Genomic DNA, 60,948 nt, shown 5'->3' with positions numbered 1-60,948 from the left:
CAATCTGGGCAACGAGGCCTTGGGTTCAAATCGAGTCACCGTCCGGGTTCCTTTTCGCGTTGACTTACCGCGCGTCCGGGTTTAATCTGCCTCGGGCTCCCCGTATCCACTTCCGCGCCGTCGATCCCCTTACCCCCCCTCTTTAATGTTATGTGTCACTTAGTGTCGTGGATCGTCGATCCCTTTACCCCCCTTTAATAAATGTGGGTGTTACTTAGTGCTGAGGGGTTCTCTGGCCATCTCGGCCTTAGCAAGTTGGCAGGCTAGGCTATGTGTAGCCTATGTGACATGTGTGTGTACACTGCACAATCATGTTCATGATTTCACTTTGACATTTCAAACGCTACGCATCCCGAGACAAAATGGGCTTTACCACGATCGCTTTACCTCCAGATATAGAACTTATCGTCATCACTGGTCTCCACTTTCTATCTCTCGGCGTCCCGTGTCAGCGAGTTGCGTTTTGGGCGTTTCTGCAGGTAAAGTTTGTGCCAATTTCCTTGTACTCGTAGCTATGGCGTCCGCAGAAGCTGCCCCTGTTGCTGCTTCTGATGTGCATGAGGCGCCCTCCGCTACCCCTCCTTCTCCTGCTACTCCTGCTGCTTCTGATGAAGCTGTGGGTACCGATCCCAAGCTCAAAGGCACGACGGAGGATGTTGTCATGACTGAAAATGGCCCGGAGCCAGAGAAGGAGGAGGCTGCACCTGTGCAGTCTGAAAAGGAAAATGGAGATGCGACATCTGAGAAGGTGAACGGAGATGTGACAATTGAGAAGGAGAACGAAGATGCAACAGCTGAGACAATTGAGCTTCCTAAAGAGGATGCCGATGAGAAGGAAACCAACGATGCATCTACTCAGCCTGCGGTGGAGAAGGAAACCATCGATGCATCAACTGAAGGTGAGAAGAAAACTGAGGATGAGACTGCTGTGGAGCCGGAGAAGACTGAGGAGAAGCAGCAGGAGAAAGAAATTGAGGATGCCGCTAAGCCTGAGAGTGCACTTGCACAGCAAGAGAATGAGACTTCTACCCCTGCCTCTCAGCCCGAGAGTGTCCCTGCATCCACACAGGCAACAACACCCCCAGAGAAGACAAAGAAGCAAAGAAGCTCCTCAAAGTCTGCCTCTCATCCCTCTTATGCTCAGGTGCTTCTTTTCTTCTAGTTTTTGTATTCGATCTGTTGAGTTGGTTAAGTTTCTTGTAGTTCTGCTTGCTTTAGGGCTACTATTTAGCTGCCTGCTTCTTTGGTCTAATTTTTTTTTTCAAGTGATCATGTATGTCTAAGTGAGTGTATTTGGGAAGTTCTTTGTTCATTTTTTGATTAAACCTGTTGTAGAGGGTAATTTTACTAAGCCCATGAATATGAGGCTTTGGCTGTCAACAAGTAACCAGTTTCCCCCCTTTGTGTCTCCTGGCTTGGTAGGTCAGAAAAGGTTTTTGGGGTTTGAGCGTTCAATTTTCTTGCCTCAGACATCAACAGTCTGAATTAATCTTTGTTTCCAATGGTTATATTAAAGGACTCGTGCCACGTAGAGTTTTACTCCGCTTCAGGGTTTTTGTTGGATGAAAGTGAACTTGTGAGAACGATTGGAAATTAAAGTTCTTCTGGGCTTTGACTATTCTGCACAAATCGCCATTAAATTTGACCGAACTGTAGTACGAATTTTTTGGTTAAAAAAAAAAAAAGTTTAATAGAAGCATTGTGAAGTGTCTTGCAAGTTTGGGCTCTCTTTATGGTTGCGTCGGGGGGTGTGTATTTTTACATTAGCTGTGAAGCTTGAAAGGAAGCGGCATGTTTAGTTGTTATGCCTTTGGGCAGTAATTAACTTATATTAAGGGTAAGCAAGTGTACAAAGTTCTTTGGCAAGGAACATATGTATGTGACTAACTGAAAAGTGATTTTTCATCTGAGTGTATGGTAAGATTTGTGTGCTATTCTAATCCACTTTATTTTAGTTGACAAAATTCAGGTACAGCGGTCTGCAACATGTGCATTATGTAGAAAAAGTATCATTTTTATTCTTTTCTTTCTGCAAATATTTTCAAAAAATAAAGCACGTCTTTGCTTAGTAATTAGAAAATTAGTGTCAAAATCGAACTGATGCTGATCATAGTTTTTTTATACGTCAACCAAATGTCGGACGTGGATGGGTACAGAAATACGGAATAGGTGCGGGCTAGACTCCCTTGCGAATTCCTCATGTGGAAGACCATACGGCACACTAAAACAGCCTACATATGACTATTTAAAGCCTGCATATGACACTCAAAAGGTTTAAATAATTTAAAGGAACACAAAACTATAGAAACTTCAAACACCATAGAAGTTTGTCTTTTAGAGTTCCAACGACCATAGGGCATCAATGAGTCATGACTAGACAAATGTGAGTGGCCAATGGCACGTAGACCAAGAATGAAAAGTGGAGAATGGAGGCTCAAAGTAATAAAGTAGGCTCTAGCCAATGATGGACTCTAGAACCGTAGAAGCAAGCCAAAAACATGGAGGAGTGTAGGCTACAAAGTCCAAAACCATGAGTAGAGGAGGGAGGCCAAAACATGTCACGTGCACATCTAACCCTATGTGCATGTGGACAAGCTGTTCCTTCTTCTAGGGTTTAGGTAGCCTAAGAAGTGTTTTGGCAATCTTGTAAGCTTGTACGCGGGCCGTGCATGTCTAGGCACTTAAGAGTAGCTTCATACCCTGAGACCCTCTGATTGTTTGAGTTACACCCATCGCACATCATGTAGATTGCATGGACGGACACTTTAGCATGTGTCCGACCGGTCATTTTCTGAGCCTGGCTGTTAGAGCCATCTTTAACTCTCAAAACCATATTTTGGAGCCATATCTATATTGTCTTCTCTTCTGTGCTTCTTTAGGAGTGCAAAGGGAGTATACTACAAAAACCCAACCTCGGCCACCTCTGGAGTTGAATATATCCTTGGTGTAGGGCCTAACGCTTTTGATGATCTCAATGTTTCTCAACCATAGTTACAGGGAATGGCCATTTTTCAGGTCTCCGTTCCCCGTTCCCATCTCAATTTCCTGTTCCGGATCCCCGTTCTATGTTTCAAACGTGAGAGTCCGAAACAAGAAATGTTATTTCATGCATCTTGCCGTTCCACGTTCCCCGTTCCAATTTCCCGTTTCGGGTAACTATGTTCTCAATGTCATGATTTTGAGCTTCTTATTACTGAAATTTCCCATCCTCTTGAGCTTGCTCAATTGCTACTTGCAGTGGTTGCCCTGCCCTTGAATATTCCTTGTCTACCTATTGTTGTTGATTAACATGCTCTTTCTTTCCCTCCTACTCTAGGACAAGAATTGACAAGAGATGCAGCCAAGAGACGCGATCTTCAGCTTCAAACTTGCAGTGGTTGCCCTGCCCTTGAATATTCCTCGTCTACCTATTGTTGTTGATTAACATGCTCTTTCTTTCCCTCCTACTCTAGGACAAGAATTGACAAGAGATGCAGCCAAGAGATGCGATCTTCAGCTTCAAGCTAACGTTCTACCTTGGGACTATGATATCATACAACCAAAATGTCCTATAGTGCATCCATGAGAGCACGAAATTTTGGTCTCTGACATAAGGAGGGATATTCTAGACAACCAAAGTCTCTGACCTCTTGGATAGGAAATACTTGATGCTATGGATTTGCAATGACTACACAAGATGGTTGGTGAAGGGTGCTATTGTTGTAGGATATCATCGACGTCCCGTGCTTTCATTAGCCACTTTCTTAAGTAGGGGCCTTAGGTTTTCCATCCATTACTTGCTTGATACAAGGGTACCAAACACTTACTTAACCAAAGACGTTCTCAAAGCCTTGGCAGCGGGTCATAAGCTCCAATTCTTCGCATATGCTACTATTCAAGTAAGCATACATAGATACAACTTTGATATCAATCGATGCTTGCATGAGAGCCATTTCAGCAATGAGAACACCATTGTGTCAAACCTACTTGCCACCATAAATGCAATTGTTATGTTAGATTATGAAGGTCTCAATGCATCACGGTCCGATGTTATTTGTGCCTTCTCCAAATCTAGCTCCTTAAGCCAGTTAGTTTAGACAATTTGTAGCCATTGAGCTTTTCATCGTGCCCCTTTTGCAACCCTCTAGGTAAAGTTTCTTATTAATTCGTAGGTTGTAAAATTTGTACGTCCACTTTGTTGGCTCTATACTAGGAAATTAGCTCACTTATAAGATAAAGCCAATACTTTTATGTATCTTTATATGTTCTGATTTTAGATTGGTGTGATTCTAAGTTTTACTACTTGCATACTTCTTAGCTTTGAACTGCAAGGAATTATACACTTTGCTATGTTTTTAAAAGGATGGACTCTCTCTCTCTCTAGCTACTATTGATAACGATACTTAAATTATTGGAGATGACCTGATACAAGTACAAGTACAAGTACAACAGGAAACTAGTGGAGGTCATACTTTGAATGATATTATATTATAGGACTTTGCTCACTATTGTCTTGCACTACCGTACATAAGTTGACTCTCAAGCTTTGTCAAAAGACAAAGAGAGAAGCATACAAAATGAACATAAAGAAAAACAAGTGTGCATCACGAGGTATATAGGAAGGTGGATACAAGGAGATTGATAGTTTGTGATGGCTTGAAAGTTAGAGAGCAAGGAAAAGGATACTCCATGGACTTGGAAAGGCATTGTGTTAGGAGGGATTAAGGGCAAGACGGGAAGGTTGCCTCTCTCTCTCCCAATTATCTGTTTCCTTACTCTCTCTTCAAGCTAGCATTAGACTATCAACCTCCTTGCATCCACCTTCCATTATACCTCATGACACACACTTGTTGCTCTTTATGTTCATTTTTTTCTCCTCTCTCTGTCTTGGTACAGAGCTTGAGAGATAGCTTAGGTAAGGTAGTGCAAGGCACTAATGAGCAAGGTTTTAGACTCGAATATCATTAGAATTATGTTCTATTAGCCTGTTGTTCTCCAAAGATTTTTGTATCATTAGTGAAAGGAAGGAGAGAGAGAGAGAGAGAGAGAGAGAGAGAGAGAGAGAGAGAGAGAGAGAGAGAGAGAGAGAGAGAACATAGCAAATTGTACAATTCCTTGCAATTCAAGTTGAGAAGTATGCTAGTAGTAAAACTTAGAATGAGCCAATCTAGAATCAAAACATGCAAAGATACGTAAAAGTATTAAAATTGACCTAATTCCTTAGAACACTACCAACAAATAGGACTTGCAGTTTTCAAAATGTTTACTACCTCACAAATTAGTACGTTAATTTTAATGGACAGTTACAAAAGAGGCATAATGAAAAACTCGGTGGATGCAAAATATCTAAGTTGATTGGTTTGGGAAGCTGGATTCGCAGAGGGAACAAATAACATCAAGCCCTAATGCATTGAAACCTCCTTTGCCTCACCATAATCTAACACAACAATTGCATTCATGGCGACAAGTAGGTCTGATTGAATGATGTTCACGTTGCTAAAAATGCTCTCTCGTGGGCAACGATTGATATCAAATTTTTATCAATGTATGTTGATTGGAATAGAAGCATACGCCACGAGAAGTGGAGGTTATGATCCATTACCAAGGATTCGAGCGCGTCTTCGGTTAAGTAATTTCTTGGTATCCTTGTATCAAGCAAGTAATGGATGGAAAGCGTAGGTTTCCTCCTTAAAAAAGTGACTAATGAAAGCATGGGACATCGATAATAGCCTACAACAATAAGACCTTTCACTGACCATCTTGTGTAATCATCGTCGATTCATGGCATCAAGTGTTTCCTAACCAAAAAGTCAAAGACTTAGTTTTCTAAAACATCTCTTTATGTTGAAGACCAAAATGTCGTGCTTCTATTGCTGCACTATAAGACCTTGGAGCTTGATGATGTCGTACTCCCAAGGTAGAACACTAGTTGGAAGCTAGAGGTGTTGTATATTGGTTACATCTCTTATTGGTTCTTGTACTGGAGTAGGAGGGAGAGGCAGAGCATGATGATTAACAACAAGTCACCAAGGGATATTTAGGGGTTGGGGAAATGTTGCATGTAGCGGTTGTGCAAGCTCCAGAGCATGGGAGCTTTTAGCAAAAGGAAGCTAAAAAACATGACGTTTAGAAACATCAAAATCACTATATTGTCTTTGTTGGGGTAAAAGCAGTGTGCCTCTTACCTTGACTAGATGTCTTCATTTGTATACACACCTTATTCTTTACTAGATGGAAGAATAAGGGGCTCGTTCACATTGCGGTGAGTTGCTCCACCCACAATCTGTGTCTCCTACCTCTCTCTCTCTCTCTCTCTCTCTCTCTCTCTCTCTCTCTCTCCGTCTCCGTGTGTGTATGCGCACCGCATTTGCACACCCTTCAACTGGTATATGAGCGCACGATGATGGTGGAGAGCATGCGAGCATCGAGATCTCTGAGGCGATAGCTTGCTTATTCTCGGCAGTGAAGAGATCAAGAAATCTTGGAAGCTTTGTGAGAGCACAATTGGAGCTTAAGAGCTTAGTTGAGAGTGATGTATGCTTTTGTGGAAGCTTAAAAGAGAGTGTGGAAGATAGTGTGTAGGTGAATGTGTCCTAAAAACTGTGCATGTGCAACACTAGTTTTTTGCAGATTTATTTTCTCCTTGTAAATTGCAAATCTAAAAAATTTGTGTGCTACACTCCTCTGTTTCAACGTGATCTACAACTTTGCAGAAGAAACTTTTTGACGAATTCTTCATTGTTTTTTGATATTCAAATCAAACTGATTGTATACAAGAAATTTTAGGTTTTATATTTCACGCAATGTGCAAGTATGATGCACTTTTGAAAGCACGGCAAGTGCTAGAAGTTTGGTGTATAAATTTTGAGATTGAAGATGCAATTTAAGCTTGTGCAGAGCTTGAGGTTTGAGTTTTTTGATAGATTTGAATAAAGAAGCACGAAGGCATTTACACAGCCTCACAACAGTCTCTTGAGAGGCGATTTAAGCTTATGCAAAGCTTGATCTTTGAGGTGTTTGGTATATATTAGTAAAGAAGCCTGGAGGTGTTTACATGCCCTTGCAGTGGTCTCTTGAGAGGCAATTTTAGAGCACACACTCACTTGGAGGCGGAGTCTCACACATCGGCACTACAAGTGGAGGTTCTTTCACGGTTTTGGCATATAGATTGTCTCCAGACTCATCTACTTGACATGCTTATGCTAGAGGCTGATATGGGGATGACACGACATGTGGATACAATCCCTATGGATGAGGGAGTGATGCCTACCTTGAAGTCAGGATTGATGTCCATGCATGAATAGTTCTGCTGGTGATGCAGTGAGCGTTGTGATACCTATTGCGAATAGATTGGCAGAGTTCATTGCACATAGCATTGATGCGATTGCCATGGATATGATGACAAAGACTACATGTTTTTCATCATCCTTTGAGACTCTCATTTATGACCTCCTAGTGTTGACAAAGATTATACGTTTGTCATCATCCTTCGGGACTCTCATGTATGACACTAAGAGGTAATCAATCTTCGGGACTCTCATGTATGATCTCTTAGTATTGAGACCTGATATAGCAGCTGCAGTGGGAGTGTTGCAGTTGGGATTATCATCTATGGCATGATTGACACTAACATGATGCATCACAAAGTAGTGCAAGTCTTTATAAGATACCTTCAGCGTATGCATGCTTACTCTAGAAGGGATACATGTTTTCGCACACCGCTAGAGCCTATACGACGGTATGCATTGACTCCATGCTTCTCGTACTTTGGAAAACTCTATCAAAATTTCTCCATATTTATAACCTCTCACATCATAACGGTTAACTTTACTCTCACATTGACAAACATACGATTGTTTTTGGACATGGACATGTGTTCATGTTGTTGCATGCATTTCGAACTCTCCTTTTTCTGTAAATTTGTACATATGGACATGAAGCCGGTGTCAAAAGGGTGTGTGAGATTTTGTTTTGTGGGTTTTTAAGCTTGATTTAGCAAGCACATGTACATGCAGTGCAAGTCGCTAGTGTAGTGCCAGCTGTCGGGTTGTCTTTAGTGCTCGTAAGTGAGTTTTTTGAAGTGTCACTTGTATATAACTTAAACTCATGCACAAACATGAAAAATTTCAGTCAAATATCAAAATTTTGCAGGTTTTCCATGCATTCTGATGCAGTTTTTTACCCTCGATTAGCCTTGCTTACGTGTGGTAGTGCCATGGTAGCTTGCTGTTCGCGCCAATTTTTCACATAGAGGTGTATAGATTTGAAATTTGTGGTCTTCAAAACTTTTGTTGCAAAAAAATGCAGAGAATTTTTGAGGCTTGACAACATTCCATCTACAGTTTAAAAGATACGATATATTTCCCCAGCATACAGGATATGGCAGCTCAAAGGTAGTTTGGTGTATGGTAGGTTGTGGAAGCTCTCTTGTTTGATGGTGTATCTACACTTCAAAACTGTGGTTTTGAAGAGTCATTTGTTGAGTGTGGAAGCTCTTTTCTTTAAGTGCATTGGTTGACATGTGTTGTGAATCCATGCCAGTGTAGGTGCTTCCTAGTTTCCATGGTGCATAGTTACCCGTAATGGGAAATTGGAACGGGGAACGCGGAAAGCCCAAAGTTTCCTCGGCCTCCGTTCCTACTACAGACGTTTTATTCTCCATTTTGTCCTTGTAGTTGCACCTCTCCATGATCTCACAAAGAAAAAGATATATTTTTTATGGGGGGTTAAGCAGAAGGAAGCTTTTGAAAAGCTTAAGTACCTACTCACACATGGACCCATTGTAAGGTGCAGCGGAATGAATGTTGTATTTTCTCGAGATTAGTGATCTTTATTGCTCAAGGTTCCTTTTAGTTCTTTAGGGAAAGAGAGAGCTTTCCGTCTTATGGAGAGTGCTATGATCACGAACAAAGTGAGTGGATTGTGAATGAAAGTGAATGAGACTGAGAGAATGAGAGAGAAGAGATACGACAGCCGAGAGGTTGTAAAACCCTCCTCCGAAGGCCCAACTCTCTTCGGCGAGAGTGGTCTAATCTTTGATTGCACAAAGGTGTACAATGCTAATGCAATGGATTGATGCAATGGGACTATGCCGATGACGACGACGGCGACTTGGGCTGAAATCTGGGATCTACTTTATGCTGAATTTCTTGGACTGTTTCAAGGCTGAAAATGACAGTTTTTGGCTGCGTTTTCTTGGGCTAAACTTGGGGGATCGTCTGCAACTGAATGGGGGAATCTGCTATGATTCTAACTGCTGAAAACCTGCGTTTTCTAATGGCTGAAATCTGCGTTTTTGCTCATGCTGAAAAACGCTGGAAAGCTGAGATTCTGCTGGTCAAAAACGCTGAGATCTGCATTTGGTAGGCTGGCGTTTTTGTGGGAAAAACGCTGGCTGATATGGTTTGCTGAGGGAAAAACGCCAGGGCTGACGTCTGCTAGGGAGGCGATCCTGCAAGGGATGAGGGACCTGGATCTATGGCGATGTCTGCAAGGTGCAAACGCCAATGGTGGGAACTGTCCTGGCGAGGATGGAATCCAAAACGTTGGGGGTGCTGGGGGTACTGCTGAGAAGTTGCTTGTTGAGCGGGAAGCCCTTGCTGCCTCTTCTGCCAGAAAGTGTGAACTTTGGTTTGCTTCTATATTAACTTAGCAAAATTGCCCTACCTACTTTTGTAGGAAAGTCACTTAAAAATAATAAGCGAAAATCCCAATAAATAGGAAAATAGGCTAAATGCACTGGAAAATTCCCCTAACTGATGCGAATGGGTTCTGATGGGAATTCCGATGATCATGCTGTGTGCAACCGGAGGATATGCATCTATGCTAAGTGACTGGGCATGCATGGTTTACGAATAGACTCACAAAAGTGCCAGATCACTGCTATTCTAAACTGATCGGACTGACTGAATCCTGCTGTGGTGTAGCTTGTCCACGGACACATAGGGTTGGGATGTGTCACGTGACATCCCCTCCTTTTCAAAGTGAGGTACTGGTACCGAACTGTATGGCGTCGAGGGAGATCGCCAACAGCATTCGGAATCCTGGAAGGGACTCTTCGCCGGACCACTCTGCTGTGTGGGTCGAGCGGTACTTGAACTTCATAAAGGTCTGCAACGCTTGCTTCTCTGGGGCGCGCCGAAAGCGACTCAAAGTCTTCTGAATCTCCTTTCTTGCTTCAACTTTGTCTAGAGTCGTGCTTCTTCCATCTTCAAGAATCTCCATGGCTGAAAATTCCTGAAGCCATCTCCAACACAAAACCATGAACATACCCATTCCATGTAAAGTGAAGAAAAAAAATATTGTCTTCTCTAAAGATTGTGTATGCAATGTAGACGAACATAGAGATGGAGTGGCAACCCGTTCATCAAACACATGCAAACAATTAGGTCGAGTCTTTTCTGTTTGATCGAAATCAATCAACTGTGGCAAATCACAATGGAAATGCCCATGCTTGGTGCTCATACTATCATGTGCTCGTTCGGAAATTGTGTCATGCCAAGGAAGAGACATGGAATGCACACACAAACTTTTCAACTTTTCATGAACAATCCGCATATATTCGTGCTCATCCATGAGAGAAACGTGCTCAACATACAATATGTTATGCCTAGTAAAAGGGATCACATAACGATGCTGACTAAAATACAGGAAACCTTCACGAATGAAACTGTCACAAAACCGGAGCGTACACGAGCACTTAGAAAATCTGAAAATTATAATTCTTTAAAAACATGAGAGAAGGGAGAAGATCGACACAGTATTGGGGACCAGAAGATGGGGTGGTCCCTCCCCGTTATGAGTATTCTTTTATTCAGGGAGAATTCTTATACAAGTACGAGAACTCGAGGAAACCCCTCCGTTCTGTAGTCTTAGACCCGAAGGTCGTGCTTTCCCGTAAAGGGCTTGGGCACAAGGCCGTTCCTTCCCGTGAGGGACTTAGACGCGAAGCCGTACTTTCCCGTAAGGGAATTAGGCGTGAAGCCGTTTTTCCCGTGAAGATCCTTCCTGTGAGACAGGAGATTCCTGCAAAACAAACCACACAAAGCAGCAATTCTCAATGCGTAGCAACACCTTATACCTGTCGCTCCTTGCTCGGAGAATCAACCTCCGTACTTAGTCGTCACGCGAGCACTTGCAAATTCCGTCGCCAGTCTCTGCTCCAGAATCCGAGCGCTTGCACTTCCTGTTGCTTCCGGCTCCTCCAAACTGAAACTCTGGCTACCCTTTTATAGGGTCTGACACCCGGCAGGAATAGGGGTCCAAAAGCAAAGCTTGGCGCTCGCAGAGAGAGGAGAGAGAAAATCGCGTTTTCTAGAGAGAGCAGAGAGAAAATCTCGTTTTTTAGAGATAGTGGAGAGAGAGGGATCGCAATTCAGCCCCCCTGCGTAGGTTTTAGCGTTGGCTTTTTTTTAAAGGGCCTTGCTTGGTTTATTTTATTAATAAAAGCCCGGTCACTTAAAAGTGACCGGCCACTTTAATAAAATAAAGTGTGAACCTGTTCAAACTTTAAAAGCTCACTCAGTTAGTGAAAACAATGCTACACGGACACATTCCAGGCGTCCTCGGGTGCAGGACACGACACAGATGCAATGCAGACACAGACTCCTCGCGGGAAAACATCTGTCCTCCGCGACTGTTCCTGCTTTTCGTAAAAAGCTTCATTGAACCCATCTTTATTCTTGTGCTTGCGTTCTTACGCGTATTTTCTTACTCAGTTCGGATTTCCTCCTTAGCCTACGGGATGGCCCCTTATTGATGCACCCGTCACCCATCATGTGACGCATCAGAGGCACTTGTAACCCGGCCCTTTCCACCGAACTTACGGAAACTCCTTCGCGATGTTTACCGTCCCCCATCAAATGATACATCAGAGTTGTCGGTTTCTGATGGCAGTTGCTGTAGCTACAATCTTTTTAACAGTTCTTAGTGCACATAATAAAATATCCTAAAAAAGAGATTTAATCATTAAAAATAAGAAAATAGTCCAATTAGCAACATTCCTCTGGCTTCTAAATAGTTGACGTCAATTGTAGTTCTTGGACATATACCTCCAGTATCTCGGGATAAGGTGCTAATTCCTCCTGCGTCATCCACTGAGCATCTAGATTCGAATAGTTCTTAAACTTAACCAAATACTTCCGTGTTATCTTTCTGGATTTGAGAGACCGCTCTTGATGACTTACTATCTGCTCCTGTTGGAGTATTTCTTCTGTTTCCTCAACCTCAGGAGGCTCCTCAGCGCTAGGCTGGCTCGGAGGCGCTCCTATATACGGCCGGAGTAAACTGACAGGGAAAGCATTATGGATCTTCCAATTAGGCGGTAGGTCTAATCGGAAAGCGACATCATTCACTCGCTCAGTGATCTTAAACGGCCCATAATAACGGGTAGAAAGTTTTACCACTTTCCATTTATGAGACTCTTGTTTCTTAAGTCTTGCTTTCTCAAACTTAAGTAAGACTAACTGTCCGACTGTTAAGTCTAGATTCCTTTTGTGCTTGTCTGTAGCTTTCTTATGCTTTTCTTGAGAGCGTAGAATAGCTCTCCTAACTTGCAGTAGGGGGTGTCCAAATCCCGGACAAATTCATCTGCTGCAAAGATCTTATCCTTAGTTAAAAGGATGGGTGGAAGCAAAGGCTTACCATAAAGAATCTCAGAAGGTGCTTTCCCCGTCAATGAGTGTATGGACGCCTAGACAGTGCGTTTGTGACTACATTCTTACTCCTAGCCGTGTGAAGGATTTGGAAGTGAAACATAGACAAAAAGTTTGCCCACCTCATCTGTTTGTCAGATAGTTTCCTTTGCGTAAGAAAATACCGCAAACTCTGGTGATTAGTCTTGATCACCAAATCCGCTCCTAGAAGATAGTGCCTCCAGTTGGATAAGGCGTGAATCACAGCCGTGAGTTCCTTTTCGTAGATTGATGCATGCAACTCTGCATCCTTAAGCCGTCTGCTTTCATAAGCCACTGCATGGCCTTCTTGGTTTAACACCGCTTCGATGCAATCACCTGAAGCATCGCAGTGAACCTCAAATGGTTTCCTTAAGTCAGGCACTATCAGAATAAGTCCATGGCTTAGCAAGTACTTAGGCCGATCAAAAGCTCCGTGTTGTCTCGATCCCCATCTGACAGGAATCTTCTTCTTTGTCAAATCATGAAGTGTTCCTGCTACATGAGCAAATCCTCGGATAAACCTTCGATAATATGAACATAATCCCAGAAAGCTACGCACATCATGTACCGTAGTGGGAATAGGCCAATCTTCTACCACTCGGATCTTGGTAGGATCCATACTCACTTTATTGTGGGAGACTATATGTCCGAGATAGTGTATTTCAGAGAGAAAGAACTCGCTCTTCTTTGCATTCACATGCAACTCATGCTTTTGCAATTCTTTTAACACTAAGTCCAAGTGCTTCCCATGTTCCTCGTCTGACTTAGAGAAGATGAGTATGTCGTCAAAGAATACTTCCGTAAAAGCTCGATACGGGCTGAAAATGCGGTCCATCATTCGATTGAACGTCGCAGGAGCATTGGTCAAGCCGAAAGGCATTACCAAAAATTCATATAGTCCAAAGGTTGTGCGGAAAGCAGTCTTATGGATATCCTCAGGGGCGATCCGTATCTGATGATACCCACTCTTTAAGTCTATGCGACTAAAGACACTTGCACCCTGCAACTTATCAAGTATATCATCAATCCGAGGGATCGGAAAGCGATTCTTTATTGTGATCTTGTTAAAGACCGATAGTCTATGCACATTCGAAACGTGCCATCTTTGTTCTGCACCAGTAGAACTCGAGAGCAATAGGGTGAAGCACGTGGCCGTACTAACCCTTTCTCTAGAAGCTCGTTGACTTACTTCAAAATTTCCTCTTGCTGAGCAAGACTTACCTGATAAGGGGGTTGATTGGGAGGCGAGCTACCCGGTATGAGATCTATGCGGTGATCTTCCGGGCGTACCGGAGGGAGTTCATCAGGAAGTGTTTCCGTGAAACAATCCTTGTACTTTTCAATAAATTGAAGACGCTTAATTTCCAGACTAGAGAGAGAGTCCCTCCTAGTTTTATCCTTTGCAAAAATCAAGTAAGCATAAACACACTTCTTCATTTCTTTCTTAATGGAGATATGGCTTACAATTGGGAATTGCCAATCTCCTGCATCAGCTTGAATCTTTATTTTCTTACCCCCATGATCAAAAGTGAGGGTCTTTTCCACATAATCGGGAATAGGTGTCTGATGTTGGAGATGTCTCTCCGTCCGTTGTAGGTTTCGAACTTGATGTCCTTGTCGCCTGATTTGAAGACTCTCATGCGATGTTGAGACTTGTGACCATGCTTCTTGAATCGAGGTTTATCTTTAGGTTGATGTAGGGTAGTGGTAGTAGTAGTGGCTTCCTTCTTCTGACGAGATGATCGAGAAGTAGAAGTATAATCAGGAGAGTAAGATGGAGATGAGATAGAGATGTCCTTGCTCTCGTCTAGCAGAGAGAGCGCTTTTTCCTGGCCTTTCCTTGAAGTAGGGCGTTCATTCCGATCCGTAGATCCTTTGTGCACCTTGGCACGTTCTTCTTCTCTTGCCTCCTGTGGTCTCACGCCAACAGTGTTGTCTGGATGCTTGGCTGCATCAGTTCCATTCGTTTTCTTCATTCTGTCGAAAAGCTTTTGGACGTCTGGCAACAATAAGATTTGTTGCAACTCCGCAAGCTGAGCTTGCACTTGTTGAAGCTCCTCTTCAACGCTTCTCCCTTGGCTCGACATGGTTCTTCCCGTTCTTCCCGGAATCGTCCTTCTTTGCAGAGAAAGAGAGGAGTCCGAGCTCTGATGCCACTGTCACAAAACGGGAGCGTACACAAGCACTTAGAAAATATGAAAATTATAATTCTTTGAAAACATGAGAGAAGGGAGAAGATCGACACAGTATTGGGGACAAGAAGATGGGGTGGTCCCTCCCCGTTAAGAGTATTCTTTTATTCAGGGAGAATTCTTATACAAGCACGAGAACCCGAGGAAACCCCTCCGTTCTGTAGGCTTGGACCCGAAGGTCGTGCTTTCCCGTAAAGGGCTTGGGCACAAGGCCGTTCCTTCCCGTGAGGGACTTAGACGCGAAGCCGTACTTTCCCGTAAGGGAATTAGGCGTGAAGCCGTTTTTCCCGTGAAGATCCTTCCTGTGAGACAGGAGATTCCTGCAAAACAAACCACACAAAGCAGCAATTCTCAATGCGTAGCAACACCTTATACCTGTCGCTCCTTGCTCGGAGAATCAACCTCCGTACTTAGTCGTCACGCGAGCACTTGCAAATTCCGTCGCCAGTCTCTGCTCCAGAATCCGAGCGCTTGCACTTCCTGTTGCTTCCGGCTCCTCCAAATTGAAACTCTGGCTACCCTTTTATAGGGTCTGACACCCGGCAGGAATAGGGGTCCAAAAGCAAAGCTTGGCGCTCGCAGAGAGAGGAGAGAGAAAATCGCGTTTTCTAGAGAGAGCAGAGAGAAAATCTCGTTTTTTAGAGATAGTGGAGAGAGAGGGATCGCAATTCAGCCCCCCTGCGTAGGTTTTAGCGTTGGCTTTTTTTTAAAGGGCCTTGCTTGGTTTATTTTATTAATAAAAGCCCGATCACTTAAAAGTGACCGGCCACTTTAATAAAATAAAGTGTGAACCTGTTCAAACTTTAAAAGCTCACTCAGTTAGTGAAAACAATGCTACACGGACACATTCCAGGCGTCCTCGGGTGCAGGACACGACACAGATGCAATGCAGACACAGACTCCTCGCGGGAAAACATCTGTCCTCCGCGACTGTTCCTGCTTTTCGTAAAAAGCTTCATTGAACCCATCTTTATTCTTGTGCTTGCGTTCTTACGCGTATTTTCTTACTCAGTTCGGATTTCCTCCTTGGCCTACGGGATGCCCCCTTATTGATGCACCCGTCACCCATCATGTGACGCATCAGAGGCACTTGTAACCCGGCCCGTTCCACCGAACTTACGGAAACTCCTTCGCGATGTTTACCGTCACCCATCAAATGACACATCAGAGTTGTCGGTTTCTGATGGCAGTTGCTGTAGCTACAATCTTTTTAACAGTTCTTAGTGCACATAATAAAATATCCTAAAAAAGAGATTTAATCATTAAAAATAAGAAAATAGTCCAATTAGCAACAGAAACACTTGAACAATGCGTGCGTATCAATCATGCGAACACACAATACTTCCTGTGAGGGTTTTGTGGACCTAGGCTCGAGAGCCAAGAATGCTTCTTCTTGAATGATCAAATCGTCCTGTGGGGGTTCTGTGGACCTCGATCAAAAGCCAAGATCGGTGCTTCGTGATTGATCGAATCTACAACGAGATTAGCTTCGATAGAAAAAGCATTCACTAACACATCATCCTTGTGAACAATCACATCATCTTCATGTAACTCATCATGCTCGTGAGAAATCACATCTTGATCATGCAAATCATCCTACTTGTCATTGGCATCCAAATCATCATGCTTATCAATATCATTCAAATCATCATGCTTCTCATAATCATGCAAATCCTGTGTGTCATGCTTTGGAGAAAGAGACGGAGAGAGTCTCCTTTTCGTGATTCTGTGCAAAGTACGCCTGTACTTGAGAAAAAAGTCGCAACATCTCTTTGTTTTGTCGGTCGCTCTGTTCTTTGAGGGCTTTGTTCTCACGATCAAATTCTGCTTGTCTTTCTTTGGCTTCCAAGCGTGCTTGCTCGCTCTCACGCGCTATGGCTGCCATTCTTTTTTGGTACTTACGCTCGATGGCTGCCATATCTTCTTCGTAGGCTTTTCTTTCTGCTTCTCTTTCTTGGTCCAACTCCTCCATAGGAGTTCGTGCAATCTTTGTCATAGATGGGGAAGGGTCAGAGAAACGTCCTGGTGTGGAAAATTCTTCTTCGCCTCTCTCATTCTCATCACCTCCAAGCGAAGTATCCATTCCGCTTTGAGTGATGACCATTCTGCAATCGTGGGTTCTTGTGGGTTCTTGTGTTCTTAAGTCCACGAGGAACTTGGGTTCTTGCGGGTCTTGGGTTCTTAAGTTCACGGGGAACTTGGGCTCTTGGAGTTCTTGGGTTCTTGAGGTTCTTGAGGTTTCTTTCGCTTGCAAATCGTGTTGGAGAAGGATCTTCTCTTCACCCGAGTTCTACCCTTATTTGCGGGCGCACCCCTTGGTGGCCTTGCGCTCACACCAAGGTTGCTTTTTCCCACCTCACGTCGATTGGCCGGCCGCTAAGTGCACGGTCCGCTCTGAATGAGTGAAAAGAGACACAAGGGGAGGCTGGACAAGCCCTTCTTTCTTGGGATTCCTATCACTCTTCAACAACACACGATTAGGAATCGTCACGCCAAAGTAAACTTGGGTTCGTGCGATCGCAACAAGCAAAAAAAATTCTTGTGGTTCTTGTGGTTCTTTCCTTGAGTAATGCAGAACACTTCCAAAGCACTGATACCAATGTTAGGTGCAGCGGAATGAATGTTGTATTTTCTCGAGATTAGCGATCTTTATTGCTCAAGGTTCCTTTTAGTTCTTTAGGGAAAGAGAGAGCTTTTTGTCTTATGGAGAGTGCTATGATCACAAACAAAGTGAGTGGATTGTGCGTGCAAGTGAATGAGACTGAGAGAAGGAGAGAGAAGAGATACGACACCTAAGAGGTTGTAAAACCCTCCTCCGAAGGCCCCACTCTCGTCGGCGAGAGTGGTCTAATCTTTGATTGCACAAAGGTGTACAATGCTAATGCAATGGGACTATGCCGATGACGACGATGGCGATGACGACGGCGACTTGGGCTGAAATCTGGGATCTACTTTATACTGAATTTCTTGGACTGTTTCAAGGCTGAGAATGACTGTTTTTGGCTGCGTTTTCTTGGGCTAAACTTGGGGGATCATCTGCAACTGAATGGGGGAATCTGCTACGATTCGAACTGTTGAAAACCTGTGTTTTCTAATGGCTGAAATCTGCGTTTTTGCTCATGCTGAAAAACGCTGGAAAGCTGAGATTATGCTGGTCAAAAACGCTGAGATCTGCATCTGGTAGGCTGGCGTTTTTGTGGGAAAAATGTTGGCTGATATGGTTTGCTGAGGGAAAAACGCCAGGGCTGAATTCTGCTAGGAGGGCGATCCTACAAGGGATGATGGACCTGGATCTATGGCAATGTCTACAAGGTGAAAACACCAATGGTGGGAACTGTCCTGGCGAGGATGGAATCCAAAACGCTGGGGGTGTTGGGGGGTACTGCTGAGAAGTTGCCTGTTGAGCGGGAAGCTCCTGCTGCCTCTTCTGCCAGAAAGTGTGAACTTTGGTTTGCTTATATATTAACTTAGCAAAATTACCCTATCTACTTTTGTAGGAAAGTCACTTAAAAATAATAAGTGAAAATCCCAATAAATAGGAAAATGGGCTAAATGCACTGGAAAATTCCCCTAACTGATGCGAATGGATTCTGATGGGAATTCCGATGATCATGCTGTGTGCAACCGGAGGATATGCATCTATGCTAAGTGACTGGGCATGCACGGTCTACGAATACTCACAAAAGTGCCAGATCACTGCTATTCTAAACTGATCGGACTGATTGAACCCTGCTGTGGTGTAGCTTGTCCATGGACACATAGCGTTGGGATGTGTCACGTGACACCCATCCTCGTTGTGCCTGTTCTTCGGAAACCGTTTGAAGTGCATTATGATGCTTCAGGTGATTGCATTGGCTCATTTTTAAACCAAGAAGGCTACGCAATAGCTTATGAAAGTAGATGACTTGGAGACGCAGAACTTCATGCTTCCATCTATGAGAAAGAACTCATGGCAATTATCCACGCTCTCTCAGTTTGGAAACACTTTTTTTTGGGAGCAGATTTTACGATTAAGACAAACCATCAGAGCCTTCGATATTTTCTCTCTCAACACAAGTTGTCTGAGAAACAAATGAGGTGGGCCAATTTTCTCTCCATGTTTTACTTCCAAATCTTACACACTTCTGGAAGTAAGAATGTTTTGGCAGATGCACTCTCTCGACGGCCCCAAGTAAATGCCATAACAAGTGTACATCATCAAGAGTTGGAATTTTTATCCGAGATGTACCTTGATGACTCCGATTTTGGTGAAATCTGGCAACAACTACAAACTGGTACCGAACTATTTCCATACTCTATTAAGGATGGTTACATTTATTTCCATCAGGCTCTTTGTGTGGCGTCCACTTAGAACAAAGATAATGGATGAAGCACATGCTTCTCCTTACGTAGGTCACAAAGGCATAATGTCTATGACACAGGCCCTAGAAAGATATTTTTATTGGCCAATCACTACGAACGAACATAGACAAATATATCAGAGAATGTGTACCATGCCAAAAGCTAAGTATGATCGCCATAAGACTCTTGGCTTGCTTTAGCCCCTTTTGGTACCACAGGTACCCTGGGAAAGTATTGCCATGGATTTTATAATGGATTTACCATGCACTTCGAATGGAAATGATGCAGTTTAGACTATTATAGACAGATTCAATAAGCAAGCTCATTTCATTCTCGTAAGAAAAACCATTAAAGCTGATCACATGGCGAAGATCTTTCTGGCCCAAATTTTTAAGCATCATGGTATTCCTAAAACAATTATCAGTGATCGCGACCCATGAATGACCAGTAATTTGGCGAGCACTTTTTACGAACTTAGGAACTAAGCTGAATTTCTCTTCGGCTTATCATCCTCAGACAGATGGACAAAGCGAGGTCGCTAACTCCACAGTCTTAGACATTTTGAAGCAAGGTAGGATCAAAACGTACGTACGGAACGTATCCGTACCGTACAGACGTTCTGTACGGATCTGTACCGTATCGTATGGTGTTGTTTTTTTTTAAAAAATGTCTTACTTTTGGCATGGCCAAGGGTTTGGCTTCAACTGGGCGAGCATTTTTTAGGCCTCAATTTGTAGATGTTTGAACACCATATGCAGAAACTCTTCACTTCAAAGAAATTGCAGGTTGCAGAGAGAGGTGCGCAGGTAAATTGCGGTTTTGTAAGAAGAGTACGTATTTTTACGTACATAAAAAATTTTATTGTACAAAACAACGTATAGTATGTACATATACGGCACATACAATACGTTCTGTAGCACCTTGTTTTGAAGTGCTATGTCTCAGTTAACCAAAGAGAATGGGAGAAGTATCTACCTCTCGCAAAACTTGCCTATAATAACACCATATATTCCTCTATAGGAAAAGCTCCTTTTGAGGTTATTTATTGCAAACCACATCTTCCCTCAATCCTTCTCACTAAGGAAAAGATATTTGCTGCTAATGAATTTGTTCGAGAACTGGATATCGCTTACACGCAAGTGAAATGCGCTATCCTCAGATCTCAAGAAAAGCATAAGAAAGCAACAGATAAACATGGTCGTGATCTTAAGCTAACTGAAGGACAATTTGTTCTTCTCAAGTTTGATAAAGCGCGACTTAAGAAACAGGTCAATCAAAAAGGGAAGGTTATAAAGCTTTCCAACAGATATTATGGCCCATTTAAGATTACAGAACAGATAAACGACGTAGCATTTAGATTAGATCTTCCAGAGAATTGAAAAATCCATGATGCTTTTCACACGAGCCTTCTACGACCTTTCGTTGGCGAACTTTATGTAGAACCAGTTATAGAAGATCCTCCTGAGGTAGATGAAACTGAAGAAATACTTCTTCTAGAATAGATCATTCAGCATCAAGAACGCCAGTTCAAGTCTGGAAGCACTCATCGTAAGTACTTGATAAAGTTTATGAATTACTTCTCTCTAGATGCTCAGAGGATGACGGAATCAAGGGATGTAATATTTTTAGCTATGGCTACAATTAAATGAAAATGATTTGTGTGCACACAGGATGAATATATGAATTTATGAGTTTATTGGTACCAATTAATTATGAACATGTAAATTTCCTGGTGGAATGTTCCATTTGGGAATTTATCCTGGTCTGGATAGTATGATAAGTAGAGCAGTAGCGGGACGCAGTGTAAAACCAATCAGAACAAGCGCATAAAATAGATGGTGTCCCTAAAGGGCTCAAAAAAGTCATAATTTAATATTTTCACCATGGCCGCCCACAAAAGTGGTTGGCAGGACACAGTGTAAATACATCCCGACGAGAATAGACAGGTTGAGTAGGAACAAGCGCATGAATAAGATGGTGTCCCTAGAGGGCTCAGAAAGTCATAATTTAATATTTTCACCATGGCCGCCCACAGAAGTGGTTGGCCGGACACAGTGTAAATATGTCCCGACGAGAATAGACAGGTTGAGTAGGGAGAGGCATGAAAACGACCGAGCTAATTACGCTCCAGTTTGGTTAGAACATTGGGTTTTTACGTGTGTTTTTAAGTTATAAGGTTAAAAGCCTTATACACTCAGTGGCCAAACAGTTTGAACGCGGTCAAATGACTCAAACATTAAAATTAGAGTTAAAACTGAGCAAACTAGCGTAAGATTTAGAAACCTCCAACGTTGGCAGCTTGCGAGCAGTTCTCTCTCTCTCTCTCTCTCTCTCTCTCTCTCTCTCTCTCTCTCTCTCTCTCTCTCTCTCTCTCTCTCGTGCGCGCGCCATATGGCAAGGTTCTAGCATGCGCAACCTTACACAAGGCCTAGCGCTACCACTTTGTGGGCTTCTGTAGTAGTTTCCACCCTCGCACAAAATCTCCTCTCTCAGGCTCTCAATTCAACCAATTCTTTCTCTCCCTACGATTTTCGTGCTATGGGTCTGTGAAGGCCGTGCAAAGGCTATGAAGCGTGCAACAAAGGTAGAACGTAGCCAAAAGAGCTTGTGTGTGCCCCTGTGGGGAATAGTCGCACTTAGACAAGCATAGTACCGGCTGTCTGCACAAATTTCAGCATTCCGATTGCGTCCAGAAGCACAATTCAGCCAAGAACTACCCACACTCTATTGCATAGCAACTAATGATGTGGCAGGCCAGTACGAACGACCTGATTTCGCATTGTCATGCTGACGTGGCAGGTGTACAGACGTCCGCAATTTACGCTAATGACGTGGCAGCTATAGACCAGTTGCTTTTAGAGTTTGATGCTTTTCATGGCCAAGGGCCTTTAAATATCTGCCACGGCCTCATTCTCTGGCACGCTTCCAGGTGAAGGTGTAGAGCGAGTACTGGCTTGTACTAGTTGAAGCAATATAAAGAAATACCGAAAGGGGTGCCGAGGTTTGGGGCCAGTGCTCTCTTGGGGTGCAACTCCGCCACTCCTCGTCTCGCGTGTCGTGCTCTCTCTCTCTCTCTCTTTGTGTTCAGTTGTTATTTGAAGCGTTTAAAGCTGTTCAGTTTGTTCTTTCCCGTTGGCACATGGTGTCCGTCTCGTTACACAATAGGTGCACAATCTTTGAGATCCGATGGCGGACATCAACAACCTCCAATTGTGGAACCTTTGAGAGCAACCCTATCATGGCGATCTCCTAGATTTGCAATGTACATGCACAAGAGAGTTGCCTAAGGAGAGGGGTCCTACAAAAACGCAAAGACAGACAAAGAGGAATGGCGATTTGGCAAAAACACTAGAGAGTGAAACTATTGAAGAGAGAGAAACCCTAAATGTTGGCAAGCTCTAATGTCATTGAACTGATTCAATGCAAATGAAGTACAAGGGGGTGGGGTCGCTATATAGGGACTCCAGGTTTTTCCCTACTTCATCCCAATAAATAAATAACCCAACAACTGGTAAAACAAGAAAAAAACCTAAAGATAGGCCTATAATTGGAATCCAGTGCTACAAGGTTTATGAAAAAATAAGCCCTAGGCGGACACTTGCAGTAGCACAGGACGGGCAAATCAATGGCGAGAACAGACCCATAATGAGAAAACTACCTAACATAAGCCGAGCATAGCCATAAAACAACCCTCACTCCCTATGGTCAGCCCATGGGAGGAACTGGGGCACGAGTAGCTCCCGCAGGACTGGCCTAAGAGGTGACAAACTCTAACAATAGTCCCACTCTTATGAATTTTTTCTTCCCATTGCAAAAGAGGAGAGATCTTGGGGGTCTGAACACTCACAAGGGCTTCGGATATGAAAATTTCAGCCAATAGGCTTATGAATTTATGTGCTCTTATGCATCAGAGTAGTGTCTGGGACATGAGCAGCGTATGTTGTTTTGGATAGAATTGGCCCATTAACTTGAGAGCAACGGAAATCAGAGAGTACTTTTGTGAGATTACTTTGTGAGCATAGCGTGTGAACATAATTGATGATAGCAACATAAACATAGCATTGAGTTAACTTGGCATGAACAATACTTCTGCAAGAGAGAGAATTTAGAGAACATGACAACAGTTGAGGACCGGATTTATATGGAGCCGGCGGTCCCCCCTCCAATAGGCATTTGTATTATGATTTCTCCCATCAAGAGAGACTTGTTAGGCAGTGGCTTGTAATTATTCAGAAATAATAAGAAAGCTCCTTCAAGGGGGGGGGGGACCAACCCATCATCTGTTCCCTAGTGCTGTGTCAATTTTCTTGCATTGTTCTCTCAACTTTGTATCGTGCAGAGTTTTTCTGAAATCGTAAATAAGATCTAAAATTGTACGATCACGCTTCCGTTTCTGTGACACAGACTCCCCTTTAAGCTTAACCTTAAGGATGTGAGTTTTGCCCCTATGCTGAAAGGTGATCTTTTTGTTGAAGACATCCAGCACTCCATGTATACGAAACATCCACGGGATTCCCAACAACTCATCGCACCCTTCGAGTGGCAAGATGTAAAATTCTTCTATGTCCACATATGACTGAATATGCAGAGGCAAATTTCCAATGATAGGGGTAACACACTCTGAGTGGCTAGGACTTGCCAACCCTACGTTTGCTGTGTACCCCATCTCTTTAGCTGTGATGCCCAGCTTAATGGCCAACTCTGGTGAGATAAATTTTGCTTTATCACCTGGATCAAAGAAGATAAGTGTTGTTTGGTGACTTTACCCCACGCTCTGCATAGCTCACTGGCTTCTAAACTTAGCCTATCACCCACCATATCTTGCACTAGACCTGCCGTGGGTTTACGCTTCTTGCCTTTCCGGTCCTCTCTGTCATCTGAATCAGCTGGCTTCAAATCCATTTGACAGCCATGCAGATGCAAACATTTGCTTGAAGTATACCCATGTGGCGCGTGCCTGTCCTTGTGTCACCAGGAGGTGTATTTTGCCTTTTGTAAATAAGTACTAGATATTTTTATTAATTTTTATTTTTACTTGTTTTCCCCGGAACCCTTGAAAAGGTGCAAGTGGACATTGCATGGCCAGTGTGAAACGGCTGCGGCCAAATAGGTTTCTCAGAGCGGGAGTCTGGGTCGGTTAGTCTGGGACTGGTCGGGCCAGTTAGCACTGAATTTTGATGAGTATGGAAGCCTGTGTGCGCCAAATGAAGTCTGGGCCACTCGAAAAGTCACTTATAACTTTATAAGTCAGTGGGAACTAGAGAATTAACTCAAAAGGGGCAATCTGGACACATGGCGGTTCCAAGCAGTTTTGCCACTTCCAGCATGAAGAGGGGGCGCCCAATTTGAGAGAGGAGGCTGATTTTTGATCACAAGTGACCTACAGTGTGTGTGTGAGTAGTGGGTGCAGGTCTACAGCTTTAATGGAAAGCTTGCCTTCCTCCTGTCTCATGTAGCGCGATGACTTGCTCTCGTACATCTCTCTCTCCCCTTTGGCACATATGGTAATGCCCCACTAGTTGGGCTACTCAGATGAACATGTAAAGTTCTGGGGGTTTATGCGTGTTTGCCAAGGCAAGAGCCTTGTTAACAGGAACCGGATTAGCTAATTGCTAATCCCCCACAGGTACGCACAGTTCCATCGCGAAAGATTGCGAGTTCGGAGAGTTTTCTCGCGTGAAAACTCATCCAATTCACAGGGGAACTGTCCCATTGCGTGCGGGAGCCCTTGAGACACGCGTAGGCGTGTTCGCCCCGCTAAAAACGATCCGAAACAGCTAATTACAGCCTTCTGTGTTTTTCTGCAGGTTTAGGGTTTCGCACCTAAATTGCAAGGGAACCCCGGGGGAGCCTCGTGAGAGCCTTGGGATGCGTGTACAGGCTTTTGGGCATCCGGCAGTGAAAAACAGGGAATTACAGCCCGCTGAATTTCTATGATAGCTCACCAGAAAGCTTCCAGATAGCGAGGGAATCCGTCCTAGACAGGTGCTTTTGACCTACAGGTGTTTTGCGTCGTTATGCTGCCAAAATTAGGTTGAAAACCTGCGTTTTCAGCCCTCTCCAGGTTTGGACAGGTTTGTGAAAGTTTGTGCTAAGTGGTCGGATCGTCTACCTTAATTTGAATAAAGAAATACCGAAAGGGGCGCCAGTCTTTGGGGCCTACAGGGTGTCGGTCTCGTGTGCGCAGTGACATTCTAGTCGTTGGACGCAACTGTGTTCTCTTCCCTTCTCAGTGCTCTGTGTAAAGTTAACAGGTAATTGAAATAGTACCGCCCTCTACATTGTATAGGCCGGTTATATGGTTCCATCGACGGGATAGTCACTTTTTCTTCAAAAAGTGCAGCGTTGATTGTTGTGGGTGAAAGCAACACAGAGCTTGTCGATATGGCAGAGAAGAGAGACCAAGTACCTGAAGAGGGATCTTCCTCACATGGCACATAGAAAATTCCTTCAACTCTTCAGGAAGAGGAGAGGTTGTTTAGAACTCAACTGCGTTGCTGCATGGACATGTTTCAGCAGCTGGCTAACAACCCAAGGATGCAGGAGTTCTTACAGGCTCCAACACAGGGTTTTCAGCCTCCTACACAGGGCATGACTGAGCCGTTGCAGGAAAAGGAGATTTCCAATGCGCAGAGGACTCATAATGCTCGAGGGAAAGCCAATGTGATTGAGCAACTAGAGGTGTCCAATGATCCAAAGAAACTTCCTTTAGCTGGACAGGAACCGTTTGTGAATGGTCAAGGGAGTAATGAACATGCTATGCGTCAGACCCTTCCATTACCTAATACTTATCTTGGTTATTTTGGAGGTGGTTCAGTGTTTCAAGCTATGGTTGGACCTTCCACAGGTTATATGCCAGGGAATGTGTTCGGGATAATGCAAACAGGCATGGGTAACCCTATGTACACGAACATGGGTGTCCAACCAGCTTTTCAAGGTGCCTACGGCCAGTTTCGAGTGCCTGGAACACAATTTGGTATGGCTGGTTTTTCGCAGCCATATGTACAAAATGCAGATATGATAGGTAAAACAGTTGATGCGAGTGCTGGAATGAACAATCATGGAGCACCACTGTTGACAGGAACTTGTTTATGATAATGTGGTTCCTTTGAGTCAGCTTAAGGATTACAAGGAAGGTGGGCAGGGAGTGAAGTTTGAAACTTTCAGAGGAACTGAGGATCAATTGAAGGCTTTGACCTTCATACAACAATTCGATGCAGCTTATGCTGGAGGAAACTTAACGGAATCTTCAAAGATATGCAAGGCCGCCACTTTCTTGAAAGGGAATGCGCTTCAATGGTGGACCGCATTGTTGAACCAGGGCCAAGCCCCAACAACGTGGGTCCAATTCAAACAGCTTTTTGCGCCTGCATGGTTGACAAACACTTTTGAAGTGGATGTGATGACAGAATGGCACGAGTTGAATGCCAAATAGCGTGCGAATCTGGAAGAGTACAATAAACAGTTTTGGGCCGCATTGTTGCCAATCACCTCTTACGGGTTTGTACCATTGTCAGAACAGATTGAGAAGTACTGTTGCGGATTGCCCAAGAAAATCAGGGACTACTGCACAAAGACTACTGTCATGAATATGTTTCAGTTGTTGATAGAGAATGCAAGAGTGGCCAACAATCTGTCGAAAGGAGATTCCGATGGATTTAATAGCCACAAGAAAGGGTCCCAGGGCAAACAGTTTTCAGCCAAGGGCAATGTTGCAGCAAAGCCTTCTGAGCCTCCCACAAAGAAGCCCTCCATTGAAGAAGGTGATACGTCCAAGAAGCAGTCTAAGTCTTCTTCGGGACGAGGACAAGGACAAAAGAAGCATTTTTCTGGCGAAACTTTTGAAGAACGCAAAGCTCTTAGGGAGACCAAGAAATGCTACATTTGTGAACAGGAAGGACATTTTGCAAATGAATGCCCACAGAAGAACTCATAGGATAAGGATGACAAGTCAGACTATAAAGGGAAGAAGCCAAAGCCAAGTGCAGGACTTGTTCCAGATTTGGTTGGAGACCAGCCAAACACAGATGCCACGGAGCTGTGCAGAGCTTGGAGCAAAGTTAGAGACCAGACAGTGCTGGTTTTCTTTGATCCAGGAGCTCGTGCAAATTTCATAGGAGCTCGTGCAAATTTCATATCACCAGAATTGGCATCAAAGTTGGGCATTCGTGCAGAGGAGATGGGTATGACAGGGGAAGCAGGTTTCGCATGCCCAGGTCATTCAGAGCCCGTTACTCCCATTTTGGGGAAGCTTCGTCTGCACATTCAGAGTTATGTCGATGCGGAAGAGTTTCATATTATGCCACTTGACGGCTGTGATGTGTTACTGGGTATCCCATGGTGTTACAGGTTGCATGCTATGGTGGATACTTACAACAAAAAGATTACCCTTGTACATAGAGGAAAGACTCATGTCCTTGATGTAAAGCTTAAAGGCGAGTCTGTTCCAGTTGTTTCTGCTTCTGCTATTTCATCTGTAATAAAGAATCATCTTTTTGCGTACTTGATCTTTGCAAAAGAAGTACCTCAAGTTGTATCTAATTTGTCTACCTTAGATAAAGACAGGTCAACTTTTTTGAGTGGTTTCAGTGATTGTTTTTCGGACTCTTTGCCAGGGGAGTTAACTCCTGAGAGACCCGAGGATCATACTATAGATATTGTGCCAGGTTCTAGTCCACCGAATAGACCACCATACAGGGTTAGTGCAGTCCACTAGAAAGAGATTATGAGTCAGGTCAACGAGCTTTTAGAGAAGGGGCTGATTCAGCCCAGTTCATCCCCTTTTTGTTCGCCTGTACTCTTAGTGCAGAAGAAGGATGGTTCATGGCGCATGTGCATTGACTATCGCGCCTTGAATAAGAATACCATCAAGAACAGGTTCCCCATACCGAGGATAGATGACATTCTTGATCGGCTTGAGGGAGCATCATTGTTTACAAGGACAGACCTAAAGAGTGGCTACCATCAGATACGCATTAGGCCAGAAGATGTCCATAAGACTGCGTTCAGGACAACATTTGGTCTCTACGAGTTTCTTGTCATGCCATTTGGTCTCAGAAATGCTCCTGCCACGTTTAATAGAATGATGGACAATTTTTAGACCACATAGAAACTTCGTGGCTACCTTCTTTGATGACATGATTGTCTATTCGAAGTCTGAAAAGGAGCATAGGGATCACTTGACTGCAGTTTTCAATGAGTTACGTAAGAACAGACTACTCAATAATGCGAAGAAGAGTGAATTCTTTTTGCAAGAGATTCACTTCCTTGGGCACATTGTTTCAAAGGATGGGGTACGCATGGATCCCGCTAAAGTGGAAGCAATTAGATCATGGCCAGACTTGAAGTCCGTACATGACATTCGAAGCTTTCTAGGTTTATGTTCATACTACAGGAGGTTCATCCGAAATTTTGCTGAGATTGCTTCTCCACTCCATGCACTACAAGGAAAAGGAGTTACGGACAGCCAAGGAAATTTTAGCGTTCAAACACTTGAAAGAGGAGCTTACTTCAGATCCGGTAATCATTTTCCCAGATCTTTCGAAACCTTTTGTGGTTCAGTGTGATGCGTGTGGCCATAGTCTTGGTGCAGTTCTAATGCAGAATGGCCGAGTAGTCGCATATGAGAGCAGAATTCTTTTGAAGACTGAAAGGAACTTGCAAGTCTATGAGAAAGAATTGCTGGCAGTAATTCATGCTCTCACTAGTTGGAAACACTATTTGCTAGGGGCTGATTTTGTTGTCCAAACGGATCATCAAAGCTTGCGATATTTTCTCACACAGACGAAGTTGTCTGAGAAGCACATGCGATGGGCAAACATCTTGTCAATGTTCCATTTTCAGATTGTGCATGTGCAAGGGAAAAAGAACGTAGTGGCTGATGCGTTGTCACGAAAGCCCCAAATTTCAGCAGTGTCAATTCCGTACCATTGTGAACTAGACAAAATGAAGACACAATATACTGAAGATTCAGACTTTGCAAGGATCTATGACCAGCTTGTTGATGGGCAACATCATGAGCACTATATGCTTAAGAATGACTTTCTCATGATGCATGGAAAGTTATGCGTTACAAAACAGTTACGGCCAAGATTTTGATGGAAAGTCATGCTCCACCTTATGCTGGGCATCGTGGAATTGATGCGACAGTGAAAGGGGTTGAGGCATTCTTCTATTGGCCAGCTTTGCGTCAAGATGTTGACACATGTGTAAGATCATGCTTAGTATGCCAAAAAGTCAAATTTGACAGACAAAAGCAATCGGGATTGTTGTAGCCATTGCCGATCCCAGATAGGCCATGGGAAAGCATAGCAATGGACTTTATCTTTGATCTTCCAAGGACGCAAACAGGCAATGATGGGATTTGGACTATCATTTGTAGGTTCAGTAAGCAAGCCCATTTCATTCCTGTGAGGAAGAAGATAAGGCCAGAACACATGGTCAAGATATTCATGAGCAATATCTTTAAATATCACGGGATGCCTCAGTCAATTGTCAGTGACAGGGATCCACGTATGACGAGTCTTTTCTGGAAGGCATTGTTTGAGAACATGGGCACTACGCTAAAGTTCTCTTCTTCGTTTCATCCGCAAACTGATGGACAGGCAGAAGAGGCAAATTCTACTATCCTGGACCTGCTCAAATGTTATGTGTCAGAGCACAAAACATCATCTTCCATTGGTTGAATATGCTTAAAATAACACTGTGCATACGTAACAGGTAAGGCACCATTTGAGATAGTGGAAGGAGGAAAGAAAGTCCTGCCCATTTTGCAGACTAAGGACAAGATTTTTGAGGCAGACAAGTATTTGCAAGATATGGATGAAACATATAGGAAGATAAAGATTGCTTCAAGCTAAGCAAAAGAAAGCTGCTGATCGTCACCGCTGTGAACTTGTATTTTCACTTGGTGATTGGGTGCTTTTGCGCTTTGAAAAGGCCAGGTTAAGGAAAAGGAAAGGCAAGGAACGCTTGTTTCCTAAGCTCAGTATGCGATATTATGGTCCTTTTCAGATTTCAGAAAAGATCAGCAATGTAGCTTACAGGTTGAAGCTACCAGAAGGCTAGAAAATACATAATGCTTTTCATGTCAGCCTTCTAAGACCCTTTGTTGGTAATGTGCCAGAGATTATGCTTGATGAGGAACAACCCGAAGTGGAAGAATTGGATGAAATGCTTGTTCCTGAACAGATATTGGCACATAAAGAAAGAAAGGTTAGAGGACCTACAGTGTGTGTGTGAGTAGTGAGTGCAGGCCTACAGCTTTAATGGAAAGCTTGCCTTCTCCTCTGTCTCATGTAGCGCGATGACTTGCTCTCGTGCATCTCTCTCCCCCATTTGGCACATATGGTAATGCCCCACTAGTTGGGCTACTCCGATGAACATGTACAGTTCTGGGGGTTTATGTGCGTTTGCCAAGGCAAGAGTCTTCTGAACAGGAACCGGATTATCTAATTGCTAATCCCCCACAGATACGCACAGTTCTATCGAGAAAGATTGCGAGTTCGGAGAGTTTTCTCACGTGAAAACTCGTCCAATTCACAGGGGAACTGTCCCATTGCGTGCGGGAGCCCTTGGGACACGCGTAGGCGTGTTTGCTCCGCTAAAAACGATCCGAAACAGCGAATTACAGCCTGCTGTGTTTTTTTGCAGGTTTAGGGTTTCGCACCTAGGAACCCCGGGGGAGCCTCGTGAGAGCTTTGGGATGCGTGTACAGGCTATTGGGCTCCCGGCAGTGAAAACAGGGAATTACAGCCCGCTGAATTTCTGTGACAGCTGACCAGAAAGTTTCCAGATAGCGAGGGAATCCGTCCTAGACAGGTGCTTTTGACCTGCAGGGGTTTTGCGTCTTTATGTTTCCAAAATCAGGTTGAAAACCTGCGTTTTCAGCCCTCGCCAGGTTTGGACAGCTTTGTGAAAGTTTGTGCTAAGTGGTCGGATCGTCTACCTTAATTTGAATAAAGAAATACCGAAAGGGGCGCCAGTCTTTGGGGCGTACAGGGTGTCGGTCTCGTGTGCGCAGTGACATTCTAGTCGCTGGACGCAACTGTTTTCTCTTCCCTTCTCAGTGCTCTGTGTAAAGTTAACAGGTAATTGAAATAGTACCGCCCTCTAAATTGTACAGGCCGGTCATACCTTGCATCAATAGGGTCGTCCACCATGTAAACACATTGCCTTTCAAGAAAGGGGCAACTTTCCTAACCTTGGAGGTCTCCTCAAAATTCCCCCCTACATAAGCTCTATCAAACTGCTCGAGGAAAGTAAGAGCCTTTGCCTTATCCTCGAAGCTGCTGAAAGTATTAAACTTTACAGTTGCACCACCTTCTTTGTAGGCTTTTGGCTTTTCCAATGCTCCCAAATTGTCATAGGGAAAAGTGTCTGCAACATGGGCACTGTAATAGGGATCATCGGTGCCCCTTGGCCATTGACATTTTGCGTCATTGGTGCCATATATGGCTGCTGGTGGGAAAAACCAGCCATGCCAAAATTGCCTTTAAGCACCCCAAATCGGTCCTAGTTGCATTGAAACCCTTGCTGCATGCCAATATTTCCATACATGGGGTTTGGCATCATGCACTGCATACCCCCAAACACTGTTCCAGCATATATTGCTGGTTTCCAGGCGCATAACCAGCCATGCTTTGAAACACTGATGCACTCTTGAAATACCGAGGATGTACCGTGGGTGGTGGAAAAACCTATTGCATAGCCTGGAAAGTCGTTCCTTGTTCATTCAATGCAACATTTGGACTCTGAAAGGTGGGCGGCTGAACTGGCAAAGCCTGTGGAATAGGCGTCCTAACCACCTCCTGTTCATGGATAGAAGGAACTTGTCTTGGAGCCCCATGTGACTGTGCAACATGTGAGTGCTCCCCGCCCTGCTGGGACGCACAAGGGACGTGGGATTGAGCCTCAACAGGCTCCACTGCATGAGACAGTTGCCTTGTATACTGTGACATTGGTGGTGCTTGCAAAAATTCCATAAACCTAGGATTGTGCACCAATCGAGAAAACACATTCACAGCGGCAACCAACTGTGTCCTGAACGCATCCTCGTCTAGTTGCCCAGTCATGAACCCTTGAACTTGTGGAGCATTCACATTAACAAAAGGTACAGACAGGGGTGGTCGTGAACTCTCGCCACGCTCAAACACTGGAAGAGGAAAAGCGTGTCAGTCTTGGGAGGTTTTTACCCTCTTCCCTGGCATCGTTTGTCGTGTCAGCCATAGTGTAATTCCAAGTTCCTGTGCTCTCTGTCTTCACCGCAAACCAACCAAGGCTCACTGTCTAAGGAAAAAGTGATTTCATCCCGACAACAGAACCATGAAACTGGCCCATAGGGCGGACTTTAGCTCTCACCGGATTCTTTACTTGATAACTTTACTTGACTTTACGACACAGAGGAAAACTTCCCGAATAAACCTGTGACTGGGATTAACACTTCAAACAAAGCACGGCTTGGCAGCTAGAGTGCTACCAAGCAGAGAACGACACTCTGTAGGCCCCAAAGACCGGCACCCCTTTCGGTATTTCTTTATTATTATAAAACTTGGGAGAAAACCTGCAAGTTCCTACGAGCTGTCCCGCTTTTACCAGGCTGAAAATGGCCTACTCTAGCCCGATTTCAGCAGCGTAATCGCAGTAGGAGGATTCACAGACAAAATCCCCATGCTAAAGGTGACTTCCCCGGCGCATATGGACACTTTTGGTGAGAATCTGCAGCACGCTGAATTCTCTGTTTTCTGTTCCGAAAATGCACTTGATCACATGTAGAGTGATCCCAACGCTTCCTCGATGGGTGTTGGGGGTATTAGGGATCAATCAGGGTCAAAATCCTAAACCTGCAAAAATACGCAGCAGGCTGTATTTTTCTGTTTTGGGCTCCATTTCCCGTGCCGGTCGCATCCGTAGCAAGCCCTCGAGCTCCTGCATCTGTAGGGCTACTTGCCCTTTGAATCGGACGAGATATCCGCAATCGCGCATGAACCCACACAATTGTACATACAAATCGAGCAGGGCATCACATTTCTGTATTCAAGGGGGGGAGAGATGCACGAGAGCGGAATCATCGCGCTACATAAGACAAGGGAGAAGGCAAGCTTTCCGTTAAAGCTGTGATCACCTGCACCCACTACTCTCACACACAATAGTCCACTTAACCAACCAAAATCAGCCTCCCCTCTTGAAATGGGCGCCCCCTCTTCATGCAAGCTGGGAAAACTGCTTTGGAGCCGCCATGTTACGTCCCCAGACATCAGGATGGGCGCTTGCAGTTATGTCCGGCCAGTGTGAACATGCCCCTTTGGTTATGAAGTCCTATAAATAGGACTGTAGTCTCATTTGTGAGACATCTTGTGTGATCACCACACTTGGACTCTTGGCCCTTGGTAGCTTTGCCTGCACACCCGTATTGGTGTGGGCTTGGTGGTATGGGACACCGGCCCTTGTGGCAGAGGCTAGCCCGCTTGGTTGTAGGCTCTCAGGCTCGGGGGTGAGCCCATATTGGCTCTATGGCTGGGAGGTGAGCCTGATGTCTGCTCACTACGTCTGTCTAGGTGTGAGTTTGGCTTGTGTCATGTCATGGTTGCAGGATTGGATCCGACGAGGGGCTAACATTGGTATCAGAGCCTCCTTCCTAGTCGTATGCAAGGCATGGTAACGTGCACAAAACCACTATGGGGCCCTGATGGCCCAGCCTGACAGGCTCTCCCAACTCTCGTATAGGGTGGTATGGGACGCTACTACATGCCAGCCGGTCGTGGGAATTTGGTGAATTCTTTTCGCGGATTCTCGTGTGTGGAATGTTGATTTGCTAGTGGTAGTCACATGGATGTTGGGCATGTCTTTGTTTTGCCTATCTTTTACCGATTGTTGCATGAGGGTGTCCCGGAGAGTTGCCACTCCGGATGCATTTGGTGAGAGAAATTTATTAATTTAGGAGTATGTTTTGCTGCGGGGATAATTTTTATAAATTTTTTAATATGCTTCGGAGGCCACTGTGTGTGCCAAGCGAACAATTGGTGCCGCGCGCTGGTGTGCTGCTGCTGACCTGTAGTAATGGGGTGCTGTGCAGTACACAAAGCTCTCCCGTGTAGACCTCTGTGCAGTAGAGCGCAGACTTCTCAACAGAGCGTGGTTGCAGGCAGGCAACAACAAGTGGTGCTCAGGTAGTGTGATGCGTAGGTAGCGCAATGTGCAGGACAGGTGGCACACTAGTGGCGTGCAAGCGCGCGTGAGCAAGAGGGCGGTAACGTGGTCAGTGACTTGACGGTCGGCGATGCAGGGCGACAAGTACTGTTGGCACAGGAGGGGCGGTTACGTGATGGCGGTAAAGTTCTCTCAGTACGCGCTCGGTACATTCAGAGTTAATTTTTGGAAAAATTACCAAAATACCCCTCTAATTTGAGGAAATTCTAAACATACCCCTCAAATTTCAAATTGTATCTATTTTGGTTGGAATGCGCAAGATTTCTTAAGCTTCATTCATTTTTGACAATTGAGATCCGTTTTTGAGTGCAGCATGTAATTTGTCACTTGTTACCATCGCAAAAAAGGCAATTATGTCTAAAAATAATGAAGCAATTCATCTCCAAAGCCTACTTAACCAACTCAAATTGTAGTTTTAGCATCTTGTACAATAGACAATCACTCTTCTTGTGAAGACCTACAGAAAAATTTATTTTTCGAGAAATTTAGTCTCACAACCAGGGGTATTTTGGGAATTTTGGAAAATTTGAAGGGCATTTTGGGAATTTATGACAAAATATCGGGGGCATTTTGGGAATTTTTGAAATTTGAGGGGTATTTTGGGAATTTCCTCAAATTAGAGGGGTATTTTGGTAATTTCCCCTTAATTTTTTTACTAAAGTGGCCGTCCACTCTTCTGAGTGACCTGCCCTATTTTTAAAAAAAAAGATACGAACTCTCTTTTAAAAAAAAAATCAAGTCACTTAAAAGGCCGGACAAAGTGAGAAACCTGAAAATTGCTCATGAAGAGCCTAAAATAAAGAATAACCACCCAGGAAGCTTCCCCACTTGATGCGGTTAGTTCTCTAGGGTGGCTAATCTCCCTCGGTCTCCTATTTAAGTGTGCCAGCGGGCGAGAGCGTGATTGGACTGTCACTGTGAGCTCCCTCTCGCGCACAAATCTCTCTCTTTCTTTCTCTCTCTCTCTCTCTCTCTCTCTCTCTCTCTCTCTCTCTCTCGTTCTATTATTTCGCTTATTTACTTAAGACTCCTGGATGTCTTTCCTAGGTTAACCCCTGCTACATACTCTCTCATGCTTTCTTTACCTAAGCGCCATGGCGTCACACGACGCTTCTCTGCATGAGAATGGCGCCGCTAGCACGCATCAACCCATGGAGGAGGTGCCTCTCTCCTCCCGATTCCACACTCACGCACAGGCTTCGTCCCAAGGGTTCTTCTCCCCCGTCTTCCGCCTTCGACGCATCTCTCGTCGCTATACTGCAACAACACTTAGCAGAGATGCAAAGGCAACTTGGGGAGCTATGTGCCACACAGATTGTGATTTTGCCCGCATCCATGAGCACTTTGCCTCGTCAGTTTCATCCCGACCCCTTCAAAGGGGAAGAGAAGGAATGTGAGGAGGCCACCATTGACTCATGGCTGGCGAAATGGACAGCCTACTTCGATTTGTATCGTTTCACTGATGCCCAAGGCATCAGTCAAATACTTGTCATGGTCCAGGGCAAGGCATATGCATGGTGGGATGGGTTATGACCTAAGTCAATGACTTGGGCAGACTTCTAGATAGTCTTTCGCGCGCACTCTGTGCACGTCGATAAGATCGAGTGCTTCAAGAAGCTGTCCAAGTTCGAAATGGGTAAGAAAACCCTGGATGCTTACTCACATGAATTCAAGGGTTTCATCCACAAGACGAAAGCCTTGGAAAATCCACAGGTTATGTTGCAGATGCTTTATCTGTTTGGATTATCACCGGCTTACCAGAACGAGGTATTGCGGAATCCCGTCACTTCGTTGGAGGACATCTACAAGATCGCTAAGAACTATGAAAACACCTTCGCAGCTTCTGGAGGTGGCCCGACAGATGGGGAGAATCCTCGCCGTGGTCCCTCCACGTCAAAACACAAGCGTTCAAATGCTTCTGCAGCCGCGAGTCAACCTTCTGCAGAAGAAACCGAAGCATGACGGCAAATCAAAGGTAGCTTACATGGAGGTTCAAAAGAAGAACCGTTTTTTCGACTGACACCAGACCGACCACTTTTAGGCGACAAGGCGTGTCCAAAGCAAAAGAGAAAGCCATCTACCTCCGCACTTGCAACTACTTTGGTGAATGTCGTCGACAATCTAGGCAAATCAAAGACAGCTCACATGGAGGTTCAAAGAAGAACCGTTATTTCGACTGCCACCAGACCAGCCACTTTTGGGCGACAAGGCGTGTCCAAAGAAAAAGAGGAAGCCATCTACCTCCGCACTGGCGACTACTTTGGTGAATGTCGTCGACAATCTAGGTACTTTGTCGTTTTCTGATTTATAGATTTTTCACGTTAATGCATGTAGCTGCCTGGGTTGTCGCGTTAATAAAGCTGTATTTGGCCCACACTATCTTCTCCGCGTTAAAGGAGAGATCAATGGCCATGCGGTGACGATCTTACTTGACAACGGCTCTACTCATAATTTTATTTCTTCTCCTGTGGTACAAGCACATAAGCTCAACACGTGACCCATAGTCCATCTGTATGTGGTCCGTTATGCGGAAGGTCCGAGCAATCAATGGACTGAGGTTGTGCCACGACTCGACCTTCGAATCCAGCGTGTCCACGAAGTCTTGCACTTCCATATCATGGGCCTTGAGCATGTAAATGTTACTTTAGGCGTGCCATGGTTTTATGATATCAATTATGCATTGCATACAGTTTTCTTTAAACTTGATGGTGTGTACCATGTGGTTGAGGGATGTCTTTCTTCCCTGACCACCAATTATGATGTAAATCTGCTTTCAGCTTCTGAATTCAATGCATTATTTGGATTCCGTTTTGGTTGAATTTGTAGACGTTTTTCCAGCGGATTTACCAGGCGCCTAGGCTTCCACCGTCTCGTGAGCCTGATCTTGATCATAAGATAGAGCTTCTGCCCGATAGCCATCCAGTCTCCCAGAAACCTTATAAGTTTAGCCCGAAAGAGAAAGACGAGATAGCTAGGCAGCTTCAAGCCTATCTTGCCAAGAATAAGTATCCGTTACCTCGCATGGATGACCTTATGGATCGATTCTTGGGTGCTCGTTATTTCACCAAGATTGATCTACATTTCGGGTAATATTAGATACGGATATCTCACCCGCGTGATGTCTCGAAAACCACGTTTTGTACACAGTATGGACATTACCAGTTTTTTGTTTAACCCTTTGGGTTGACCAACGCTCTTGCCACTTTCTAACAAATGATGAATGCTTTCTTTCGTTCGTATTTGGGGAAGTGAGTTGTTGTGTGCCTCGAGGATATAAGTATTTACAACACAACACTCAAGGAGCATGTTGCTAATTGGACTATTTTCTTATTTTTAATGATTAAATCTCTTTTTTAGGATATTTTATTATGTGCACTAAGAACTGTTAAAAAGATTGTAGCTACAGGAACTGCCCTCAGGAACGGACACCTCTGATGTGTCATTTGATGGGTGACGGTAAACATCGCGAAGGAGTTTCTGTAAGTTCGGTGGAAAGGGCCGGGTTACGAGTGCCTGTGATGCGTCACATGATGGGTGACGGGTGCATCAGTAAGGGGGCATCCCGTAGGTTAAGGAGGAAATCCGAACTGAGTAAGAAAATACGCGTAAGAACGCAAGCACAAGAATAAAGATGGGTTCAATGAAGCTTTTTACGAAAAGCAGGAATAGTCGCGGGAGGACAGATGTTTTCCCGCGAGGAGTCTGTGTCTGCATTGCATCTGTGTCGTGTCCTGCACTCGGGGACGCTTGGAATGTGTCCGTGTAGCATTGTTTTCACTAACTGAGTGAGTTTTTAATGTTTGAACAGGTTCACACTTTATTTTATTAAAGTGGCCGGTCACTTTTAAGTGACCAGGCTTTTATTAATAAAATAAAGCAAGCAAGGCCCTTAAAAAAAAAGCCAGCGCTAAAACCTACGCAGGGGGGCTGAATTGCGATCTCTCTGTCTCCTCTCTCTAGAAAACGCGATTTTCTCTCTCCTCTCTCTAGGAGCGCCAAGCTCTGCTTTTGGACCCCTATTCCTGCCGGGTGTCAGACCCTATAAAAGGGTAGCCAGCGTTTCAGTTTGGAGGGGCTGGAAGCAGCAGAAAGTGCAAGCGCTGGGATTCTGGAGCAAAGACTGGCGACGGAAACTACAAGTGTTCGCGTGACGACTGAGTACGGAGGTCGATTCTCCGAGCAAGGAGCGACACGTATAAGGTGTTGATACGCATTGAGAATTGTTACTCTGTGTGATTTGTTTTGCAGGAATCTACCGTCTTACGGGAAGGCCCTTTACGGGAAAGTACGGCTTCACGCCTAAGTCCCTCACGGGAAAGTACGGCTTCGCGCCTAAGTCTCTCATGGGAAGGAACGGCCTTGTGTCCAAGCCCTTTACGGGAAAGTACGACCTACGGGTCTAAGATTACAGAACGGAGGGGTTTCCTCGGGTTCTCGTGCTTGTATAAGAATTCTCCCTGAATAAAAGAATACTCTTAACGGGGGGGGGGGGGGGGGGGGGGACCAGCCCATCTTCTGGTCCCCAATACTGTGTCGATCTTCTCCCTTCTCTCCCTTTTGCAAAGTATTATCGTGTACGCTCCCGTTTTGTGACAGTGGTATCAGAGCTCGGAATCCTCTCTTTCTTTGCAAAGAAGGACGATTCCGGGAAGAACGGGAAGAACCATGTCGAGCCAAGGGAGAAGCGTTGAAGAGGAGCTTCAACAAGTGCAAGCTCAGCTTGCGGAGTTGCAACAAATCTTACTGTTGCCAGACGTCCAAAAGCTTTTGGGCGGAATGAAGAAAACGAATGGAACTGATGCAGCCAAGCATCCAGACAACACTGTTGGCGTGAGACCACAGGTGGCAGGAGAAGAAGAACGTGCCGAGGTGCACAAAGGATCTTCGGATCGGAATGAACGGCCTACTGCAAGGAAAGGCCAGGAAAAAGCACTCTCTTTGCTAGACGAGAGCAAGGACATCTCTATCTCATCTCCATCTTACTCTCCGGATTATACTTCTACTTCTCGATCATCTCGTCAGAAGAAGGAAGCCGCTATTACTGCCAGTACCGTACATCAACCTAAAGATAAGCCTTGATTCAAGAAGCATGGTCGCAAGTCTCAACATCGCATGAGAGTCTTCAAATCAGGTGACAAGGACATCAGGTTCGAAACCTACAACGGACGGAGAGTCATCTCCAAAGCACTGTCCTTCATCAGATAGTTTGAAGTCACCTTTACCAATGGGCACTTCACAGAAAAATCCAAATTACGCCATGTGGGGATGCACCTCAAGGAAACGGCAAGTAATTGGTGGGTAGCCAAGATTCTAGAAGGTTCTCAGGCCAGAACTTGGGAGAGCTTCAAATCTGAATTTTATGAACAATTTCTTCCGCCTGACTTCGAGCAGGACATACGGAAGGAATGGGACTGGCTTGCCCAGAAGGAACATGAAAGAGTACCGACCTATGTGGACAAGTATTGGTCGGTTCTTCTGAAGGTCACTCCCTTCATGAAGATTGCCGACGAGGAAAAGAAACGAAAGTTCGTAGTGGGTCCTTAACCGCAGCTTCGAAAGAGTATGAAGGTGTATCCACATGATACTCTTCAGAGGATGATGGAGTCAGCAATCATTGCTGAGGATTTGCACTCAACTGGGACACCCAGAAAGATGGAGCATAGCACTTACCGTGCAAGACAAAGAGGGGTCTATGACGAGCAAGGAGGCCAAGGAAGAAAACGTCCTCCATCTAGGGACGATGATCACTCTAAGAAGCCAGAGGGCAATGGAAAGCGAACTAAGTATCTTTCTCCTACTCAACTTCAAACTTTCAGAGAGGAAGGAAGATGCTTCTACTGTGGCGAGAAAGGACATATGAAACCGGATTGCCCCTTAAGGAGCAACGGCAAGAACAAGCCTCTACGAGGCAAGAGAAAGCAAGGAAGGAACTCGCACCGCCAAGCTCGAACTCAATTCGAGATGTTCAAGGAAACACAGAAACGGAGAAAGGAAAGCGTCAACTTCTGAAGGGCTGGGGGTCTTTGAACAACCTGCGCGTACTGATTCTTTATGATCCAGGATCCACGGATAACTTCATCTCCCTGGATACTGCGGAACGTTTGTGCCTCACACCGGCTCAGCTTGGCACTCTGGTTACATCCGGATCGGCATTCGAGGGGTTGACAACCAATGCAACTCTCGTGCAAGGACAGCTCAATCTTCGGATTGGCGAGTACAAGGACCGCGAATCATTTTTGATGGGAGCCATCGAGGGATGTGATATCATCTTGGGTATGCCACGGCACTTCCACATGACACCTATTCCCGATTATGTGGAAAAGACCCTCACTTTTGATCATGGGGGTAAGAAAATAAAGATTCATGCTGATGCAGGAGATTGGCAATTCCCAATTGTAAGCCATATCTCCATTAAGAAAGAAATGAAGAAGTGTGTTTCTGCTTACTTGATTTTTGCAAAGGATAAAACTTGAAGGGACTCTCTCTCTAGTCTGGAAATTAAGCGTCTTCAATTTATTGAAAAGTAAAAGGAGTGTTTCACGGAAACACTTCCTGATGAACTCCCTCCGGTACGCCCGGAAGATCACCGCATAGATCTCATACCGGGTAGCTCGCGTCCCAATCAACCCCCTTATCGGGTAAGTCTTGCTCAGCAAGAGGAAATTTTGAAGCAAGTCAACGAGCTTCTAGAGGAAGGGTTAGTACGGCCAAGTGCTTCACCATACTGCTCTCCAGTTCTACTGGTGCAGAAGAAAGATGGCACGTTTCGAATGTGCATAGACTATCGGTCTTTAAACAATATCCCAATCAAGAATCGCTTTCCGATCCCTCGGATTGATGATATACTTGATAAGTTGCAGGGTGCAAGTGTCTTTAGTCGCATAGACTTAAAGAGTGGGTATCATCAGATACGGATCGCCCCTGAGGATGTCCATAAGACTGCTTTCCGCACAACCTTTGGACTATATGAATTTTTGGTAATGCCTTTCGGCTTGACCAATGCTCCTGCGACGTTCGATCGCATGATGGACCGCATTTTCAGCTCGTATCGAGCTTTTACGTGAGTATTGTAAGTCAGAAGAGGAACATTGGAAGCACTTGGACTTAGTGTTTCAAGAATTGCGAAAGCATGAGTTGCATGTGAATGCAAAGAAGAGCGAGTTCTTTGTCTCAGAGATACACTATCTCGGCCATATAGTCTCTCACAATCAAGTGAGTATGGATCCTGCCAACATCCGAGTGGTAGAAGATTGATCTATTCCCACTATGGTACATGATGTACGTAGCTTTCTGGGATTATGTTCATACTATCGAAGGTTTTTCCGAGGATTTGCTCATGTAGCAGGACCACTTCATGATTTGACAAAGAAGAAGATTCCTTTCAGATGGGGATTGAGACAACAAGGAGCTTTTGATCGGCTCAAGTATTTGCTAAGCCATGGACCTATTTTGATAGTGCCTGACTTAAGGAAACCATTTGAGTTTCACTGCGATGCTTCAGGCGATTGCATCGGAGCAGTTTTAAACCAAGAAGGCAATGCAGTGGCTTATGAAAGCAGACGGCTTAAGGATGCAGAGTTGCATGCATCAGTCTACGAAAAGGAACTCACGGTTGTGATTCACGCCTTATCCAACTTGAAGCACTATCTTCCAGGAGCAGATCTCGTGATCAAGACTGATCACCACAGTTTGCGATATTTTCTTACGGAAAGGAAACTATCTGAGAAACAGATGAGATGGGCAAACTTTTTGTCTATGTTTCACTTCCAGATCCTTCACACGGCTGGGAGTAAGAATGTAGTCGCAGACGCATTGTCTAGGCGGCCCAACGGTGAACGCTATCACTTCGGTGTATCACCAAGAATTAGAAGCACTATCGGATTTATATCCGAATGATCGAGACTTCTCCACCATTTGGGAAAAGCTACAGCGTGGAGAGAATGAGTTCCCTTATTCCATTCGGGATGGTTATCTCTACCACCGTCAGGCCATTTATGTTGCAGAACCATTAAGAAAGAAGATCATGGATGAAGCACACGCTTCGCCTTATGCGGGTCATCGGGGTATTCTCCCTACGACCTTAGGAATGGAAAGATATTTCTTTTGGCCTAGCCTTAAAGTAGACATTGATAAGTATGTTAGGGAATGCTTGGTTTGCCAAAAAGTGAAGTATGATCGGCATAAGACACCTGGGTTGCTACAACCTTTGCCTGTGCCTAATGAACCTTGGGAAAGTATTTCCATGGACTTCATCATGGACCTCCCTAGAACTCAGACTGGAAATGACGCGATCTGGACCATTGTGGACAGGTTTAGCAAGCAAGCACACTCCATACCAGTCAAGAAAACGATCAAAGCAGATCATATGGTTAGGGTCTTTCTAGCACAGATCTTTAAGCATCATGGAATGCCTAAGTCTATTGTGAGTGACAGGAAATTTTTGGCGTGCCTTGATGGATAATCTTGGTACAAAGCTGAATTTTTCATCTGCCTACCATCCTCAAACGGACGGGCAAAGTGAGATAGCCAATTTCACAGTATTGGATATGTTAAAAGCTTATGTGTCAGACCGGCAATCTGACTGGGAGAAATATTTGCCTCTTGTCGAGTATGCGTATAACAATACCATACACTCATCGACGGGGAAAGCACCTTCTGAGATTCTTTATGGTAAGCCTTTGCTTCCACCCATCCCTTTAACTAAGGATAAGATCTTTGCAGCAGATGAATTTGTCCGGGATTTGGACACCGCCTACGGGCAAGTTAGGAGAGCTATTCTACGCTCTCAGGAAAAGCATAAGAAAGCTGCAGACAAGCACAAAAGGAATCTAAACTTAACAGTCGGACAGTTAGTCTTACTCAAGTTTGAGAAGGCAAGACTTAAGAAACAAGCGTCTCATAAGGGGAAAGTGGTAAAACTTTCTACCCGTTATTATGGGCCGTTTAAGATTACTGAGCGAGTGAATGATGTCGCTTTCCGATTAGAGCTACCGCCTAATTGGAAGATCCATAATGCTTTCCATGTCAGTTTACTCCGGCCGTATGTAGGACCGCCTCCGAGCCAGCCTAGCGTTGAGGAACCTCCTGAGGTTGAGGAAACAGAAGAAATACTCCAACCGGAGTAGATAGTAAGTCATCAGGAACGGTCTCTCAAATCCGGAAAGATAACATGGAAGTATTTGGTTAAGTTTAAGAACTATTCGAATCTAGATGCTCAGTGGATGACGCAGGAGGAATTAGCAGCTTATCCCGAGATACTGGAGGTGTATGTCCAAGCACTACAGTTGAGGTCAACTGTCTAGAAGCCAGAGGGATGTTGCTAATTGGACTATTTTCTTATTTTTAATGATTAAATCTCTTTTTTAGGATATTTTATTATGTGCACTAAGAACTATTAAAAAGATTGTAGCTACAGGAACTGCCATCAGGAACGGACAACTCTGATGTGTCATTTGATGGGTGACGGTAAACATCGCGAAGGAGTTTCCGTAAGTTCGGTGGAAAGGGCCGGGTTACGAGTGCCTTTGATGCGTCACATGATGGGTGACGGGTGCATCAGTAAGGGGGCATCGCGTAGGCTAAGGAGGAAATCCGAACTGAGTAAGAAAATACGCGTAAGAACGCAAGCACAAGAATAAAGATGGCTTCAATGAAGCTTTTTACGAAAAGTAGGAACAGTCGCGGGAGGACAGATGTTTTCCCGCGAGGAGTCTGTGTCTGCATTGCATCTGTGTCGTGTCCTGCACTCGGGGACGCCTGGAATGTGTCCGTGTAGCATTGTTTTCACTAACTGAGTGAATTTTTAAAGTTTGAACAGGTTCACACTTTATTTTTTTAAAGTGGCCGGTCACTTTTAAGTGACCAGGCTTTTATTAATAAAAGTGACCAGGCTTTTATTAATAAAATAAAGCAAGCAAGGCTTTCTCCTCTCTCTAGAAACGCGATTTTCTCTTTCCTCTCTCTAGGAGTGCCAAGCTCTGCTTTTGGACCCCTATTCTTGCCGGGTGTTAGACCCTATAAAAGGGTAGCCAGCGTTTCAGTTTGGAGGGGCTGGAAGCAGCAGAAAGGGCAAGCGCTGGGATTCTGGAGCAAAGACTGGCGACGGAAACTGCAAGTGTTCGCGTGACGACTAAGTACGGAGGTCGATTCTCCGAGCAAGGAGCGACAGGTATAAGGTGTTGATACGCATTGAGAATTGGTACTCTGTGTGATTTGTTTTGCGGGAATCTCCGGTCTTAGAGGAAGGCCCTTTATGAGAAAGTACGGCTCCACGCCTAAGTCCCTCACGGGAAAGTACGGCTTCGCGCCTAAGTCCGTCACGGGAAGGAATGGGCTTGTGCCCAAGCCCTTTACGGGAAAGCACGACCTACGGGTCTAAGATTACAGAACGGAGGGGTTTCCTTGGGTTCTCGTGCTTGTATAAGAATTCTCCCTGAATAAAAGAATACTCTTAATGGGGGGGGACCAGCCCATCTTCTAGTCCCTAATACTGTGTCGATCTTCTCCCTTCTCTCCCTTTTGCAAAGTATTATAATTTTCAGATTTCTAAGTGCTCGTGTACGCTCCCGTTTTGTGACAGAGCATCTACAACACTTTTTTCTCGTCTTACGTGTCTTTGAGGTGAGAAAAGATGTACGTGAAGCAAAGCAAGTGCGAGTTTCCCCGCACCAAATTGCTGCATCTGTGTCATGTCATCTCGGCTGATGGCATTCGCATTGACCCCCAAAAGATACGTGCTTTGCTGGATTGGCGCATTCTTCGCATGATTAGGCAAGTAAAATCTTTTTTGGGTTTTATTGGCTTTGCTGAAAAATCTACGCTCGTATTGCTTAGCCCCTTACTTGTTTGTCAAAGGGCGTCTAGAGCAAAAAGCGTAGTGTTAGTCCGTCCATTCAATGGAACCGATGAGCTCGATCATTGCTTTTAAACATTGAAGCGACTTGTTACCACTGCACCAATGTTGTAGATTGTGGATCCAAATAAACCCTTTGTGGTGCAAACGGATGTTAGTGATTATGCTATCGGCGTTGTCCTATATCAGGATGAGCGGCCTGTTGCATTTGAAAGTCGCAAGCTCACTGACGTATAGACACGTTATTTCACATAGGAGAAGCTATTGTTGGTGGTCATTCATGCCTTGAAGGTTTGGCGCCGTTACCTCTTTGGTGCCCGCTTCGTGGTATGGACGGACCACCATTCTTTGAAATATCTCTGTGATCAGCCCAACCTTCGCGGTCGAAAGGCAAGGTGAGCCAAACTCATGCAAGAGTCTGACTTCGAGATTCGCTACCGTAAGGGTGCTACCAATATGGTAGCCGACACCCTTAGTAGAATTCCGGAGGACAATACTCTTTTGTTTGCTGAAATTTCGACTGACTTCTATCTTTCTCTCAAAGGGCGTTGCCAAAATGATCGTCACTTAGGTGCAATCTGGCAACGAGTACAAGAGGGAATGCGTAGCCCGGAAAGCTATGATGGTCTGGACGTCTTTGAGCTGGCTATAGAGAGAAAGGTAGCGGAGAAGTATTCCATTCGTAATGGATTACTTTTCAAGCAAGGCAAAGTGTGTGTGCCCGTTGATGAGGATATTTGCAGGCAAATTTTGTTCGAGTGTCACGATTCACCTAGTGCAGGACACCTTGGCATACACAGTACTTTGGCCTTTTGTGGGTATCGAGATATTGAGAGTCCCTTGAAAGGAGTGGAAAAGTATTTCTACTAGCCTAGGCTCAAAAAGGATGTGGATGAGTTTGTACGCGCTTGTTCGGTGTGTCAAAAGGTCTAGTTTGATAGATATAAGGCCTAACTGACCTTGGGAGAATATAGCAATGGACTTTATCTCTAATCTTCCTAAGACACAGAGTGTGCATGATGGCATTTGGACCGTCATCGATAGATTTAACAAACACGCTTGCTTCATTCCATTAAAGAAGACAACGAAAGTAAATCTTTTGGCCAAGCTGTCTGTCTCATAGATTTTTAGATTGCATGGTATGCCTGAATCTATTGTGGCAGATAGAGACCCACAATTTATTAATTTGTTTTGAAGAGCAATATGGGAGAATATGGGCATGTGACTTAAATTCTCATCCTCGTTTCATCCACAAAGAGATTTGCAATCGGAAATAGCCAATTCAATAGTATTAGACTTGTTAGAGCTTATATCTCTGATCCGATTACTCAATGGGAAAGTTTTTGTCCCTGGTGTAGTTTTTGCTCGCAACAACACAGTTCGTACATCTGCGGGAAGGCACCATTTGAGATTGTTGAGGGTGTCAGAAAGTTTCCTTTGATTTTGAGCATCAAGGACAAGATTTTTGAAGCAGATCAATAGACACAGGATGTAAATTTCAAATCTGTTCCCATGGGAGTAGCAACCAATAGGTTTGCTGTCCTTTTGCCAAGGTAAGGGAGGATTTGGAGAAGTCTTAAGCACAACATAAGAAGGCAGTGGACAAGCATCGACGTGACTTGCAGTTGGAAGGAAAATGATTGGGTGCTACTCAAGTTTGAGAAAGCATGTTCATGAAAATGGATGGGTAAGGAGATAAGGAGAGGCTTTTTCTAAAGCTCAGTTGGAAGGAAAATGAGTGGGTGCTACTCAAGTTTGAGAAAGCATGTTTATGAAAATGGAATTGTAAGGAGATAAGGAGAGGTTTTTTCTAAAGCTAAGTATGAGCATTTCATGTGAGAGGTGAAGTGCTAGTGGACAGGGAGCTAGCGGTGTCACAAATGGGTGACGTGGCATGGCACGGTCTGGACACCTTGCAATGTGGCAGTAGACTCGGACATACACTTGCGCAAAAGTGTTGATGTGGCATAAATTCCGCAAGATGGTGACATGGTAGTACCGTACAGCAGATTCCGCATTTTGCGCCATAAAAAGCGACAATTGACGGAAACTGCAAGACTGACGCTGATTTGCTTTTTAGAGCCCATTGCTTTTTAGCAAGGCTTGGGAGGTAAATTGCTTTGAAAGCTTTTTGAGGATCAGTTGCTTTTGGGGCAATTTGCTTTTAAGTTTGAGAGCTTTTGATTTTGGGGCTCTGCTTTTGGCATCCCTTGTAAGAATAAAAGAGCCCTTAGGGCCTCACTCTTCAGGGCATCTAGACGCAGAGTCTGAGAGGAGAGGTTCCTGCGGGAGTTGTACTTTGCTCAAAGGTTAATATAAAAGAAATACCAAAAGGGGCGCCAATCTTTGGGGCCAATCCAAAATAGGTCCTCGCTCAAAAGGAAAGTATAAGGTAAGCTGACATGACAGTATTAATGAAGTTTAGGAATTATCCGGCTCTTGATTCCAAGTGAATGGAGGAGGAGGACTTAGCAGATACTCCTTAGATACTAGAGCGTTACCTTGAGGCCTTTGGTTTAGAACAAACTGTTCCAAGTTACTGATGAATCAACAGGTTGAATTGGTGCGATGTAGGCTTCACAATAGGGGAGTCACTCTACCTTTTTGTTACAAGTTACTTCGATGAGAATAAAGTCACTGATTTCTTTTGGGATTTCAAGGATTCTGACCGGTTGACAATATTGTGTTGAATGACTTTATATAAAGATGTACATTTGAAACGGAATTCCTAATATGAATATGTTGCATGTGCTCTCTCATGTGTGTATTGTTGGAGTACGTGTCGGAAAGATGAAATGAGTGTTGCATTTTAACTGAATCACCTGAGTGGTGATATCAATGTGATAGTAACGAGATTTAGTAGACCAAGACATCCATGAAAAGATCAGCGCGGTTTGGATGTGATTGCTAAATAAGTTACAATGATCATGATTCTCATCTAAGATCTTCACGGGGATTGTGATTTGAATGTTTGGTAATTGTCGTCTTTGTGCAAGTGTTGGTGATGTGTGGTCTAGTACGTCGGTACTTAAGAGAGTGCCTACCAAACTAGTTTTTGTCCTATGTCTGTTTTGTAAGCGTAATCAAGGGCGATTACAATTCGTTCAAGAGAGGGGTATGTCATAAAACTTGATGACGTGGCATGGCCTAACTGATAGAACCCGGCCGAGGGCGTAAACCCTAACAAAAGAAGCACTAGAAGTTCTTACCAGCTTGTAGATTTTGGTTGAGTGGCCCAATGAGGGCTAGTTTTAAAAACCTAACCTTACCAACTTACCAGAATCGGTTGAGGGACCTAAACCCTAATTGCGTGTCCATGTTGACGTGGCAGGTTATAGGGACACCTCTGGATTTTGCAATGGCTGTTGACGTGGCAGCTGTACGGATTTTTTTGCGATTCGTACTGGAGCTTTTGGGGCGCCAGTTTTTGGTTCGGTTGCTTTTAGAATTGATGCTTGTCATGTAATTGCTTTTGGGATAGGCCAAGGGCTTCTCTTGGCAGATTAGCTTGGGAGCACTGTGAGGGAGAGACCCTCACAATGCTAAGTAATAATAACGAAAAACTGGAAGGAGAGACGGTCTTTCGGGCCAGCGCGTCTTGGCTCAGAACTCCGCTGTGCCATGTTGAGTCTCTGTGTGTGTATTCAAGTTCATCCCGTTGTTTTGCAGTTTTCTCACATGTGCTGCAGTAGATCTTTGACATGGTGTGTCCAAGTCTATTACAAGGATCATGGATTAATTTTGTCTTATGGTTGACTACCGTGAGTCTATACCTTGTACTTCCCTGTAAAGGTGAACCTGGGCTTATCCTGGATTCATCTATAGGTATAATCTTCAGCTGAAGCTGCACACTCTTATGTCCTCGTTTACTGCATGCAGCAGAGGGAGACTAAGAGGTAGTATGTCTCATCCCTCTCACTGTCTTTTGTCCAGTTAGATTATGTGGAAGAAGTTTGTGCTATATATTGCTCCTTTCTGAGTGTGCCTTTGGTTTTTCTGTTGAAGTTCTGTGTACAGTCATGTAAGTACCTTTGATGATTCTTTGGATCCATCCGTTGGAGGTTCTTGCACGGGGCTATGAGAACTTCAGTTACCTTGCTCATTGATGTGTTTGTAAGGCTTGGCTGATGTGCTGGACACGAGGCACCATGCTTTTTTGTTTTTGGTTAAAATACTTTTCAAGGGGATTGCTTGTGTTTTTTGGAATGAAGTGTGTAGAAGGATGAAGGGATTGCCTACTGAAAATTCTATTTAGGTGTTTCGGGTCCTTGGCACTCAAGGATCTTTTAGCATCATCTTGTACCAATGAAATGATACTTAATTTTGCTTTTGTGCCGTGTTTATAATATTTTGATCCTCTTTGAGCTTTGAGGAACCTTTTCTTTTGCCGTTCTGGACCACATCTGACCCTTGAGAGTCTCGTTCTTAAAGCCATATTGTGATTGACATGGCCTGTTTTCTTTGGGTGGTTTAAGGAGAGCAATCAAGTAACACACCCAGGTGCTTGAGCACACATATATGCGCCTGGGCCCTGCATGCACGCACGCACGCACGCACGAACGAAATTGAATGTGGCTTGACCATAGAAGGGCATGCACTTACTACTAGCTGGGGATAGCATTCTTATAAGGGATCGAGTGTTAGAGCCTCAGCTCACTGGTTCATCTGTAATTAACCTCCAAGTATGAGGTCAAACTCAATTTTCATGACAGATTCATTAGTCAATCTTGGTCTTTTGACTGTTTGATTTCGGAATCTGGCTTCTTCGTAGAGGTTCAAACTTCTGTGCTCGCAGGTTTTTGTCTACTTAAAGTCGTTAAACCCTTGTGCATTTTTTTGTGCATTTTTACGCCACGCAGATGATATCAGAAGCCATTATTTCACTCGAAGATCGAACAGGCTCAAGTATGCAAGCTATAGCCAAGAGCATCGAAGCAAAGCACAAGTCGGCTTTGACTCCCAGTTTCAAGAAGATTCTTGCCATCCAGTTGAAGAGGCTTTCTGAGAATGGACAGTTGGTCAAAGTTAAGAACTCATATAAGCTTTCGGGCAAGTCGAAAAGCAAGCCAAGGAAGGCAGGTAGGAAACCTTCCACCAAGCCCAAGCCTGAGAAGCCAGAAAATACTGCCAGCAAGCCCAAGGCCAAGGTGACAAAGAAGACGGCTACCCCTACAACTAAGAAAGCAAAGAAGGCTCCTCAGACTAGGAAGGTGACCAAGGCACCTGAGCCTACTAAGGTAACGAAAGCCCCTGAAACTACGAAGGTTTCTAAGGTGGGTGCATCTGAGACGGCGAAGACCACAAAGGCTGTCAAGGCAGAAAAGGGGAAAGTTGCCACCTCCGACAAGCCTGCTTCCTCGAAGTCTGTGAAGTTGACATCTGAGAAAATGCCATCTTCCTCTACAATGCCACCAGAGAAAGCTGCTTCTTCTCCAGCAACCAAAAAGAGCACACCAAGGAAGGCGAAGAAGGCTTTGAAGCCTACTCCTACGAGATCCACCACCAAACGTAAAGCCTCAGCTCCAAGTAAGAAGGCTGTGGAACAGGCTCCACCTGCAAAGAGGACCAGGTCTTCAAAATGAGAGGGTCACTTTTCATACACTAACACTAAGGTGTTTGCTTAACACCATCCTCTTTTTGGCATCACCATCATCAACTCATGCTGTTTAGGTCTTTTAGCTTTTGACATTGTTTAGCATTATGTCGGTCTAGCATCTTGTACTGTATATAATACTCTGTAGATCTGTTTAATTCTTGTAAACATCCGCACGTCCTGCTGGTTATGCACTGGCGTGGAGGTAGCTGATTCGTTGAGTGACTTCTTAGGTTTTATGAGCATCATCGTGTCTGACATAAAATTGACAAATGGGTCAACCTCGGCAACCTTGTTGTCAAGGTTCTACGATTTGGAAGCTGTGGTCTCTCCTCAGGTATTATTGTTTTCACAGGAAGTGTTTTAAAGTATTTGCAACTTAACAAAAAGTAGCTTCTGTTGCTTGCATTGAAGAGTACGAAGACAGAATGTTGGCTGCACCTTGCGGTAATGTACACATTCTTACCAAACCCAAAGGAGTATGTATGGTAGTCAAATCCTTGCTTTGGGTTGCTTGCCCAAAGCTAGATCAGTTTCTGCATTCAATATGACACTTAACCAGCAAATACACAAGTCAGTGGTACGGGTGTCTATCCCAAGTCAAGATTTTTGGTGGAACATTATTTTTTGGACGTTAGCCACGGAAATGTTTTTTCTTCAGAAATCGTGGGTAAGGAAATTCCTGTATTATATGGTTTTGACAAGCACCCTTTGTAGTAGAAAACACTAGAATGGGTGTGTTTGGTCAATAAATAGTAGTGCACTTTTAGCCCTGATGAGGCAATGTGTTGGGCAACATTGTAAGCCTCGGAAATATTGTGCAGGTAATTTGATGGTATTGTGAGAGGTGGCCATGTCAGAGGCATGTTGTTTTTGTTTGTTTAACCACCGCTTTCATCACTACAGAGTATTTGTCATCGCACTAGTTCAAGTCATTATGACCATGGATCTCTCTCTCTCTCTCTCTCTCTCTCTCTCTCTCTCTCTCTCTCTGTGTTGTGCTACTTGGAAGTACCCTCATCCCTCATCTCGGCAATTTGCTACCTTCAAATTTATTACCCTTATCCAACATCTGTTGCATATGAAAGGATATCCAGTTGGATACTACAAGTTATCTGAAATGAATGAGCTTTTTGAATGTGTTAAAACAAATGCACCACCCGAACCTAGCTGTTACTCCTTCCTAACAAATGATGCCCTAACAGGTTCCTCTGAATTTTGATTGTTCTGGCCTAAAAGACTATTACTTATGTCGATAGGTCCTCTCCATACTCAACCTACCTCTTGCTACCTTGACCCTGTATGAATAGCCTCGTCTACTCCCTGAACACTTAAAAATGTGGGACTGCTATCAATTTTGTCCCACTTTTTTTTATCTTCCCTTGTCGATGACCTTTCATGGTGGGAATTTTGAATTGCCCTCATCCTAGGGCTTTGCTGCCCTTATATTTTGACTTAACCTTTGTTGGATTTTGCCTATCGTTTCTTAAAAGGCTTATCTTGAGGAACTTATTTTGAAAGGTATGGTTGTGCTTGTAGTGGACATCAAACTGCCTTGTCGAGGATGTTGGGCTTCTCCCCTGTCTATGCTTACAAAGTACCCTTGTATTGTTTTATGCCTTTGTGTATGCACTATTGGACATATGAAGTGGGAAGGTTAGTGCTTTGAAGTCTCTTGTGTTTCCCACACAAGGATGGCCTCCTCCCTAAGTGATTGGCAAAATGAGGTGGGATCCTGTCCCGAGCATTCATGCACCTAACTATCGCATCCATAATCAGAAAAGTGGAGCATTAAGTGGTAGCATGGGAAAAGTGTACTCTCTCTCTCTTGCATGCCTCCATCAAACTACCCCCTTTGATCGTCGACTTGGCACAGCTTGGTTTCTCTTCCCCTTACCTATTGACATTGCATCACAATGAACCTATCATCTCCATCAACCTCTGATGCATCAATTGAGGTGTTTTTTGATTTGCCGAGTGATTCACACTTCAAGCAACTTGCTTGATTACACTAATTTCACCATTCGAATCTTGAATGGGTTGGACACTTCCTCTTATTGCCTCTCGATGCTCTTATTGATCATGCCTTTGTTCAATACTATTGGGTATTTTTGTTGATTCATTGGTACTATGCCTAATATCGGATGGTAGATGAACTAGTTGTGTAAGATATTGATTATATGGTATCTTGCTAATGGCCTGTTACTTCAATGCTTTTTTACTTTGTCCTTTACATGCCATAGCCCAATTGTGCCTATCAATGGATTTTACTTACATATGCCTATTTTCAGGTACATATTGATGTTGAGGGGATTGATCATATTGCCTTGTAAACACTTGGCATGTTGGCCCCTTTTCTGTTCGAAGGTAAGGGATCACTTAAGACTTGAGATTTTTGAACTTTTGTCTCCATTGAAAAGGATTGTGAGAGTTAGAGAAATTAGTTTCGCAGTAGTTAGAATATGTGTTTGATAGAGTGGGAAAGATTCTTGGGGATGTTGACTTGTGTGTTGGTGACTGGCTTGTGCCTATCAATGGATTTTACTTACATATGCCTATTTTCAGGTACATATTGATGTTGAGGGGATTGATCCTATTGCCTTGTAAACACTTGGCATGTTGCCCCTTTTCTATTTGAAGGTAAGGGATCACTTAAGACTTGAGATTTTTGCACTTTTGTCTGCATTGAAAAGCATTGTGAGAGTTAGAGAAATTAGTTTGGCAGTAGTTAGAATATGTGTTTGATAGAGTGGGAAAGATTCTTGGGGATGTTGACTTGCTGTGTGTTGGTGACTAGCTTTACCCTTCTCTTGACATTGTGGAAATTATGGAAGGATCTTTCTCATAGCTCTCTACTTATCACACATTCTTTTGGCTTCATTGGGTCAAGTGATCTCTTTGGCAGTTTTTATGATGAATGGGGAACTAATTGGCTCTGAGATTTGGTACTTGGTTGATGAGCTTAACTTGCTGGCAAAGTGAAGTGTTGACAATTTCCATTAAATTGTTTATGTTAGATTTTGTTTAATTTTCTTTTTCCTAAAAGAAAAGTACTTGGAGAATGCATTACTTGTTGGGCTAACAACTCTTGGATAATTGCTTTACCAAAAATTCTCTATTTTTTATTGTAAATCAAAAGAGAAAATTAGGAAATGAGCTCAAAAATTTATGAGATAAATTTTTGAGCTACAAAACATTATTAAGAAGCTAGGATAAAAATATCTTATGTAGATATTTAGTTTAGGTAATTACAATGCCAAAAAATCTTGATTTTTGGCTATAGATTGACGAAACAATAACCAAAGTAACTCGAAAATCTATGTGATAATTTTGAGAGCTAGCAAAAGGTATTGGAAACCCATGATATACCGAAATGAACTACCTATAGTTCTATAATCCAATAAAAAGACTTAAATTTGTGAAAATTGTGTTAAATGAATTAAGAAAAATGGATACTAGAAATTCTCATAGTAAACTTTTGAATTTTCAATATTACCTAATGGTTAAGCATTCTTTTACATAAAGATAAAAGATATGGCCCCAAGTAGAACGTGGACAAGCCACCAAATGGAGGAGGAGGGCACTGCGAAGAGGGGCCACTCACGACCATGAGGTTGGTCTGAGTAGCATTACAAACGATGAGGGTGTTCATGCCCTCGATCCGCAAAGAATTCCAGGTCCAGATCAGTTTGATGTGGGTCCTTGGTTATAAAAAATTCTATAATTTAGTGTAATCTCTTTAAGTTATAACATTGCCTCCTCTAAGAAATAGATATGTACTTAAGAAATGTTAAAATTGACTAAGAACAGAAGGACATCTTCCAAGAATCATTGTGTACTTGTTTACAAAACTAGGAAATAAATGCTTTGGTCAGCGTGAATGAATCACGAAAGAGTTGTTTGATCATCCTTAAGATAGCTTGTCTCAAGAACACCTCTAATTTCTTGTTATATTTTTCACGTCTGATGATGTGAGTTATGATGGCTATTTGGCCACTTTCAATCCACCACCCTCGTGGTTAATGAGTCTCTACTCCATTTATGTCTATGTCTCTACATGTGTTAGGGTACTGTTTTCTTATCCTAGTAGAGCAGTCCAGTTGCATGGGCAATTGGTTAGGATATATGGATGCCTGAACTTTTGGGCGATGTCTTCTTCCACCCCGGTTTTTGAATAAAGGAATGGGTGCCATTTTTCACCCCTATTTATGTGTTCTTGAGACAGGACGAGTAATGGTCATGGTTGTTTAGCTAACAATTTTTTGTCTTAAGTTAGAAGTTGTTTGTTAAATTTGCATTGGAAGAGGATTCATTGGCCCCATTGTACAATGGCAAGGGACTTCTCCTTGGACTTTTTTAACTTAGGGACTTTGTTTTTCATTAGGCTTAGAGACCTTTCAAGGTCCCCTTCATGTTTTGAGTTAGTCGGTTGGGGACCTCTCATGAGGTTGCTTCTTTAGCAAAGCTTATGAAAGCGCTCAAACAAGATGTAGGAGAGGAATTTGGTTTGTTTTTGGATTGTTTTGAAGCTTGTTGGGTGGAGTTAGTGAAAATCATGCAGTTGGCTAATTGCTTTTGCTTTGCGCTGGATAAATTTATGGCATGTGTACATCCTAAAGTGAGGGAAAAAGTAGACTTTGAAAGCCCGGAGAACTATAATGGTGCAGTGGTGATTGCGAAGGCAAAGAGAAGGAAAATCAAAAAGAAAATTGAGCAGGGTGTGTTAGGCTATGAAGCAGTGGTTCCACAAGGTCCAAGGGATGCTGCTCATGAGAAGAACCATGGGAACCAAGGTGTAGCAGTTGTGCCGTAGAATTGGGTGCAAACTGTACATGATTTGTCTTAGAAAATTGCGGTTGGGCATGATGGATAGAGGACAACCAAGAAGAGCAAGGGGCAAGGCAATGCCGCTGCCTGGCAGGTGCTATAACTGTGGAGAAGAAGGGCATTATGCGTTGGATTGCCCTTATCCGTCGAGGAAAAGAGGTGGTAACTACTCGTTGTTTGGTAGAGAAAGAGGTCAAGCACAATTTAATGGCCCGAGAGAGCAAGTGGTTGAGAATCTAGTGCAACCAGATCCTCCGGATGGCGGTGAGGTCCATAGGGTGAACATCATTGGTGTGGATAAGCAAGCTGTCGAAGTTTTTGTTGGGGTGTAGGCCAAGTGGCTGTGGGAAACCACCCTTACTCACTTTTTCACCAAATGAATATAGGGAGAGAAAGTGAAAGAGTTGACCACTCTTCCTTTCCACTAACCCAACTCTCTCTAACCCAACTATCTCCGGAGCTTCTCCTTCTTCCCCTATTCTCTCCCCCCTTCTCTTGCATCCTTTCCTCTCTAGCACACTCCGCACACATGCACTCCGACCACATCAATTAGTATCAGAGCCCAGGAGGGCGACTCCCGAGCCCCAGCCTCTCCCGCCCCCTACCTGCGTGTGTAATGACCCCAAGCAAGTAATGCTTGGCAAGCTCTGTAGAATCAGAGACAAAGGAGAATCGGGCTGCATCGAGCAGAATTGGAAGAGGAGAACCGAGCAGCAAGGGATTTAGTGCAAGCAATCAGGCAAGCAGGAGCAGAACCGAGTCCAATTGAAGGATCGAAATGAGGCATGCAAAAGAAGCAGCCAATCGAGGGCAGTAAATTACGAGCAAATGCATGCTTGGAAGCAAGACAAAGCTTGAGAGAATCGAAGCCATCGAAGCCTTGAAGCATTAGGGGGAGCAGTCAGGTGTGTCGAGCAGAAAAAAAAAGCCAGTGAGGATCGAGCAAGGCAACAGAATCGAAGCCAAATCGACGGCTGGAGTTTTTTGGTGATGTGTGATCAGACGCTTGCAATTGGGTAGCTTAACTTGAGCCAGATCAGACTGCAGAGACCACACACACACACACACACATTGCAGTAGGAGCTTGGGAGAAGCAAATCGAGCAGCCCACAATTGGGCGGGGATTGATGCCGAGAGCGTGATGGCGACTCACTCACTCACACACTCAGTGACTTCCACACACGGGATTGCAATACCATGAGAAGAAACGACTAGCCTTTAGCGCTGGGAGATTTGGAGAGCGTGCAGCAAAGGGCGGCCTCAACAGCGAGCAAAGCAGCGCTATACACACGACGGCCCACCTTTTAAAACAATTAATTCAACACACAAAAGAATGGTATTATTATTATTATAGTTATAGTACCTCATACAAAAGCCCACTTACGTGGCCTTTTGAAGAGGTACAGGTCGACGTCACGAGGACGTGCCAGGGTTGCCGTCAACGGCATGCCACTCGAAGCGATGACAACCCAACCCAGCCTCGCACGAGAGAGAGAGAGAGAGAGAGAGAGAGAGAGAGAGAGAGAGAGAGAGAGAGAGAGTCCTTCGGCTCTGAGCCCTGGCTGCAAGCGCGCAGAGAGAGAGAGTCTTTTTTTTGGGGGGCGGCTACGTACTACTTTCTATTTTTTAAAAATACAAACTTTCTTTGCCTTGAAAAATTGAAGGGGCTGAGCATTGCTTTAGATTCCACACAAAACCAACACCACGATTTGGGTGCTCTATACACACACACCCACGATGCTCAATGCTCGGGCTCGTTTTAGTACTTCCAAAAACCGACAACAATCGATAGACAAAATTCGATTTTTGATTTTGAGCTTTAAAACTCTTTTGTGTGCAAGGGTGGGTGCACCCCCCCCCCCCCCCCCCCAATCGACATCCCAAACCATCGAATCCCGACTCTTGAGCTGTGAGAGATCTACAACAAGTGACTGAGAGATAGTAGCTTGAAGAAGGAAGAGAGAGAGAGAGAGAGAGAGCAAGCGAGCGAGAGAAAGAATTAGAGACCGAGTGTTCTTTGGCGTGCGCTCACGTGCACACACACCGATGTGTGCAGGTGCAGGCGAGTAAGCCCGACGTTATCCGACATCGGTCCGAGTTCAATCTTCGAGCATCGTCTAGGGCTATTCGACTAACCACCATCAACGATTTTCTGCTATGCATTGGCACATTGATATTCGGCACCATCTCTAGCACACCGGCTCGACATTGTTACTCATTGCGGCGGATTTTTGGATATCTGACCGACACTGGTTTCACGTGGATGACATTTTCCTGTGATCGACAGCTGTACTTGCCATACACACGGGTGAGGTGCCTCTACCATAGAGGAGTGACACGTGGCATCGGCACCGAGCGCACTGATCTTGCAGTACGGAACGCTTTTCGGCTACGATGCCATTGGCGGCTATTCGACTAGCGTATTTTTGCCCGACGGTAGAAATCGGCACATAGCGACACCAACATGCAGATTACATGTTACAGGTTTTTTTTTCAGCCTGTTCACACACGGATTCTTCAAATGTGAGAGCTTAGCCTCTGAGCGATTTACACATTACATAGAACTTATGGGTGTAGGATGAAGCATAGGTGATGCTTCATCAACTTTGTATAGACTAACTATATTGATGCCACTATTGGCCACCATGACCTTCAAGTGAGAGGTTGTTGGGGTGTAGGCCAGGTGGTCGTAGGAAACCACCCTTACTCACTTTTTCACCTAATGAATATAGGGAGAGAAAGTGAGAGAGTTGACCACTCTCTCACTTTCTTCTCCACTAACCCAACTCTCTGTGCAGTTTCTCCTTCTTCCCCAATTCTCATCCCCCTTCTCTTGCATCCTTCCCTCTCTAGCACACTCCGCACATGCGCACTCCAAGCACATTAGTTTTGGCCAACAAAAGGGCAAAGCTGAAAGGGAAACGAAAACTTAGTAGAGCCCATAAAGGCAAAGAGAAAGTGTACGAGGGTAGAGAGAAGCTGAAAACTAGCAAGAAGAGGAGGCGTCGTAAGATCAAGCAAGCATATTTTCAGCTAGGACGTGGCCACCCTGAATATGATCTGGTAAGTGATGTGCAAAGCCAAAAAGCTAACATAACTTTTGGTTGGTTGTTGATTTGAACCCCAAACTAAGGAGATAGGGGTCTACGAAAGTGAGCACGAGGCTACCAAAATCTAAGGGCGATGTGTATGCACTGCAAAACATGGCATTAAGGGTGGGTAGCCCAACTGAAGTTCTTCCTTTGGTGGATGATTTCATCGAAAAGAGGAAGCAGGTTCAAGCCTATAAAGATGGTGGAGCATATGTTTGCATCATGATGTAAACTGCAATGAGGGAAACATGTGTTAAAACAGTGGCCAAGTCAAACATGCACATGAGGAGGGCTAACCATGCTAAAGCTAGGTGTTTGGGCGTGTCTCAAGATGTAAGAGTAAAGGTGATGGGCATTGAATGCTTAATATATTTTTTTGTGATGAAAGCAAGTGATAATGCATACACTATTATCTTGGGTAGACCGTGACTGCTGGCAATAGGTGCTAAACAGGATTGGGAAAGTAGGGTCTGCACCTTGCCTGATAAGGAGAGAGGAAGACAAGTGGTGCTAGATTTGAAGACCAAAGAGAGCCGTTTCCATCCTATGGCGACAAGAGATTCGCGAGGATGACACGACGATCTATGAGTGCGAGACCGAGACGGCCTATGATGAAGGCTATACAGATACAAAGGAAGATAAAAGCAAGGATGATATGTTAAAGATTGATGTTGACTTGTTTGGAGTCACTATGGAAGACTCTCATGCAAAAGAGGAGGTGCAACTGCAGCTTCATGGCATAGGTGTGAAAGAAGTGGTCAATATGTTGAGCAAAGATATGACCAAGCAGGAGAAAGAAAGCTATGCTCAATTGTGTGCTTCTTTTTTGAATATATTTGTGAGAGAGTACAAGGATCTGCGAGGAGAAAAGGGTGTTGAGCACAAGATAGTCCTCAAGGAAGGGTACAAGACTAAAGTGCAGAAGCTAAGGAGATTGGGAGAAATTTAGAAGGAATCCCTTTGGCAGAAGATTAACCGGCTATTAGATGCATGCATTATATACCCCGTGAAGGAATCTGAGTGGGTTCCCCAGTGGTTATCACTCCTAAGAAGAATGGGAAATGGAGGGTGTGCATCGACTATAAGCCATCGAATGCGGCAACCAAAAGAAACCACTACTCGTTGCCGTTTCAGTATGAGATCTTAAATCATGTAGCTTTCCATGAGAGGTATTCCATCATGGATGGATTTTTAGGGTATTTTCAGATAGGAATTGCATTTGAAGACTAGGTGAAGACGACATTTATCTCTCCATGGGGATGTTTTGCCTACCGCAGGATGCCATTTGGGTTGGAAAATGCCTATGCCACCTTTCAAGATTAGATGAACAGGGTATTTGATTCCTACTTGGGCAGGTTCATTAAGGTTTTCATGGATGACATTGGGTGTTATAGCTCAAGGACGAATCATTTGTCGAAGCTGCGGCTATGTTTTCAAAGGCTTGATGAAGAAAGAGGTCAATTGAACTCGAAGAAACGCAAATTAGCACAGCCTTGAGCATTATCACTAGGCCATATGGTGTCACAAAATGGAATTGAGGCGGATCCAAAAAAAAGGTCAAGGCTCTAGTTCTTATGGAGCCTCCCTCAAGTGCCCAAGGTCTGGCATCGTTTGTACATATATTGAAGTATTTGTTGAGGATGTTGCAATATGTATACCCCCTTCAAAAGAGGGTGCAACAGGTGCATGGATTTGAATGGGATGAAGAAGCTCAAGAATCTTTTGATAAAGTGAAAGAGATTTTGTGTCAGGTGCCAACGGTGTACCCTCCTAATTGAGAATATGATTTTTATGTTGCCATGACGGTAGGTATGGTGGCTATTGGAGCGGTATTGCTGCAGAAGGTGGGAAGAAGCTATAAGTTTATTCACTTTGAAAGCAGAGTGATAAGTTCTGGAGAGGCATCCTACACCAAAGCAGAGCAGTGGGTCATGGCTCTAGTTTTTCCTTGAAGGAAGTTCAAAGTGTATCTCGTTGTACAAAACTTTTATGTGTTGACGGCTAACAATGTGTTGCATGAAGTGGTGTTGCACTTGAAGCAAGGGAAGCAGATAATGAAATGGGTGATAGAGCTACAAGACTTTGTGAGTTTGAATTCAAGATCGACCATACAAGTCGGTCTCACTCGACAGATATTTTGGTCAGCAAAGTTGTTGATTTGTCAGTCTACCCAAGAGTGGTATGAGATGAA

The 60,948-nt window shown here is 44.2% G+C and overlaps 2 protein-coding genes across 2 annotated transcripts; both read left to right on the top strand.

The window, feature by feature from the left end:
- Positions 1 to 410: 410 nt before the first annotated feature.
- LOC147423538 (uncharacterized) lies at positions 411 to 51,059 on the top strand. Its single transcript, XM_086502016.1, has 2 exons — positions 411 to 1,144; positions 50,105 to 51,059. Exons 1-2 carry the CDS (start codon positions 515 to 517, stop codon positions 50,825 to 50,827), a joined length of 1,353 nt encoding a protein of 450 aa, XP_086358142.1. The 5' UTR covers positions 411 to 514; the 3' UTR covers positions 50,828 to 51,059.
- Positions 51,060 to 51,076: 17 nt separating this feature from the next.
- LOC147423537 (uncharacterized) lies at positions 51,077 to 53,718 on the top strand. Its single transcript, XM_086502017.1, has 4 exons — positions 51,077 to 51,175; positions 51,253 to 51,290; positions 53,130 to 53,205; positions 53,404 to 53,718. Exons 1-4 carry the CDS (start codon positions 51,077 to 51,079, stop codon positions 53,443 to 53,445), a joined length of 255 nt encoding a protein of 84 aa, XP_086358143.1. The 3' UTR covers positions 53,446 to 53,718.
- Positions 53,719 to 60,948: the final 7,230 nt, after the last annotated feature.

Source organism: Adiantum capillus-veneris, chromosome 26 (genome assembly GCF_014529385.1).
Source record: "Adiantum capillus-veneris isolate H3 chromosome 26, ASM1452938v2, whole genome shotgun sequence".
Lineage (NCBI taxonomy): Eukaryota > Viridiplantae > Streptophyta > Polypodiopsida > Polypodiales > Pteridaceae > Adiantum > Adiantum capillus-veneris.
Note: the sequence above shows the minus strand (reverse complement) of the source record. Positions and strands in the feature narration are given on the sequence as shown.

Coding starts and splice junctions, on each gene's coding strand:
- LOC147423538 (XM_086502016.1), top strand. CDS start 515: ATGGCGTCCGCAGAAGCTGCCCCTGTTGCTGCTTCTGATGTGCATGAG. Junction 1,145..50,104: donor CTCATCCCTCTTATGCTCAG/GTGCTTCTTTTC, acceptor TACGCCACGCAG/ATGATATCAGAAGCCATTAT.
- LOC147423537 (XM_086502017.1), top strand. CDS start 51,077: ATGAGCATCATCGTGTCTGACATAAAATTGACAAATGGGTCAACCTCG. Junction 51,291..53,129: donor TGGCTGCACCTTGCGGTAAT/GTACACATTCTT, acceptor GCCTATTTTCAG/GTACATATTGATGTTGAGGG. Junction 53,206..53,403: donor GGCCCCTTTTCTGTTCGAAG/GTAAGGGATCAC, acceptor GCCTATTTTCAG/GTACATATTGATGTTGAGGG.